This window comes from Phoca vitulina, unplaced genomic scaffold (assembly GCF_004348235.1).
Source record: "Phoca vitulina isolate PV1807 unplaced genomic scaffold, GSC_HSeal_1.0 scaffold8, whole genome shotgun sequence".
Classification (NCBI taxonomy): Eukaryota; Metazoa; Chordata; class Mammalia; order Carnivora; family Phocidae; genus Phoca; species Phoca vitulina.
Window position 1 is genome coordinate 35,930,942 of NW_022589711.1, and position 72,089 is coordinate 36,003,030.

A 72,089-nucleotide genomic window follows, 5' to 3' on the forward strand; every position below is an offset into this window, starting at 1 on the left:
TACACACTCCTGCCTCTGAGCCTTTGCACATATATCTGGAATGCTTCTCTCACCTCCTTCAAGTTTGCACTCAAATATCACCTGCTCCGTGAGGATCACACTAAAATGCAACACTCCTACAGCTTTACACATACACACACACACACACACACACACACACACACACACCCTAGTGACTCAGCTTTGGCTTTTTCCTAAGCATTTATTATCCAATATATTCTGTGTTTTACTTAATTATTGTCTCAAGGCAATAACATGAGGACAGAAACTCTTATCTGTTTCATTTACTCACTGATATATCTCCAGCACCTAGTATAGTGCCTGGCATATAATCAGTGCTCATTACATATTTGATGAATTAACAAATGATGGAATCTAGCAGGGGTGCCTGATTACTCTGTTAGATAATGTACATACAGTATTATACAGGGGAGTACATAATAGCACAGTACATGAATACAGTCCTCATTTATCGGCCTCCCCAGGCTTCTACATTTTTGCAAAATACATCCTAACCTCAGTGCTGTAGAACTAGACACAGAGTGGGATTTCCACAGTTCTCTGGGAGGAGCGATCCCCTTGGATCAATTCAAGCCTTATCTCACGTCCTTGTTATGTTTGCGCAATCCGTACGATTTAAGTAGCTGCTTGTTTCCTAATCCACATTCCTTTTTCCCACTAGGATTTAAATCCTATACTGAATCTAAACCCTGACACCCTGCCTAGCCAGGAGGCTAGATCTTTTGGAGAGAGTGCTAGTTCACCCAGACAGACCACCTGAAACCAATATGCTGCCAACCATCAGTCAGAATATCACAAGAACACAGAGAATAGTGTTGCAACATCCCATCCACCAGACTGAATCTCCTTTAATACTGATTTGGCCTGATTTTCCTGGGTTTTGACAGTTCCCTCTTGGACTCTATATTCATTGCAGCTCTACAACGGAATTAGCTTTGCCTAGTGATGTATACGTCAACAAACGTCAATGATCCGTGAGACAACCGGTTACTGTGAGGCGTAAACAGGCCTGGAATCCACCAGAGCTTCACACGTTTGCTCTTTCGCGTTTGACACTCGAGGGCCACACAGCCCAGGTATGTCTTTGCACCTCTGCAAACTGTCAAACAACCTTCCCACACTGATACACAAGTCAAAGGCACAGTCGTCAGTCTGGAGCTGAGCGTGAGTCAACGATCAGCCCCCGGGTCCCCACACCCACCTCCCCGTCGCGGGGAAACCGCTGCCTCGGCCTCTGTGGATTGGTAGCTCTGAGGCGCAAGTGTGTGAGGCCAGATGAGACTACAATTCCCATCAGGCATAGCGGGAGCGGGATCACCCAGGCGCAAACCAGACCTCGGCGCGAGGCCCAGCGCGGGACTTCTGGGAGAGGAAAATGACAGCACGGGGCTTGCGACTACCCACCGGCAAGCTATTGGAGCTGCCGGCGGCGCTGGGGCGCGTGAACCGAGCTTGCAGCACGTTCCAAACCTTCGCGGAAGTTCTCAAGCTGCCCACGAGACAAATGACGAAGCTCGCGTTCCCACTACAGGAACTCCAGCGGCAGCTCACACCAGACGCGAGGTTGGACCTTCACGTGAAGACCTTCGACCCGAGTCTGGAGGACATCTCCAAGGCGGACAGCGTCTTCACGGCCACGGGCCGCAACCGCATCGAGTACCTCAGCTCCGCGGTGCGTCTCGACCACGCCCCGGACCTCCCCCACCCTGAGGTGAGAGCCACCGCTGCCCTCAGGTCGTGACCGCTCGGGCAGGCATTTTGCCCTCACCTGTTCTTGTCACCGAACGAGAGAGATTTTCTAGCTTTGTGGGGACGCATGTAATTATTTTAACTAAATAAGCATATATAGTTTGTTATTTTGGTAATGAATGTACAAGACTAGAAAATTGTAAAACCCAAACCAGTTCAAAAATTTAAATGGCTTTTTATTATCTTTTTCCTTTTTAATTAACGTAAGGGAAAACATGCCGAGATAAATGAGACAAAGTGAAGAATATGAAAAGTATAATAGTTACACAAATGTGATCCTTATCAGTACGTAATTTTCACCCAGTCTAAGTCTTCTGTCGTGCAAAAGTAATAATTGTATATACATGGCAACAATGTAGGTTCTTTTAAATCAACTTTTAGTGAAATTCCATGAGTGTGCATTTTATGCATGTCTTGGAGAGCTCATTATTTGCCACTGCACCACTGCAGTGGAAATTTTCCTTCTAATCAGAACTGCTATGATAGTTTAAATAGAACTAAGGGGTAGGTAAGTCATTTAATAATTTTGAGATAGCGTCGTGTTTTGACTGAAATTTCTGAATTACTGGACTTTTTGTGTAATTCGTTTCTTAAAATTTAGTTTTGTTTATATATTATCATTGGATTTAATCTGGCAGAGCATTTGAAATTTATGCAGGACAGATCAATTCATGTTGAAGGACTAACCGCAGTCTTGAAAGATATATAGCATCCCTGGCCCCACCCACTGCCACCCAGTCCTATTCATATATACATATATATATAACCTGAGGTTATTCAAATAACCTCAATAAAAAGCCATTTAATTTAATGCCCTTCCAGATTTCCAAAACGCCTCCCGGCCAGAGGGTGATACCACCTTCACCTAGAACCACTGATTGGTATTGTACCCCCTTCAATACCATGTTAAAAAGCAGAGTCATGTATATTAATGGTTAGTATCAGGAACATTATGTTCCTTTCTACACTATAGAGGGCTAAAGGAGAAAAGCTTAATTGGAACAAGAGGTCAAGGGGAAGGAATAACCTCATAAATACAATGGTGTTACAGTCTACTCTGGGCGTTCATGGGGAAATGCAGTTTCAGACATGTAGTTGTACTTTAGAATAAGTTTTGTTGAGATGCATCTAGTTTTTAACTTCAAAAAGTTTGTAAATATGGAATGCTTAATAAATGTCCCAGATATTCTTGAGTAGCATAATGTAGTTAAAGGCACAGGTTCTGGATATAGATGTCCTGAGTTTAAATTCCAACTTCTTCCCTTTCTAGCTATATAATTTGGGGCCAGTTATTTAGCATCTCTTTACCTCTAGTTTTATCATTTGTAAAATGGGGATAATAATATTACCTACCTTATAGGGATGTTGTAAAAAGTAGGTAAGAAAATTTATATTAAGTGCTTTGAAAAGTACCTAGCACTGGGAATCATTCAGTAGATAGTAGCTATATTTTAGAATTTGAGGTTCGACTAAACATAAGCCACCTTTTTACATGGCTAGGCAAGACAATAGTTTGACAGATTTTTTCAGCTAATACAACATATAATAAAATTGTATATATAAACCTAGTACTCAGTTATCTTCTTTTTCCTTGTATAAGGTGTGTTTTATAGGCAGAAGCAATGTTGGAAAATCCTCTCTAATAAAAGCCTTATTTTCACTGGCCCCAGAGGTTGAAGTTAGAGTCTCCAAGAAACCGGTATGTTGAAGGAAAGGGTTGGGGAGGTGGGATATAAAAGAAACAGTATATTGAAATGTAAAATATGTCTGAACTATCTCTGAATTGACTAAAGTGACTAATGTTGAGAGGTACAAGAAATCATACTTGCTAAGTTCCTAGAACAGTGATTTCTTTGAAACAAGTAGTAAAGTAAGACATTTTATTGATGCCTGTATATATATCCCTGAAGAAGAAGGAAGTATGTCTGGATTTATTTTAGCTGTCTTGCCAGTTTCTTGAGGAAATCTTTTGTCCAAATCTTTTCCAAAAAGTTGCCAAATAAAGTGTTCTATTGCCATTCTATATTTGCTTCTTTAAGAATGATCATCTAGTCCTACCCTGGTTTTAGAGGAAACTGCTTTGAAGTGGCTTTTCCCTCCTATAATTTTGTATACCTTGCTAACTCCTTTCTCCCTCCCTTCTCTTACTACCCCTTGTCTCTTAAATGCAGGTGTAGATACAGATATAGATATATACACATACATATACGTATATATATTGGGCAGACCCCAGTTTACCCAGGGCCAAATTATGTGATTATCCCAGCCAGTCTGCTCTAGTGGCTTTCTGTCATTTTTTAAATTTCCTCTACTCTTTCTCAGTGATGCAGACTACCAATATCTAAGATATGGTGTCCTTAAAACTCACCCCCAGTTCCCCTCACCTTATTATCTATCCATGGCAAAACGTTCCCACCAACCTACGGCTCACTGCCCCACTTTCTTTGCGTTGGAACCCTTCCATGAAGCTTCCCTAGTCTTCTCTTCCTCCCCATTTCTTCATATAGTTGATTCCCTGGCTCCATCACTGATGCTGATGATTGTAATTCATTAAATCTCCTATCCTTAGGCCTACTCTGTCTCACCAATAACACAGCTAAACTCTGATTTCTAGGTGGGGTGGGTTCCCTTCCTGCTGTGAGGAAGAAATGTATTCTTGACATTCCTAATCTGTCATTTTCCTATGGATAGACATGTCAACTGATTGGGAACCTAAGCACTGTTTTATAAAATCTTCCCTCTGAAAATATTTGTCCTAAGTTCCAAAAATTGACTTTTTAAGCTGTTTATCTTAATCTTTTGTTTTCTGATTAATAGTGTCATTGGACACAAAACCGTGACTTTTTGTCATCTTTACATCATTTTAGTTTAACACATATTTTATAGTGTTGTACATGCTTTTAAAAAATGGTTCAATGAAAGCACTAAACCATCTAATGAAACACGCAAAACATCTTGATAATAGGGAAGCAGTAGTCTGGGTGTAATAAACTATCAGGTTTTGCATCTAGGTTTTATGAAAACCTATATGACTGACAGTAAGTATTTTTAGTTTAACCAATCTGTGCCATAATTTATTTCTCTTTAAAGTGGAGATATATTATTCATCAGAGAATATTGACTAATGTAGTGACACCATTATAGGGTAACTTTTCACTGAGAAAGAGCTAATGAAAAGACTCCGACATATTTTGGGTACATATTCCTAATCAAAAGTTCTTCTTAAGTCATATGGATGCTCTTAAAAATGAATTGGAGGGAAGAAGTAGTATCTTCTAAGCTTATCTCCAGCCACTTCCCTTCTATATTCTTTTCCTGTATCATTAGCAGCACAGCTAGGATTATATTGAGAACACTTAGGCTTTTAATAAATATATGCTGATTGAATTGAAAATATTTTGAGTCATTAAATATATAAAGGATGTATTTTAAGAAAGTTTTTATTTTTCCATTTATTTTATCAGGGGCACACAAAGAAAATGAATTTTTTCAAAGTTGGAAAACATTTTACATTGGTGGACATGCCAGGTTATGGCTATAGAGCTCCCGAAGATTTTGTTGACATGGTAGAGACCTATCTAAAAGAACGAAGGAAGTAAGGAAAATATTTTCTTATAAATTTAATCCAAAAGCATGTTTTCATTAATGGAACATTCTCCACATTATGACTCCATATTATCAAGTGACTTCTTTTAGAAAGTCCATTTTATTCTCATAATATTCTACAATACAATATTTAGGGCCAAAGTATGTACTGCTTGCTTATTTTTTTCTTGTAGATTAGCTTAATCTTAAATTCAAAAGTTTTTCTAAATTAAGACTATAAATGTATTTCAGCAGAGTTCATTAATTTTCTTATGTCAAACTTGTGGGTGGCTAATTTTGAAAATAAAAATTATTGGTAATGTGGTATTTACTAAATTTAAATAAACCTCAGTACATTTTAAAAATACCTCTGATATCACATCCTCTGTAAATGTTATCTTTGTTGTCTCCATAGGTAGTCAAATTGCAGTTCTATGTTTCAAGCATTGCACAACATATAGAAAAATTAAATTTTTGAAATATAAAAAAGTGTCTACAAGTATCTTGCTTGTTGTAGCTTTACACAGAAACTAAGAGGAAATATTTACACACAAAAAATACAAAACATAATGTCTCTGGTTTCTCTTATCTGTTACTCTTAAAATAATATTTGAGAATTTAGACATTTTTGTGATAACTTACAGTTAATTGGGTTCATGTCTCTTTCCCCACTAGAGTTCAAGCTTTTTTTTTTTTTTTTTTAAGATTTTATTTATTTATTTGTCAGAGAGAGAGAGAGAGAGAGCACAAGCAGGGGGAACTGCAGGCAGAGCAGGCAGAGGGAGAAGCAGGCTCCCCGCCGAGCAAGGAGCCCGATGCGGAACTCGATCCCAGGACCCTGGGATCATGCCCTGAGCCAAAGGCAGACGTTTAACCGACTGAGCCACCCAGGTGTCCCTAGAGTTCAAGCTTTTAAAGGAAGGGACTCACTCATCTTTGTGTCCAGCCCTAGGCAGAGGATCTTAGGTCCAATACTTGCTATTGAAATAAATTAATATTTAGTAAATTTAGTTATTGAAAGTAATGGCATTGAGATTTATTGGATTGTAGGATGAACTTCTAGTGAACAGAGAATTCCTTTTGCCTAAAGAATTTTTAAATTTTGGAGTGAAAATTATTCAAAAGAAAATTTCTCAGTATAGTGAGGGTCAGGGGGAGAAATGAATGAGTATATTTGATATTGTCATTAATTTTTATTTCTGCATTCTTATAGTTTGATGAGAACATTTTTGTTAGTGGATAGTGTTGTCGGAATTCAAAAAACCGACAGTATTGCCATAGGAATGTGTGAAGAATTTGCATTACCTTATGTGGTAAGTATTTCTTTTGAATCATGGTTGCTGTTGGAAATACCAGTTTGTGTGTATGCATGTGCACATGCTTGTGTGTGTGTGTCGTTTTAGTGAGAGAGCAGGTCTTGTCTCTGCAAGAGTAGTTCTCAAATAATCTTTTTGATTATCAGCCATTAGTAGATAACTTCTGTGATACTTATATTCTTTTTCTTTCTCTCAGCTTAAATTTTCAAAATTATAGTCAGAGTATTTTTAAGCTGTTCATTTAGTGTTCCTAAGTGCTTTTCCCTTTCATTTTTTTTAATGGCACTATAAAATTTGTCTAAAACATATTAGTGGCTCTTTAACAGCAGTTTGGCATATACTACTTATCAAAGTGTAAATGACATTGCAACTGAAAAATCTGCTAAAGTAATTTGTAGTTTAAGAACCATTGCAAGAAAATAGTAGGCTCCAGCCCACACAGGTAGGATTTTTACATTCCTCTGGGAATATCTTACCAGTATTTTTTTCTGTTGTTTGTCCTAGAATAGAATACAAATTAGTAGGTTGGTATCCACATTTACTTTGCTTTGTGAGTTTTCCAGAAAAATAGCACTCCAGAGTTCCTTTCTAAGAAAAGAATCCATTGACTATAATTTGGTTTCAAAAAAAGGAAACCACTAAAATGTAACAGTGAAGTTTAATGCAAATCAAACCATGTTACTAATCAGCGATGTTTTGTATTCTTGGGGTTATGGAATTTTGGGGGTTTGCAAAAGCCCTGTGAAGCATAAGCTATAACTACAGTTAGTATGAGGAGCCAAAGGTTTGATTATAGTCCACATAGTAGAAAATACCCAATAGTGCCAGACTGGTTTTAAGTGATATAGTATTCCTGATTTGGTATCATAGGTACCGATTTGTAAAATTGTATATTTTCCTCAGTTTCAAAAGAAATATTACTTTCTTCTTTGGAAAGAGGTTGTGATAGAGGAATTATGTCTCCTTTTAAATATCAGCATATTTGCTCTTATGAGGAAAGACTCCCAATTGGAGGGACTCACAAGTCATTAGAAACCACACACTTTCTGCTTCTCACTCCTTTTACCATTAACATTTTTTATAACTGAAAAGCATAAATGAATAGTCAGGAAATTTAATTTTATAGAAATTCCCCAGGAAAATTGAAGGTCAAAGTTTTACTTTTTAATTGATTTTGTAGTCATTCCTATAATTGTAGTGGATATAAGATACAAATAGCCTGATTTCTAGTTTTTCCTTTATATTATTACATATAAGGCAGAACCATTTTGTAGGTCAAAAATGATTATAAGTTGGCAATTTTATATGGATCAACCTAATAATATTATGTGTCTTAGTTAACATAAGATATATAGTGATCATATGAAATTTGTTTTATGTCAATTGCAAATACGGCTCAAGGGTCCTTTTCACTAGTCTTGAATCCAAGATATGTTGGCCCTGTGTAGTTAAAGCACCATTAAACAGGAAACACGTAGTATATGCTTTATACATTGCATACATTAATTCATTTAATCTTCATGGTAACTCCTTTTGGGAGTGTTGCTTTTATTTTATAGATGAAAAAATAAGTATAGAGAGATTAAGAAACTTACAAGGATCATCTAGTTGTTATTAAACATGTGTAGCTGGGGGTGCCTGGGTGGTGTAGTTGGTTAAGCGTCCGACTCTTGGTTTCAGCTCAGGTCATGATCTTGGGGTTGCGGGATTGAGCCCTGCATGGAGCTCCATGCTCAGCCAGAGTCTGCTAAGGTTTCTCTCTCCCTCTCCCTCCCCACCCCACCCCCCGCCATGCACTCATTCTCTCTCTAGAATAAATAAATAAATCTTTAAACAAAAATTGTAGCTAAAATGTATAAAACTGTATATTAAAAAAGACTTAATTTCTAATGCTTAAGTATTTGTTTTCTTACAGATGGTATTAACAAAAATTGACAAATCTTCCAGAGGACATCTTTTAAAACAAGTGCTTCAGATCCAGAAATTTGTTGACACTGAAACACAAGGATGTTTTCCTCAGTTGTTTCCTGTAAGGTAAAAGTTGAATGATTTTATAACTTTATGTACTAACATCCTTTAGTATTATATAGTGTTTCTTAAATTGAGGTATCACTTAAAATAAGAGGAGTTTGGAAGACTATGCACTTAACCATGATTTATTGGTACAACCCATCAGCACTTTTATTTTTTTCTTCCTTCTATTTTGTCTTCCTTCTGCAGGCTCCTGCTGGATCTTCCCTGCAGCCTAGCTCAATCCTAGATCTCAGCTGAAGTGAAGACTTTTACTTTTTAAAATCAGCTAAATAACAGCCACAATAAAGATACTACCATGCTTTTCTCAATTTCAAAGAAAAACAAATTATCTTTATAGTAGAAAGCTCATGCAGGCTGTGAGGGATAAAAATTTTTCTTTAAAAAGACCAAATATAAAGAAATGCTTCTTATAAGTTAGACTTAAGCATTGGTAGAGACAGAATGGTTATTTCTAGAGCTGGCAATTTTGAGATATTTGATAGAGTTTAGTGATGAAACATGAGTCTATACTTTTAGCTTATACCTTGGATATGGTAAGTACCTTGTACTGGAGCAGAGATATAGTGCCATTCCCATAGGATTTTCTTACTCTAACTTCTTTGAGGAAAGCAATATGGTATTTGCTATGAGAAATAATTAAACCAAGTAACAGTTGTATATGAAACTGTCCCCTAATCAGTCATTCAAGGTCCTACCAATCCAGATCACATTTAAATTGTTTGTAATTATGAACGTGCCTGTCAGAATCCTTCATTCAGTCATTCCTACAAAATGCTCTTCTCCCTTGACTTTCATTCAAGTATTTATCCTGTTCATTTGTCTGTGTCCCATCTGTATAATGGAGACTCCTAGGGGCAGGAATGAAATCCTACTTCTTAGAGCCCTGAGCATTGTCATGGAAGAATAGCTGTTTCTTTTAACTGTTTAATAAGAAGGAAGTGAGACCGTCACTAAAAATGCAGCACAAACATAAGATGGACAGATGACTGTGGCTTAACAGCAGCATTTATTGGGGAAAAAATTAATCTTTCGTTGACTATAAGCTGAATTTGAATTAACAGTTTAATGGGGCTGGGGAAAAACTGACAATGTTTTCTTGACCTACATTAATAGAATTATAGTGTTCCAAACAAGGGAATGATCTAGCAGTAGTTCCACACAGCTTTGAGCTACATGCCATCAGACCAATCAGGTTAGACGGTGGCTCGACATTGAGAACAACTAGAGCTATCTGAAAACAGATGGTCTTGGGGGAGGTTACATCATTCATAACACTTACCTGGTCCTCACAGTAAACATCCCTATTTCCAGCTACGGTTATAGGTCAAGGAAATGAAATAAGTTGCAGAGAGGTATTTGTTTAAATAGAAGGAGCATGGGCTTTGGGGTCAGACAGCCTTGATTTTGCATGGTTCTTCTACTTCTTGGCTATAGATTTTAAAGCAACTTATTTCATTTTCTGAGTCTGTTTTCTCACTAGTAAAAATGTGATTGTTAGAATGATCAAATAAAATGGATGTACACACAGACACATCATAAATGTTAGCTTCCTTTCTTGCCAAGTCAGTAAGTAGCAGGGTTAGGCCAACAACCCACAGTATCAAATTCTCAGTACTTTTTAAAGATATTCACTTCTTTAGATATGTCAGCATTCTCTGCTGTATGACCTTGGAATCACTGCTGCCATTGTACTTGCCGTAAGTGACCAAGGAACTGCAGAAGCCATTCAAGTCTAAGACTTGAGATGCAGGAGCCTGGTGACTTTCAAGAACTTCAACATTCATTGTATATAGTGACCACATACAGGAATTTGGCAGACTGGTCTTTGTAGCTCTCAAAACCCAATTCAGAAAGTAGAGTTATATACATTCTTTGGCTTTATGTGCATGACCAAGTCCTACCTAGTCCATCCCTCCAGAAAGAAGTTTGGCCTATTCATGAAATAATTATGATAAAACAAGTCAGGTTTTATTTCCTTCTCTTCCTATAATCCTTATAGGAGAAAGGTGGAAGTATAGGCCAGCAAGCTTTGGCCTTTAAGGCTTTGGCAAAAGTTAAGTGCTGAACTTGATGTCAGAACTCTGCCCCAGCTGAGTAGAGATGTGTAAATGGTGAAGAGCCCCTAAAAACTGATGTTGGGATCAGTCTGTCTTTATAACTCATGGGAGAAATATGTAAGTAGGTACAGTATAATTGCTTTTTATATAGTGGAATTCCAAGCAAAGACAATGGACTCTAAGGACAAAGAAAATCACATTACAACATTGACAGAAATGTTGCAAATGAGTTCAAGATGCCATAATTAATGTGTGGACAGTCCAACTTGTATTTCTCCTTTAAACTATATAACTTCACTTATAACCCAGAAATCATTATGGGCTGTTCTCAAGCAAGCAGCTTTGGTCAAAAAGTCTAAAATGCTGTATTTTATCAAGAAGGGAATTAGGAGTACAGCAGAAAATATTTTACCTGTTTTATATGCAGGTATATACAATTCTTGTATCCATAAAAATCATAGTGTATTCATAAAAGTCCATGGAGCCTGAGAAACCATGTGGTCACTTCCAGCTGACAAATGGATGGATGCATATGGATGGATATAGTAAGATGAGTAGACAATAATAGACACAATAATGGTGATGATGATTTTTTAAAATGACAAAAAAAGGTCTAAATTATCAAGGTTGTTGAATCTTTGTCACAAGAAGAATAAACTAAAGAAATCAAAACTTTTAGTCTAGGAAATAAAAAGCAAAAATAGAAGATATTCCAATAGCATTTTTCACAGAAATAGAACAATCTTAAAATTTGTATGGAACTACCAAAGACCACAAATAGCCAAAGCAATCTTGATAAAGAACAAAGCTGAAGGTATCATGGTCCCTGATTTCAAACTATATTGTAAAGTTACAGTAATCAAAAAGGTATGGTACTGGCATAAAAAAAGACACATGGATCAATGGAACAGAATAGAGAGGCCAGAAATAATCCCACACATATATGGTCACTATGACAAAGAAGCCAAGAATACACAATGAGAGGAGGGCAGTGTCTTCAATATCTGGTGTTGGCAAAACAGGAGGGCTACATGCAAAAGAATGAAACTTAGATTACTGTCTTACATTATACATAAAAATTAACTCAAAATGGATTAAGGACTTGAATGTAAGGCCTGAAGCCATAAAACTCCTAGAAGAAAACATAGGCCCTTAACATCAGACTTGGCAATGATTTTTTGGATTCGACACCAAAAGCAAAGGCAACAATAGCAAAAATAAACACGAGGGACTACAGTGAACTGTAAAAAAAGCTTCTGCACAGCAAAGGAAACCATCCACAAAATGAATAGGCAACTTCCTGAATGAAAGAAAGTATTTGCAAATCATGTATCTGATAGGGGCTAATATCTGAAATACATAACTCCTACAACTCAATAGCAAAAAAAAAAAAGAAAAATCTGATTAAAAAATGGGCAGAGGATCTGAATAGACATTTTTCCGAAGAGTGCACACACATGGCCAACAGGAAAAGATGAAAACATGAAAAGATGCTTAGCATCACTAACCATCAGGGAAATGCAAATCAAAACCACCACAATGAGATACCACCTCACACCTATTGGAATGGCTATTATCAAAAAGGCAAAAAAAAAAAAAGGCAAGAAATAACAAGCATTGGTGAGAATGTGGAGAAAAGGGAACCCTTGTACACGGTTGGGAATGAAATTAGTGCAGACTCTATGGAAAACAGTATGAGGTTCTTCAAAAAATTAAAAATAGAACTACGATATGATCCCAAAATACCGCTTATAGGTATTTATCTGAAGAAAACAAAAACACTAATTTAAAAAAGATATCTGCACCCCCACATTCACTGCAGCATTATTTACAATAGCCAAGATATGGAAACAGCCTAACTGTCCATTGGTAGATGCATGGACAAAGAAAGTGTGGATATATATACAATGGAATACAATTCAGCCATAAGAAAGAATGAAATCTTGCCATTTGTGACAACATGGGTGGATTTTGAGGGGATTATACTAAGTGAAATAAGTCAGGCAGAAAAGACAAATACCATATGATCTCACTTATATGTGGAATTTGAGAAACAACAAAAAAGCAAAATCATAGATACAGAGATTGGTGGTTGTTAGAGGTGGAGGTTGGGGGATAGGAGATATGGGTGATGGGGATCAAAAGGTACAAACTTCCAGTTATAAAATAATCAAGTCATTGAGATATATAGCATGGTGACAATTATACTGTATTGCATATTTGAAAGTTGCTGAGAGCAGATCTTAAAAGTCCTCATCACAAGAAAAGGAAAAATTATAATTATGCTTGATGACAGATGTTAACTAGACTTTACTGCTATCATTTTATGATATATACAAGTATCTAATCATTATGTTGTACAACTGAAGCTAATGTTACGTGTCAATTATACCTCAGTTTAAAAAAAAAAAAAACTTAGTCTGGTTAATAAAAGGCAAAGTAGTAGATAACGGTGAAATTTTTAGGATCCGGAAGGAAATTGATCAGATAATGTGGATCATCAGATTTCGAATACAAGAGGCTGGTGGAAGAGAGGAAAGGTAGAACAAATTAAGACATTCTGTTTCATACGTGGAACTCAAGAGTTTTTAAGCAGTTTTTAAGTTAGATGAATTCAAATATGTTACTATATCTGAAATAAAGAAGAAAATTTTTCTTTTCTTTTCACAGTTCTGTGACCTACTCTGGAATCCATCTGTTGAGATGCTTTATAGCAAATATAACAGGAAATCTTAAGACTGATGGCCTCTAGTTTAGCTGAAGATTCAAAATTCTTTTTGCCAACTGGAGTTGAACATATAGAATTTCAACATTGTTTTAAATGTTGTGTATCTATAATTTGCAGAAGGATAATTTCATCTTTAAAACCTGCATCTTCCCAAAGCAAGAATGAATTTGTGCTGGGGAAAAAAAAGTTTATAAATAAATTATGCAGTTCATTAGAACAGATACTGTTCCTATTTTAACAGTGTTTCTATTTTAACATATTGACAAACAAGAGCATATATAAGTCCATTATGTGAAAACCTATTTACTACTATGTAGAGAAGGATTCGCCCTGTTTTTATTGGGCTTTTGTCTTTTAAAGACAATGTCTATTATGTATATTTAAGTATTAAAATGAACTAGGTAAAAAAGGGGCTACTTTTCTGTTAAGCATTTATAGGCAGATGGAAGATAAATGCTTCTCTCTATGCCTATAATTTATCTTTTTTTCTGAGTCCTTATTTGAATATAAAAAAAAATATTCTTGATAAAAGTTCAGTCAGTCCATGCTGGAAACATCAGTCATTTCAGACTGGGATCATTCACCTTCAAGTGAACACAGGATTCAGAATCAGAAGACCAGAATTTAAGTTCCAGTTCTAATATTTATTATATTGGGTCTTGGGCAAATTACTTGATTTCTCTGCCCTTCATTTATAACTCACAAAGCTTATAGAAGTTAAAATAGTATTGTATGTGTAAAAGATATCTGTATACTCTATATATTTGTGAAGTGAAACCAACCAAGAATACAGCAAAATTCAGATTTATCACAGAAAACCTCTTGTCATAGAGGTGGTAACATTTTCTCTAGTGAAAGACAAAAACCAAGAACTAGTTTTAAGTGAGAACACTGATATTTGCAAAAAGCAGGAGAAAAAAGTTGATGGACCAGTTTAGAATTGTACAATAAGATTCAGAATGGAAAGATAAAGCCTTACTTTGAGCTAAAGTTAACAGAAAAGATTTTTATGAAGATGCTACTGACCTATTCGTGTAAGTGGCTTAGCTTTTCAAAGTGAGGCTGAATACTAAAAAATTATAGCAGTAGCCCTGGATAAAAACTTAAGGCTGTAAAACAAGTTTGTGGCTTTTTTAGAGAATTCGATTATGATTATGTTTCCAGCTTTATAGTTGATAGCCCTGGTCTATTCTAACCAGCAGTGTTTTAAAAAAGAAACAAACAAAAAACTTTATGTACGCATTCACAAAGTAAAATATATGGTTACAATAGACTAATCTTAGAAGTCATCATTTTGCTTGCCAGTGTTACTTTACTGCTTGTCTTAGCCGTGGTTCTTCTAAGAGCAGAGCCCAAAACAGAAGTTTGCATGCAGTCGTTTATTTGGGAAGTGATCCCAGGGTACGGGAGTGATGGAGAAAGGAAACAGAAGAAAGGAAAGTCAATCAAGGATGCAGGAGTTGGACATCACATAGGTACTAGTCTTGATCTTGAGGGACCTTCTGGGGAGCCTTAGGAAATGTGCCTCTGAGTTGTCTTTGAAGTAGGGAGAAGGTGGCTCCACACTTCTTCCAGCTTGTGCATGCCTAAGTGCCAAGCAGTTCCTGCAACTTGTCAGAAGGAGCAGGAAGAAAGAGGTCTCTGGAACAGGAGGCAAAGTGCAGTTGTCCACTCCTACTGGAAACTGGTTCCCACAGGAGTGGCTGAACTAAGGCCAAGAGGATTTGGTATGGGAGGTCTCACCACAGTGCTCTTATGAATAACCTGAGTGTTTTAATGCTACCAGAGCAGTAAAATTGGTATTCACTATGATGACACTAACAGTTTTTTTTTTTCTTTTTTGGCGGGGGGGGGGGGGGGGGGCGCAGAGGGAGAGGGGAAAAAAGAGAACCTTAAGCAGCTTCCACATTCAGCTCGGAGCCCACCGTGCGCTCAATCTCACAATCCTGAGATAATGACCTGAGCTGAAATCAAGAGTTGCATGCTTAACCAACTGAGCCACCCAGGCAATTTATTAAGAACTTTGAAGTAAACCAGGATGTTTAGCAAGGCTTCAGAAAGAAGGAAGCTAAAACAGTGTTTCTCTCTGCTTTGCAGACTACTTGCATCAGAATCACCTAAGCTCCTTGTTAAAAAATGCAGGCTTCTAGGCACCTGGGTAGCTCAGTCAGTTGGGCATCTGACTCTTGATCTGAGCTTGGGTTTTGATCTCAGGGTCATGAGGTCATGCAGGCTTCTGTCCCCATGCCCTGGCTGTGTTCATCAGTCTCTTCAGAAGGTAATCTGCATTTTTAAACAACCCACCAAGTGATTCTCAAAACAGCCTAAGGTATGAGAACCACCAGTATAGGTAAGTGGGAAAATCATGCAACTCTTGATTTCAGCTCAGGTCATTATCTCAGAAAGAACAAGGCCAGATAAAGAATGGAACGGAAACAGAGTAAGGATGGCCAAGGAAAACAAGGGTGCGGTATATACTGGGGCACTGTTTTATTTTTCTATAAATCTACATATAACGTAAAACTTAAGGCTACAACCTTCTTAATAAATAGAAGCTTACTGACCTAATTCTAGTAAACTAGAATATTTGAAAATATGTAAGATTTACCCTCTGAGCAATGGTACAAACAATATAAAAATACCAGATGACAGCATCAGCATTAAATTATAGATTTATGTGTGGCCTCACTCCTGGGTCTATTTTATGTCAACTAAGCTTTATTTTTTTATTTAACTTTCTTATCTACTTCTACTTTGTTACCCTGGTTGTATATCATGTATAACCACATGTCACCTTACATCCTTTTTGGAAAAAAAGTTTATTTGGAATCAGTCACTAGCACCCAAATAAGTAAACCAGAAAAAAACCCAAAAACTTTTGGAGAACTCCAAAAGCATTTTAATATGCCCTCCTGTGAGATAAGGTAAACAAATGAAGTGAAATATGGTAGTGACCAGCCCCTGAGAACACAGTTAGTGGCAAAATTTTTTAGACCCTTGTGATGATCAATTCTAATTTATAATCAAGACAGTACAACCATTAGAACCTACAAATCTTGGTTTTCAGAGATGGGCTTATCTACAATGGAGCCAGTTAAGACCAAAGTGACCTTTTAAGCACTCCTTGATACTTCTCACCCCACCTGACTCCCCATATACCCTAAGGCACACAGTAGGTTTTTATAAACCTAATTACTCAGTTCTTAATTCCCTGGTAAATCATTAAATTATTCTGTTTTTCAGGGACAGCTGTTTTACAGCTTTAATCAAGGAATTATATCTGCTTTTCAAGGACAGGATATGGTAGATTTTTTTCATCTTAACCCCTGGTACAAAGTCAAACTCAAAATTTGACTATTTAATATTCAAATACTTGTCAGTTAAATGACACAGAGCTACTATAAATGTTTATTGAACTGAAATGAACTGCCGTACAATGTTACACTAAGGTAGCTCATCTCTGAGTCCAAGTCGTACTTCCAAGTCTTTCCAAATTTTTTTTCAGCAGTTCCACGTAAAACAGCAGGACACTGGACCAGTTTGTTAAGCACTTAAATGTCTCAAATGAGCATCTAAACTCCCATTAGAGCAAAAATATCATCAATGTCATCTGTCTCCTTAATGGTTCCTGATGTATTATGTTTGTTCATTTGCATCACTGTCCATGAATCAGTTTCATTTTCATTGCTTCCTATAAGGTTTTCATGAATTTGTTTCTCTTTAGTTTGTATGACAGGATTTGAAACTCTGCTACTCAAGAGTTGATTACTGTTACGGTAGAGATCAGTTCTATGAACTCTACAGTGCGAGAGTCTCCATTTACTACTATCTGTAGCATTCTGAGTCCCTTGAGGGGATGGCTGAATTGCCTCTGAGAGAGTCAACTGCAACGTTCTCTGTAGTTTCCTCTGTTCCAGTAAAAATCTATTCTGAGATCTTCTTCGGCTCACATGATGCTTTGAAGTTTTGATTCCTGAGCCATGAAGAAGGCAGTTGCAAATAGATGTTTTTATGCATTCTAGTTTCTTTGGCAAACTTTAAAGGACAAGAGAAAGGAAAAATCTGGGATTAAGACACAAAGACATTTTCAAAAACTTTTGTCTCCTTTTTACCAACTCCCAAAAGAAAAGACAATGTATTTACAAGTCCTATGCCTCTGTACAACCCCAGAATTATCACAAGAAATATGAAAATAGGAGCTTCAACCCAAATCTGTGTTTTCAGAGCAGAGCTTCCCTCTGATTCAGACTGTAGCCAAGTATGTCCGCATTATGTTCCCAAAGTAAAGTACCTCCTACAACTGCCTGGCAAGGTAGCTGAATGGTGAGATACCTGCACACTTTAGTGTCAGAGCCTCTCCCTGATAACCGCTAAACTGTCCATAGTGTAATAGGAGTGGACTGGGGAAAGGATATATCACAAAGAGAACCATCGGCCTGGATGCATTAATCCATATCTGGATAAACAATTTCATGTTGTATCAGGGAGTGAACAAAGGAAAAGGAATCAAGGTGAGGGAGGGAGTTTATCTAAGAATGAGAAGACAGAGCTTCTGGCATAGACCACCTGACACCTTGGGCTGCCCTAATCGTGATTCATACATCTTCCTCAAGTGTGGGAATTCAGAACTCAAATAGCTGATCATTTTAGGTGTTTTGCTTCTGAATAAGGTATACTGCGACAAGGTACATCAGTACCTTGCTAACTTTAGCCTCACTGTTTGTGATAGATTTCAAAAGATTAGCATGGGCCTGTAACTTCTACCCCCTCACTCTCCTCTTTTCCTTTTTAAATAAATACATAACTTTGAGGAAACCCCTTTATAATGTAGTAATTCAAGATCAGTTTCCAAACCCTTTTCTTGTCTTACTCTAAGTGGTGATTTTAAGTGGGGAGAGGGTAAGTGTACCTCCTAATTGAAATGGAAATAGAAAAAAATGAAAACAGAAGAATCAGAGGATCTGAATTGAATTCTGGATCTCCAGCTGTAACAATCTGAGCAAAATCCCCTATGTCCTCAGCTACAAAATGGGAATAATACTGCCTACCTCATAGAGTTATCATGGACAATAAGCAAATTTAAAATGTACTATAAGTATAACATATTGAAACAGCAAAACAGGGCAGTACGAAAGAACAGTTATTTTTGTGGGGAAGGGAATAATGGTTTAACCAAATACCACTTTGTTACCCTTCTCACTAACTCTTAATTATTGTCATCTCTGTCTCATCTACCCCTTTTCCATCTTGGGCTGAGTTCCCATCCTAGAATAGATCCTTTTTAGATGGCTACAGGTCTTTAAAGGACCCTAATGTAGAAACCCTTCCAACAATTCATTCCTTAGGAATACTTAACAACTTCTCCCACAACTCTTAATCAAAACTTGTTTTTGTTGATCTTTACAGCCATTTGTGTCTAAAATTGTTACCATGGGCATCTATTAGTTTCTCAATAAAAATATAAAACCCTGAAGTGTCTAACTTCATTGTAATGCTTCAAGTAATACTGGCTCACAATCAAAGAAAACCATCCTTAAGCAGTTCTGTGAATCTAAGAATCAGAGGAAAAGGAAGAAATCAATACATGGGGAGTCTGGCACCCATGAACGAACATTACTTGACCCTAACCCCAAAGTCTGGTGTGTGTCCTTGTAAGAGGCAGACCCTTCTGCTCTCACACCCTCATTCTGCTGCCCTGAAGCTGTGGGTAGACTGGCTGTCTCTCCTACTAGATCAAGAGTGAAGAGTTAGTGCTCCATGAGGATTAAGTCTTACACAATGTATCCCCAGGCTTAGCATACCACAGACACTCCTAAGGCTTTCTGAATGAACAAATGGAATGGTGAAGAACATAAATGAATAAATCCAATTAACCAAGTTAACTTTCTTCTTCCCAATGATACAGCTGTGCCCAACAAAGGCACACAAAATTGCAGTTTGAATAGATCCTTCTTTTAGCCCCCCTAGGGCTAGTGGCCATCCCATTTTTAAAAAAGCTGACTTGAAAATATATACTTTTGCCCTATACAACAGAAAAAGTAAAGGAATATAATTCTTATTATATACCTACCTGTAGCCTTGAGCTTCCACATGTTTAAGCCGGTTACTTTTAAGAAGTTTGTTACCCAGAAAGGAGGCCTGAGCCTTGAGTTTTTTGCTCCTGCACCACAAAATTGCTGTTTGGATTTCTTCAGAAAGTTGAATGAAACTCTCAGCCTCTCGAAATCTTTGCACAAAACTTTTGGCACAGGGAATTCCTGTTGCTTTCTGAGAAGAACGTTTGGTTGCCTTTAGTTTGGACTGAGAACATTTAAAGTTGGTCTCCTGAAACATGGAAAGGTGAGAAAAATATACTGGATTTGGTACTGATGTATAAATATATAACAACAGAGAAAAGTTGACTCACTGACTATGAAAATTAGAAAATGTCTTTTTAAAAGAAAAGTTTTTTAAAGCTCACTGTGCTTTCCTTTATCTTAAAAAACGTAATGGGAAGCCATCAGAGAGGGAGACAAACCATGAGAGACTCTTAACTATAGGAAACAAACAGGGTTGCTGGAGGGGAGAGGGGTGGGCATTAAGGAGGGCACATGATGTGATGAGCGCTGGGTGTTATACACAACTGATGAATTACTGAACTCTAAATCTGAAACTAATGTTGGCTAATTGAATTTAAATTTAAAAAAAAAAACAACTTAATTTTTTACCCACCGCTCCTAACACAAGATTTTTTTCCCCCTCTATGCAACAACAGATCCCACCTATAACTGAATTCAGATGGGAAACATAAATATTCTAACAGGTATCTATTTAATCTATACATAAGAATGAAACTCTACATGAATAAATATTGGCCAAAGTCTATCTGGTAGGGAAAAAAAAAATGACTGAAGAGCCCTTTTCCTTGATACTACTAGACTACCACAAATTTGTTTTTCACTTATTTCCATACCCTGAGTTACCCTCCTCAATGATGGGTCATAAATGTTACTGAAAACACATGAAGACAGGGATGATGCTGAATTTATGTTAAAAATGCTTAACTGAGCAACACTCCCAATTCAACCACCTTTTGATGTGGCACCTTTGTCTCTTCAACCCCATCCTTCTATGTCAAGTAAAGTGTGAATTGTAGCAGCTTTCAGTGTTTACGAAAATATGCCACTTACTAGGTCTGCTTTCATCCTTCATTCAAAACTTCTTCCAAATTTCTCACTTTCAAGAAAAACATTAAAAAGTAGTAGAAAATATAAAAGTAGAGACCTATCAATACTTTGCATTGGTGATCGATAAAAGAAATTTTACCTTAGAAGCAAGCTGAGCATGTTAGTGCTAATTGCTAAAACTGTGGTAGTGATTAGTCATGAACAAGGGCTGCTGACCAACCAACCAGCTTTAAAACCAGCTCACCCAGGAACAGCTGGATGGACTGCAGAACTTTTAAGGGTCAGAGAGCCATAGTTCTTGAGAAAGAGTTGACAAAACAATTTGGGGAACTGATATAATGGTAAAGAACAGACACTGTGAAAACAGACTGCCCATGTTCAAATCCCAGCTCTGCCCTGTACTTGTGTTGTGGCCTGAGCAAGTTCCTTGTCCTTTCTAGGCCTCAATTTTCTCATCTGAAATATGGAAACAATAATAATAGCACCAACCTCACAGGGCTTTTGCAAGGATTGTAGGAATTAACACACACAAAGCATTTCAAAAGTAAATGCAATATATGTATTAGCTATTATTAGGACTATGATGATTGATTGATGATGATGATGATGATGATGATGATGATTCCTCCCTCCGGAACTCATAAATCGGATGGAATATAAATCCAAGCTAGAATCCTTGTAAACATTCAAGAAAGAACTCTGACTTATCAGAAATGATTAAGAACTCTTAAATAGAAAAGAAGAAGTAATCCATGCAGGAAACCAGGAGAAAACAATCTGACAGATGGTAACAGAAGTCAAGTAATTACCACATCAAAGTGGGTGACACTGATGTACTTTACTTATCTGTTGCTAGGTCCAGAACAGAATTTACAGACACTGACTAAGAGGAATCATGTTAAAGCTCGAAGCCTAACTGGGAAAGAAAGAGAAGCCTCATGACAAAAGATGAGGATGACAGTAACAATGATGAGAATAGCTAATAACATCCGACCACAGTTAAGTGCTTACCATACTCCAGACTCTGTGCCAAAGACTTTACATGCATGAAAACTGCATAACCCTATGGGGGGCATACTATATTAGAAAACAGAGGTGTGGGCAGGTCAAGAAGCTTAAGGTCACACAGCTAGTACCAACTAAAGCCAGGACTCAAACCATTTCTGACTACAAAGCTCATACTTTTTTTTTAAGATTTTATGCATTTATTTGAGAGAGTAAGAGAGAGAGAGAGCGAGCATGAGCCGGGGGCTGGAGCAGAGGGAAGGAGAGGGACAAGCAGATTCCACACTGAGCACAGAGCTTATGCAGGGCTTAATCCCAGGACCCTGAGATCATGACCTGAGCCAAAATCAAGAGTCTGACGCTCAACTGACTGAGCCACCCAGGCACCCCCAAAGCTCATACTGTTAATAAAATCCAAACCTACAATGGATCCTAGTGACACTTTAAAATTCTAGCGAAACTCTGAGTAAGATGTTTTTGAAGGCATTCTCTAACCCAAATTTATTGGATGCACTCAGTCCCTTGGGAGTGCCTCTATTCATTCAGAAGCATAGGCTGAAAACTAAGGTGGCATTATGCTGAGAGCTGGGGATAAAAACAGAGATTCAATCTCTGCCCTAGGTAAATGGCATCTACTCCACAAATTAGCAGAAATCGTAAGCCATAGTGATATAAGCCAGACAAACCTGAATAGCTTTGTGTTTCAGCTGTTTGCAGAAAGCTCTCACATCAAATTCTGATGACTCTTCTGTAGAGATGGAGAGACCACAGATACAAAAACTTAGGCATACTATTTTCAAATCAATGAATTCTTAAGTATATGACATTTCTTGCCAAATTACTAGAAAAGAAAGAAAGGGAATTATAAGAGTTTGCTATATAAAAGCAAATTACCTTTGAAGATTCTCTTATTCTTTATTGGCTGTCCAAGATCCACATTATTCTGTGTATTGATCTTCATTTGTTTAGCTTTTTTGGAAATTCTGAGTACAGTTTCTTTGCTAGAGCTCGGTGATTGCTCTTTTGTTAAAAACAGTTTATTTAACAATTTAGTTACTCCTTTAGCTGCAAAAGCTGTAGGCACTTTTTTCTTAAAAACCTCAAAATAGGGCTGTCCTAAAAATTCAGCAATATCAGAAGGAAAAGTAAAATCTTTGAAGTAAGGCAGTGGTTGAATCCTAGAGACCTCTTGAAGCAATGTGAACAATGGCTCATATAAAGAAGTCAGCCTTTTCAAAACACCTTTATAGAGAACCCTAGAAAAAGAGAGGAGGTCATGAATTAGCCTGTAATTATAATTTGCAGATTATGTAATAACCACAACAGATTCAAAGCTGAAAATAAATGTCTATCTATCTGCCACTATAGATAAAAAATGCTCTAGCACGTATTTGTGAAGAGCTAGATTAGTCCAGCCCAAACAGAAAAATCCAAGTACAAAATGTTACTTAAAACTAAATAAAGTACTCCACAGGAAGATGTCTCAAGGATATGCGTCAATATCTTATGTATAAGGTTTTAGCTACATGGTGAGATTTTAGGCAAGTTTCAGGTTCTTCACATCTTCTCTGTTCTTTTGGAATGTCTTAAAATAAGCATGTATTATTGTTATAATCAGCAAAAATTAAAGTTATTTTCATTACAGAAAAGAATAATATGTTAGCTGTTAGTTAGTAATTCTAATGTTACCTCTAAGAATAAACAGAATAAACAAGATGATTGGAAATAGTACTTGAGAGACCCAGGTTAAGACATCAAAGACCTAACCATCAACTTAGGTTCCCAATCCACCCCAAGTAAACTCTAATCAAGTGAAGAAATGGAACCCCTGCCCCATCAGCATCCCACGGGAAAACAAACATGAAAACCTAGGCTGAGTTAGATGAAAAAGAAATGAAGGATTTCAAAGGTACATACATACATACCATAACCTGCTCACCAGCCCAACCATCACAAGGTTTAAAATAATGAATTCTTGCAAGCCAAGGTGTTTCACAGTCAAGCTGGAGAATCAAGTTAAAGTTGGAAAACAAAGCCAAAGTAATTTGGATTTTACAAGTTACATTTATGACAGAAACAGATGGGAAACAATTTTCTTGAAGAAATTAAAGCTTTAAAACATTCTATTTCAATCATGGAAACAAAGTAATACGCACTCTGCTAGAGTTCTCATTATTTAGCTTCTATGATTAAGAATTTCTGTCCGTGCCCTTAGGATAACACATGCTAGATGGAGACTGGCAGTCTCTGGCAATGGATGTATCAGGCAATTCCTAGGAAAAGGAGGCCAAGAAGCAAAATTTTAAGAATACATTATAACTTTTACAAATCTCCTAGCTTTCAAACAGAAATACTATTAAATATATCCAAACAATTCCAATTCAGAAAAGCATTTCAGTTGATCAAGGATACAGAAATGTCTTGCAGCAACAGTCCAAGAAGCGAAGTAACAACTTGCAGGCTCCCAAAATCTTCATGAGCACCAGCTCAACCACCGGTTGGCTGGGAATGACACACGCTTTGGTAGTTACAGGCTGGTTTTCACTTCAAAAATGGAAAAGAATGTTATTTTCATTCTTAAAGTTCATTACTTATAAAGCACTTACACAGTAGTTTTCAAGCACAGATGAGCTGGAAGCCCAATTTGAAGTAGTTATGTTCAATAATAATTCGCTGGAGTTGATAGACAATGTTTCAATATAATCTATCTTGACACAGATTTCAGTGTCATACCAGTCCCTCCTACAAGCCAACAGAGGAGAGACTATCACAAATACCAGGTGCCCCTTATTAAAACAAAATTTGTAAGCTCCTCAGTTGGGTTATATCCTAACACCAGGCAAAGAAAAGTCCAAAGGGAGATCACACTGAAGACCATGAGGTCCCAGCCCACCACACAGCCCATCACAAAGCAACTGGACCACTTACTTGGAAGAAAACAACTCAGACAGATGTTGAATTGAACCCTCCAAATCCATGTTTTTCAAACGTTTTAAACATTGTTCAACCTGAAAGGGGGAAGAGCAGCTCAAATTCATATAATACAGACATAGCCGCTGATAGGACCAGGAAAGGAAAGAAATGCAAAAGTTCAAAGTATGGAAATACACTCAACACAAGGGAATACCTCTGTTTTAGGGTAAAGTAATCTGTAGCTCAAAAGCAATGGCCCCTCCTTAAAGATTTGAAATTAACCCAGCCAAACAAATTTCTCAAATCAGGTTATAACTAGGAATTTACTATATGTCAGGATGTGCCTGATGCTATAAAGGGCACTGAACTAAGTATGAGATTATTCTCAAGATTTTTCTGAAGCAACACACTTTCTAATAATAAAACTATTAAAACATGATAGTAAATTAATTAAGCGCTAAATTTCAGCAGTTTGTAAATGGCCACAGAAATGAGGGAAGTGATTGGTTTACTCACTTTACAAAAGTATACTGAACACCTACTATATGCAAGGATTGCTGGGAAATAAAATAGTATATGACACTTCCCATTCTCTTGTTGCTAAAAATCTAGTAGTAAAAATAAGAAGACATAAAATTTTTAAATACTAAAATAAAAGATAATATCCTATTTAAAATTGCAATCCCCTCAGCACCCCTCCCTTTCCTGCTTTATTTTTCTCCATGGCACTTATCACAATCTGACATTCCATGGATTGATTGACTAATGGCCCTTCTCCTCTCAACTACAAAGGAAGCTCCACGAGGGCAATATATTTCATCTATTTTATCCACCACTGTAACTCAGTACTTTGCAGTGTTAAGTAGGCACCCAACAGCATTTTATTTAAAAAAAAAAAAAAAGGTAAAAGCTATGCATTATACAAAATGTGGTAAGAATTCTGTAGTCCTCAGGAAATACCACACGAAGGGCACGCGTGGGACTGCATCTAGACTTTGAAGGGTGTAATAATCTGGATGGGCACTGATATGGCAAAGATAATATCTTGCTAAAGCTACATACATGCTATTAAAAATTTAAGTATCAATTCTATCATAACAGCATAGGTTTCAGAACAAGGGAAGCAAGAGTCTTCAAATACTCTGGGGTTAGCTCCTATCTTTTCAGTTTTTAATTCTGGACACTAGGAGAGAAGTACTGTCAAACCAAGATGATAAAACACTTGGGAGGAACATAAGAACAGTCTTCATAACCCAAAGTATTGTCATACAGAAAGAGGAATCAAGACTATTTTCTGTGCTTTATGTATAGGAACATGAGTGGGAGGCTAATTCTACTACTGAGCTTTCTTTGAAGGGAGAAAAAAATCAAGTAGATGACAGCAGTGTGAATAGTGAAATGTTAAGCAGACACAAGGCAGTAGTAGGAATGGAGATGGTAGTTGGCAGCAGCATGAAACATGTTCCCTACTCGAAGGAACGGCAGGGGCCATAAAACGTTACACAAATAACTGCCACATGCGGACCATGCTCAATACCATAAGAGTAGCACAAAGGGGAAGCCCAAATAGCCCACAGTCATAAAAAAAAAAGGAGTTCCACTACACTAATAATCAAAAAATGCAACTTAAAATGAGATTATCACAATATGCACTCATGCTACACCTTAGGAAGAAGTTTATCACCACCAGACGGCTTGAAATGGGACTTGCAGGATGGGAAGGCCTTTACCAGGCAGAGATGGAGGGGCTGGGCATTCTAAATGTACAGGACCAGGTAAGCAAAAGTCCGGTGAGAGAACGAACGTGGTGAGCAGGGGGAATTGTGAAGAGTTCAGGTTGCTTGGAATATAAAATACATGAAGGTGAGAGAGAGCTAAGGAAAACTGAAAAGGCCATATCATGGAGGATATTGTAAGCCAAGCTGAGAGGTTTCATCTTTATTCAGGAGACAATGGAGAACCATTAAAAATATCAAAGCCAAGTTTTACGATGATTAACCTGGCTTTGGCATATAGGATACGCAAGAGTATAGGAAAGACTGGAGTTGAGGAAAGATCAATTAGGATAGCAAGACAACTAAAAGTTGACAAGTTCCGAAGAAAGAAGATGGAGCCAGAACTAAAAGGGTCTAGATGTAGAGAAAGTTTTGACCGATCAATTGACTAAATGGGAGAACTACGTAAAAGGAAGAAGCAGAGAAAACAGAACACCAAATTTTTCTGATTAGATAATTATTCATAGCTTGGAAGCCAGGAGGAAAAATAGGTTCAATCTAATATGTTCAACTTGAAATACATTCAAATTTGGTTTTGGAGTAAAAGACTCCTAAGGAGATAAAAAGCTGCCCCAGCAAAGAAAACTTAGGGAAAGACCACGCTCCCAGATCTTTCTTTGATGAAGAAATCTCCATTCTTTCTGCCTTAAGAAATGGGAGTAGAAAATTAACCAGAGGGCACAAATCTGTAAAGTTAGAGAATTTGTGTTTCACCCCTGTATACTGAACACCACGCACAGTGCCTAGCACATAGAAAGTTACAAAAAATACCTGCAGAATTAATAAGGTGAATGAATTTATGAGCTTATAAGGAACCCTAATAATCGCTAAACTAGAGGGCCCAATTTTGTCTTAAACTCTAAAAATTACAGGAAACCACTTTCCATAACTTGTTATACAGCCATTTAGTCTAATATATTACTGATTAGATTATATGCCCCACAATATATAAACCACAACTTTGTTCTTTTTATGATTTTAGGATTTTGATTATGCTCAGGAAATTGTTTCTTAATCCAACACTTCGTCTTGCTCAAATCACTGTATCTGTGAACTAGGCAAAAGTACTGTAATTATAGATTATATATAATGGAAACTTTTCATAAAAATTACCCACTAGAAACAAGACTGGCAAAGAATTAAACACAGTTCCTTTCTAAATAAATTGCTTTTTGAAATGCTTCCAGGGGGAAAAAAAAATGAAAGCCCACATGCAACTGTGGACTGAGGATCTATTAAGTCACAAGTAACTGACTGAGTTTCCCATAATAACAAAATATTAAGTGGCAGTGTGATTTCATTTTCATCAAGCAAACATGTTGAGTCGTAAACACAGGGCTTCCTCCTTACCTGTTTGAGGGCTAAGTGGGGCTTGTGGCGGCCCATTCTGTTGTGATTGCTGTAAAGGACTGCGCATAGCACATCTGTTTCTGCATCTAAGGTCTGGCTCTTCAGTGACAGTGTAACAAGACAGCATTCTCTAATTACAGCTGCAACACAAAGGTCTAAACCAGAGATATTTAATAAAACTTAGTATGTATTTCTACATTAAGTTTATTATGTAAAAATACCCTGAAGGAACATCTTTCCTTACTAAGGGGATTAAGAACAAATTCATATAATCAGCTTTAACTATAAGAACATTATTAACAATTCTAAGTATGTGAAAAGATGGAAAATGGTGACCGAGGATATAAAGTCCAGAAATCACTAAGAGAACATCTGTTAAACAATATCTTTGTATCACATTTTACTATGATTTTTAATAATCTTTCATATGAATACTTTGCAGTCATTTGGTGTACACTTACACCTAAGGACTTTGATGGCGGGGTACGTGTTCTATACTTCTCTAAATTCCTTATTTTGTTATGTACATAAGCAAGGCAGAATGGATAAACTCATACTCTTAAAAGCAAAGGTGCAGTATGTGGGTACTACTTTCAGGTAAGAATATATTCAGATAGGAGAAACCACTGTGGCAACTGGAAGTTACATTTGATGAATGCCTGACTGAACACAGGGCGCTCAGAACGAAGTAACACCTTCCTAGTCTTAAAAGGTGTGAAGTAGAAGATGGAGTTAATGTGTGTCTCTGTGGTACTAAGGGTAGCACTAGCATCCCAGATGGATAGAATACAAAGGCAGATTCCTACAGAACAGGGAGAACTTTATTTTGTCCCCAACTATATGAAGCCAGAATGGACTGCTTGGAGGATGGGGAGTTGCTGAATTTCCACGCCTGACAGAAATCCTGTTAAAGAATTTTTTAATAGAGAGGGGCGCCTGGGTGGCTCAGTCCTTAAGCGTCTGCTTTCAGCTCAGGTCATGATCCCAAGGTCCTCGGATCGAGCCCCGCATCGGGCATCGGGCTCCCTGTTCCGCAGGAGGCCTGCCTCTCCCTCTCCCACTCCCCCTGCTTGTGTTCCCTCTCTCGCTGTGTCTCTCTCTGTCAAATAAATAAATAATAAAATCTTAAAAAAAAAAAAGAATTTTTTAATAGAGAAAGAGGAAGATTAATCTGTAAATTGCACTGGTTGGGTGGATGGTGAGGAGGATGGGATGATTAGATAGACTGTATTTCACATTAACTATCACTTGAGTGTTCATTTATCGTATCAGGCACTGTTCCAAATGCTTTCTAACAGTACTGCTTCCTCAAAACAGCCCTATGAGGCAGGTACTAGGTTTATCCGCATTTGAAAACGAGCTGAGGCACAGAAAGGTTAAATAACGACACCCCCCAACCTGCCCAACTCCAGCAGAGCCAAGTGCCAGGATTCAAACCCAATTTGGCTCCTGAGCCAAGCTCCTAACTATTGGGCCCTACTGCCAAAAAACAGCAGGGCCACGGATAAAACACTTTAAGAGCACTCTCCCCTCATGACATCATTAGATGCTCTCAACAACCGTGATAGGTAGGCAGCACTAACCCCGTTTTACAGATGAGGCACTGGAGGCCAGAAAGACTGCAGTATAAATAGAGAGAGCCCCAGCGCCTTCCTAAAAGATCAGGAAACACAGCAGGGGGAACGGGGCTGCTGGCTGGCTGAGCGAGCACAGGGTTTCCAGGCAGCACTTCTCCCCGACGCTAGCTGCGTCCACCTCTCCCCGCCCCCTGGGCGCGGGGCTGGGCCTTGGGCATTCGTCGCTCCAGCCAGGCCGTGCGGTAGGCACAGTGCGTTTAATGGAGGATTCCAAAGCAAGCCAGTGTCCCCACAAAATTCCCGGCAAGCTCGGGAGCCCAGGCGCCCTGGCCCGGTCCTGCCCCGCGCCCCTTCCCAGAGTCCCGCGGGCTCAGGAAGTCCCGCCCCTACCGCGCACGTGCGCCGGCCCGGCCGGACACCTCCTCCGGAAGCGTCTGCCGTTCACCGGGCCCCTCACTCACCCAGAGCCGAGTCGGGGTCCTGCACGGTCACTGCGCTGCGGCTCCCCGCCTTCGGGATTCTCACGCGGTTCCACGGCTCCAGGCCCGGCAGGACCGTAGCCATCTTGGGAGGCCGGGGAGGGGCTGGGAAGGGCGGAGCTGGGCGAGACCTAATGAAGCGACCGAGGGAAGGGAGAAGAGAGGAAATCTAGGGGAGGAAGAGGGCAAGGGGTGGGACTGGGGCGGGGCCCGGAAGTGGGGGCGGGGCCTTCCCCTAATCGTGGACCAAATACAGTGGACTGGAGAGGATGGTCGTCCAGTCCCTGGTCACCAAAACCTGGCCGCGTATCAGAATCACTTGGGAGGTTTTGGGGTTGGGGTTGGGGGCTGGGGGAAGTTCCATCCCAGTACTACTCAATCAGAATCGCCAAAGCGGGGAGGAATCTGCATTGTGTTTAGGCTTCCACACAGGGAAGTTTGGAATTACTTCCAAGGCATTTTATAGATGTAAAAACTGAGGCTACCCATACACCCCCATTTCCGCATCAGACATTAGGGGGAACGGAAGAAATTAAATAGAGGTTTACGAAAGGTGTGGCACTTGAAACACAGAATAGGGGATTTATTTTGTCCAAGACAGTCAAGGAAGTTTCCTCTACACCAACAGCAAAACCGCGATCACATCAAAGAAACTTGGAGGCCCTCTGACTCTCCATCACCCCCATCTTCTCTATCAGTGTTTAAGACATGATGGCATCTCAAGCTCTGCTGATCCTCACCTCATTAATAACTTTCTAATAGATTCTTTATCTTCAGCCACACTGACGTGACCTTACTTGAGAAAGTCATCCACCGTAATGTATTAGAGAGACAGTCCATGGGTTTTGGAGACAGACCACCAAAGTTCTAATTCTAGCTTTGCCGTTTACTAGCTCTATGACCTCAGGAAAGTTGTGTAACCCCTCCAAACCTTAGTATCCTATGGGTAAAATGAAAATTATAGTCTCTACCTTAGGGTTGTAAAGTGCTTTAGAACAGTGCCTGGCATACAAGCAGATATTTAGTCTTACCAGAATTAATACTGTTATTATTCCTACTGTTTAATACAAGTAACCTTGCCCTATTGAAACACTTGGCCATGCTCTTCCTACATTTCTTTGCAAATACTAATTCCTCCACTTGGATCATCCCTCTGAAACACTGTCCCTCAGCTCTGGTGTCATCACCGCTGGCATCCCATCCCCACTCCAAAACTTGATACAGAGATCCCTTTATATACTACCATAGTGTCTTGAATTGGCCTCTGTATTAGCTTCCTATTGCTGCTATAATAAATCATTACAAACTTAGTTGCTTAAAAGACTTCTTGTATTTCTGGAGGTCAGAAGTCCAAAATGGATCCCACTGGACTAAAGTTGGCAGGGCTTCTGGAGGCTCTAGTGGAGAATTCATTGACTTTTTCCAGTTTTTAAAGGCCACTTGCATTGCATTCCTTGGTTCGTGTGTCCATCCTCCATTTTCAAAATCAGTAACATAGCATCTTTCAATCTCCCTCTACCTCTCTTTCTATCATCCTTTTGCCTGTTTAGAAGGACCCTGGTGATTACATTGGGCCCACCAGAATAACCTGGTATAATCTCCCCATCTCAGAATCTCTGACTTCATTACATCTGCAAAAATTATTTTGCAATTTAAGGGAACATAGTCACAGATTCTGGGGATTAAGATGTGGACATCTTTGGGGAGCCATTATTCAGTTACCATAGACTCTCTCATAGAATTTACTTCGCTGTATTGTATTTGTATGTCTTCAATGGTATATGAGCTTACTGAAGGCAGTACTAACCAGTAGTATAGTTTACTGATCTTTATATCTTAATGCTTAACTCAGAGCCTGGCGTATAGTAGGACCTCAATGCATTTTAATAACTTTATTGAGGTATAATTGCTATACAAAGAACCACACATATTTAATGTGTAAAATTTCACAGTTTGTCAATATTTACTGGTTGACTAAGAGACTAGATAATGCTTGAATAGAGTTTTTAAAAGATGATTAGGAATTTCTCAGGCAGATAAGGGAAGAAGGACATCCTTGACAGAAAGGTGTTAAACAACATGGGTTGGAAGAATCACTAGTCCTGGGTCAGTATTGCTGGAGCATGGTATGTGCTGAGGGATGAAGCTGGGAATGGTGGTGTCAGATCCTGGGCAGAACTTGGATTTTACCCTGAAGGCTGGTTGTTCCCCAAACTGGCTGATCATAATTAACCTGGATAGCTTTTAAAAAATAGAAATTAGCAGGCCCCACTTTGGAAATTCTTATTCATTAGGTATGAGTAGGGCTCTAATGTTTGTTTTTTTGAAAAGCTCCTTGTGATGGCAGTTTTGATTGGGGAGCCCTTGCTGTAGGTGATAAAGGAGTCTCTGAGTCTCAGGCAGGACAGTTTCGGTCACTTTGCATCAAAGAGCACCCTGAAGAACAGATTTAAAGGAGATGAGACTGGACGTAAGGAGGTAAAGGAATCTGTTGCAAACACTGAGGCAAGACATGATGATGGCCTGGATTCAAACACTGGCACTAAAGATGGATGGTAGAACCTATTAAATGTCTGGTATTTAGATACTTAGATGTCCAGCATGACTTCTGGATTTTTGCTTTGAGTTTTCGATGTAGGTTTCAAAAGTAGAACAGATTTAGGTAGGTGGCAGAGATAATGAGATAACTTTTGATATATTGAGTTTGAGATCACCCATAGGCTGTCCACAAGAATATGGCCAATTCACCAGTTGAATAAATGGGACTATAGCTCAAAGTGTGATTGCAAAGGGAGGGATGTAGAGATGGTGAATATAGGATAATATTTTTAGAAGCTTAGATAAGAAGGGGAGACAGTTTAATTTGTAATAGGGTATTGTTTTGTTTCTCATTTTAAGGTAGTGTATCAGTCAGGGTTCCACCATTCAAACAGAATCATAGGATATAGATATATAGATTTTTTTTAAAGGAATTTATTGAAAGAAGTTGGCTTGCACAATTGCGGGGTTTGGATAGTCAAGTTCGAAATCTATATGGCAACAAGAGCGGGCTGGAAACTCAGGCAGGAGCTGAAGCTACAGTCTATAGATAGGATTTCTTCCTCCTTCCTGTTTTCAGAGAAACCTCAGTTCCGTTTTTAAGACTTTCTAACTGATTGGATTGGTATTACCCAGATTCCCAGGATAATCTCCTTTACTTAAAGTCAACTGATTGTAACTGACAATCCCATCTACAGAATACTTTCACAGAAACATCTAGACTAGTGTTTGACTGAGTAACTGGGTACTATAGCGTAGCCCAATTGATACACAAAATTGACCATTATGGACAGGAAATGACTTGCTCACATATAGGCTAAAGGAAAGGAGCCAAAAGAGTTAGAGAAGCCAGCCATATCACGGAGATAGAGGGGAGAAAATTAATAGAACAAGACCCATTATTTATTCAATAAAGTTTTTGAGCATCAGTTGTTTGCCAGGCACCATACTCAATCCCAGAGGAGACAAACAAGGATGGGATCAATATTCAGGTAAAGAGGTTGATTTAAGATCAAACAAGCCTTTATTCTCCAAGCCAGGAAGAAAAATAAAAATAGCTTTAGATATGGAGATGTTTAGGGTGGGGTACTAGGAGGATGAGGGGCCCCAGAGTAAAAGCATCTGTGTAGTCTGTGGAGGAAGATTTGCGATCATTACCGAAAACAGAGGGCAGGGAAATGGAGTTGCAGGTGAGCAGTGGGTATTTGAAGTCAGAGCTTCCTTGAACTGGGGGATGTGGAAGAGGCATGGGCTCTGTACATTAAACAGAAAGTAAGGGTTTAGGGCCATGCTTGGAAAATTTTAGAGTCTGTAAAGAAAGACTGCCACAGACAAATGACCATCAATTAAACAAAACCTTGGCCATCTCATTAGTAATCCAAGAAATGCCAATTAAAGTAATTTTCAGGTACTGTCAAATAGAGTAAAAAGAGTAAAAAGCATGGTGTCCCATGTTACTAGGGCTTTGTACAAAAATTTAGATACAAAGTTATCCTTTGTTGTCATAAAAATGGAAAATGATATAATACATGATGAATCAGTTGGTTTCTAATATTTTGGCAGTTGAATTCTTTTTCCCCACAGAAATCAAATATATAAAACAAGTAAAAGTGGAATTGCAGTGATTGAGGTGTATGGTAGAATGCAGGGCCCTCCCATTAAGTGTTATAAGACACTTCCTAGGAGCAGTTTTGAACCCACAGTTGTAAATAAATAAATATGGATGGATGTGAGCAATTTTTGATGATACGGTAAGGTGTTTTTTAAAGCAGCTTAGAAAACGGTATGTATAATGCGATTTCATGAAAAAAATACACACCCACACATTGAGAAAAAGGTCTAAAAGGATCTAAATGAAGGTGTTAACAATGATTATCTTTCCAGCAGTGGGATAGATCTTTTCTTCTTCTATGAGCTTATTTGTATTTTCTGCTTAAAGGAAAGGAAAATAAGGAAAGAAATAAATATGTGTTAATACTATAATGAGAAAAAATATTTTTAATGCCAAAATAGTGTATGCCAAGGTCTTAGGATATGTGTGTGTGTGTGTGTGTGTGCACGCATACGTGCGCACACACACTCGCAAGCTTATATTTAGAGACATATGCTTTCTACTATGCATCCTACTATGGCCTCTCACCTTCAATCCTACCCTTCTATACTTTGCTCTGTGATACTATGGCTGGGACAATGCAAAACCAAATCATCTTTGCCAGCTGGTAGTTACATCAACATGGACCACCAGAAGGAGGTTGGAAAGCAGGAAGAGGAGAAAAGGGACTTGTTCCTTCCTGTTTGCTCCCTTCTTTCTGACAGTATTGCTCTGCAACAGCTCTTTATCCTGGGTAATGGCAATTGGTTCTAGTCCCTGACTCTTGACACAATAGCAGAACTTGTTGACCCCTCAGAGGTAGTAGCAACACCTGGATGGTGTTCTCTCCTCAAAGATCTTGGTCCCAATTCTGCAGATCCCTTCCTCCAAAAGTCTGCATTCTGATAACCCCAAACTCTTACCCTTGTTTCTTCAGCTCCAGGATTTGTAACTGCTTTTGCATGTATGCTTTTTAGTTATTAAACATCTATTTAACCAGTTCCTTATGTTAAATTCTCTCTGGTGAAATAGGTCGTATGAATCTTTTTTACTCTGACTATTATGATACTTAGAACAAGAAGTAGTCCTGGGAAACAGCCCCTCAAAATGGGATGAGGTTGGTTTGGCTATGTCCCTTAGCTTTGAACTCAGTAGTCTCCTTATCAAGAGGAAAGGGGATATGATAAATCCATGCTATACTGTACTGTCATGCTTAATCACCTGAGGTTGATTGTGATGAAATGCCTTCTGAAGCTCCAAGGGGACTAGATGACTATTATGGTAGCAGTGATGCTTCTGAGTGCCCTGGAGAGCCTACAAAAAATGACAAGCTCAGATCTTTAACTCTTAGCTCAAGTATAGAGAATCAGAGAGCTTCCGTGGTGGCCCTGTCAGAATCACTAATTTCTTGCAGCTGCAGGGCTGAACTTGACCCCAAATTTAATTTTGTTGGTTGAATAATTCCAAACTAAATTGAATTTATTGACTCTCAAGTCTCATATACACAAATTAGGGCATTGATTGGTAAGAAGGACTCTTCAGACTTGGAATAGGAATTATCTAATTTGATTTGGGAAAAGCTGAAAATCAGAGTAGCCTGTGACCTTGTGTCTGAGGAGCCTTGTGTGAAGACCCTATAAAAACCTCAAGACCCACCCCAACCACTTCCCATCACCCCTAGAGCTATACCTCAAGTAGGATCTCAGTTTGCTCCAGGGAGACAAATACAAAGTTTGACATGGAAAAATATAGTTTATACTCCAAAATAATTGCAAAATGTTGCTAATTTTTAGTGACAGAAACTGAAGTAATAGTGGATTTTAAGGTTATTAAACTAAAGAGGATGGAATATGAAACACTGGATTGGACCAGATGTGTTGATATGAGTCTCATCATATTGATTTGCTAGAGATTCTTGCAGTTAGAACTATGTATGACAATTTTCTTTGTTGATTGAAACTTGAACTCAGCTATAGTTTATATTCAATGAAGGCAAGATGTCAAATTTCCTGGCATGATGTAGAAGGAGGAATCCATATTCTCAGGGAGATTGGAATAATGGAATGGATATATAATCTGTGATATGCACACTCATCCATCCACTCACCCCCAACTATGTCCTCTTAAAGGTCACTCCCTGCACTGAGGTGCTGAGAAATACATTAATGAGGTACTACCAGTATCCTCACAATGTTCTGTAATGGCTGTCTTCTGTAGGCTAGGGTGATGATAGGAAGATACCACCATTGAAATCTGTTCCCAGAATGACAAAGCCCAGGTGATACCAATTAACTACAGGAGACAAGATTGATGCATTTACTATAATGGGCAATAGGGACAAAGTGATAATCAACTTGTTTTGACTAGCAGGGATCTTTAGTAGTAGCTAGCTGATGATGGAGTCTGGAAATTGAATAGATCCAGCCCAACGAAATATTACTTCATCTGTAGAGGAGGGGCCAGAAAACTCATTCGAACACCAAAATGGAGAAACATGACTTTTTACTCAATTTATAGACTTAAACAAATTCAACAACATATATTCCCTTGGTAGACAAGGAAGCCAGTAAAAAGATGCTCATTGCTGTCATTTACAGTAACAAAACTTTGGAAACATTTAAATATCCATTTTCAGTTATCTACTGCTGGTTAACAATCAACAACTTAGTGACTTGGGTCTAGAAGACCCAAGATGGCCTTACCACTTTGGTACTCTCCCTGGGATGACTCAAATGGCTGAGAGTGAGCTGGGATGTCTGGGTCTCTCTCCTTTCATGGCATTAGCTGAGCTCACACATATTGTCTGGGACCTTGGTTCTCTTCCATATGACTTTTCTTTCCATGTGGCATCTCATTCTCTAGGACCTATCTCTCCATATAGACTCTCTCCAGTAGAATAACCTGGACTTCTTTACATGGCAGCTGGATCCACCATGAGCAAAAGCAGATGCTACCAGGCTTTGTTTTGTCTGGGCTCAGAAGTCCCTGAATGCCACTTCCATCACATTTTATTGGCCAAAACAAGTCATAAGGGCAGCCAGATTCAAGGAATGGGAAAACAGACTCCAGCTCTTGTTGGAAAAAGCAATAAAGACACATTGCAAAGAGGCATGAACACACGGAGGAGTCATTCATTCTTTGGGGGCCCTTTTTAACAACCTACTATAGTCTAGTAAGAAACATTTCTTTAAAAAATTATGGTAATGTTCTGGTCCAAGATGGCAATGTAGGAAGACCCTGAACTCGCCTCCTCTACAGAACACACCAAATTACACCTATTCATGGAGTAATTCCTGCTGAAGAAGAACTGAGGGCCTACTGAACAGCTTCTGCACAACAAAAGATAGAGATAATGGCAGAAGAGAACAGCAAGAGTGACAGACACTGGTAACAAAGGGAACCCCACCCCAAACACTACAAAGTGCAGTGGAGAGGGATAGAACTAAGGTAGTAGGAACAGGTTCATCTGTGCTTGGGCACAGAAAAAAAGCTTTGGTTTAAAAGAGCAACTAGCATATGAAAGAGGGAGCCCCAGAATTCCACCAACTGGTAGGGGAAGCTGCAGGAACACTCTCAAAGTCAGGGAAACTGGAGAACGACAAGGTTTATGTCCCTTCTCCACCTTGAAATCACAGACTAGAGCAGTGTCCAGATGCTATAGCCAACTTGCCGCTTCAGCAAGCCCCAGGTTCTTTAACCCACCCAGCTGCAGTCATGCTGGGGCACAGAAAAAACCTGTGGTTTAAAAGAGCAGCTAGCATAAAAGAGAGCCAAGCTTAGAACTCTACCAGCTGGCAACTGCAGTGGGAAGGGAGCTACTGGAACACTCTCTGGGTGGGAGGGGCTGGCGGACACAGTCTACACTCCACCTCCACCTTACTAATGAGAAGAATGTGAAGGGATGGAAAAACATTTACCATGTAATGGAAGCAAAAGAAAAAAAGTTGGATCAGACAAAACAAACTTTAAAACAAGGACTGTAACAAAAGACAAAGAAAGGCATTACATAATGATAAAGGGATCAGTCCACCAAGAGGATATAACAGTTATAAATATCAACACATGCAACACTGGAGCACCTAATACATAAAGCACATATTAATGGACATAAAGAGAGAAATTGATAGTAATATAATAATAGTAGGGTACTTTAACACCCCACTTATATCAATGGATAGATCAGCTAGGCAGAAAATTAATAAGGAAACAGTGTCTTTGATTAACACATTAGACCAGATGGACATAACAGATATACAGAACATTCCATCCAAAACAAGAGAAGACACATTTTTTTCAAGTGCACGTGGAACATTCTCTAGAACAGATCACATGTTAGGCCACAAAACAAGGCTCAATAAATTTAAGATTGAAATCATACCATGCATGTTTTCCAACCACAGTGGTATGAAACTAGAAATCAATCACAAGAAAAAAAAAAACTAGAAAAAACACAAACTTGTGGAGGCTCAACAACATGGTACTAAACAACCAATCAATCAATGAAGTAATCAAAGAAGAAATTTAAAAATACATGGAGACAAATGATAATGAAAACGCAATAGTCCAAAAATCTTTGGGACATAGTGAAAGCAGTTCTAACAGGGAAATATATAGCATTATAGGCCAACCTGGGTGGCTCAGCTGTTAAGCATCTGCCTTCGGCTCAGGTCATGATCCCAGGGTCCTGGGATCAAGCCCCGCATCGGGCTCCCTGCTCAGCGGGAAGCCTGCTTCTCCCTCTCCCACTCCCCCTGCTTGTGTTCCCTCTCTCACTGTGTCTCTCTCTGTCAAATAGATAAAATCTTTAAAAAAAAAAGGAAAAGAAAAAAAGAAAAAGTTCAAATAAATAACTTAAACTTACACCTAAAGGAACTAAAAAAAGAAAAACAAACAAAGTCCAAGGTGAGTGGAAGGAAGGAAGGAGATAAAGATCAGAGCAGAAATAAATGGCATAGAGACTGAAAAAATAAAACAAAACAAAACAAAAAACAATGAAACCAAGAGCTGGTTCTCTGAAAAGATCAACAAAATTGATAAACCTCTACCCAGACTCATCAAGAGAAAAGGAGAAAGGACCCAAATAAGTCCTTTGACTTATTTGAAATGAAATTAGAAATGAAAGAGGAGTAACAAGCAACACCACAAGAAATACAAAGGATTATAAGAGAATACTACAAAAACGAATATACCAACAAATTGTACAACCTAAAAGAAATGGATGAATTCCCAGAAACACAATCTTCCAAAAATGAATGAGGAAGAAATAGAAAATCTAAACAAACCAACTACTAGTAATAAAATTTAATTGGTATTAAAAAAAAAAATTACCAAAAAACAAAAGTCCAGGACCAGATGAATTCACAAGTCAATTATAAGAAATATTTAAAGAAGAGTTAATACCTACTCTCCTCAAATTATTCCAAAAAATAGAAAAGAAAGGAAAATTTTCAAATACATTCTACAAGGCCAGCATTACCCTGATACCAAAACCAGATAAAAACACCACATAAAAAAAACTTACAGACCAATATCCCTGATGAACATAGATGCAAAGATCCTCAACAAAATATTAACAAACTACATTCAACAATACATTAAAAAGATCATTCACCATGATCAAGTGGGATTTATTCCAGGGATGCAAAGGTGGTTCAATATTCACAAATCAATCAGTGTGTTAACACATCAACAAAACAAACGATAAAAGTCATGTGATCATTTCAATAGATGCAGAAAAAGCATTTGACAAAATTCAATACTCATTCATGATTTTTAAGAACTCTCAACAAAGTAGGTTTAGAGGAACATACCTCAACATAATAAAGGCCATATATGAAAAATGCATAGCTAACATCAGACTCAATGGTGAAAAACTGAGGTTTTCCTCTAAGATCAGGAACAAGACAAAGATGTCCGCTCTTACCACTTTTATTCAGCATGGTTCTAGCCACAGCAATCAGACAAGAAAACAAAATGAGGCATCCGTATTGGTAAAGAAAAAGTTAAACTGTCACTATTTGCAGATGACATGATACCATACATAGAAAACCCTAAGGACTTAACCAAAAAAAAAAAAAACTACTATAAGTAATAAATGAATTCAATAAATTTGTAGGATAGAAAATTAATACCCAAAATTGGTAGCATTTCTATCACTAATAACAAAGAGCAGAAAGAGAAATTAAGAAAGCAATCCCATTTGCAATCACACCACAGGAATAAAATACCCAAGAATGAACTTAACCAAGGAAGTAAAAGACCTATACTCAGAAAACTATAAAATATTGATTCAAGAACTTGAAGACAACACAAACAAATGGGAAGATATTCCATACTCATGGATTAGAAGAACTAATAATGTTAAAATGACCATACTACCCAAAGCAATCCACAGATTCAAAATAGCAACAGCATTTTTCACAGAACCGAAACAAATAATACTAATATTTATATGGATGCACACAAGGCCCCAAAGAGCCAAAACAATCTTGAGAAAGAAAAACAAAGCTGTAGGTATCACAATTCCAGATTTCAAGATATACTACAAAGCTGTAGTAATCAAAACAGTGTGACACTGGCTCAAAAACAGACGCATAGATCAGTGGAACAGAATAGGGAGCCCAGAAATAAATACATGCTTATATGGCCAATTAATCTATGACAAAAAAGTCAAGAATATACAGTGGGGAAAAGGCAGTCTCTTCAACAAATGGTGCTGGGAAAACTGGACAGCTACATATAAAAGAATGAAATCTGGACCATTTTTCCAATACTATACACAAAAATGAACTTAAAGTGGATTAAAATGTGAGACCTGAAACCATAAAAATCCTAGTAGAGAACACAGGCCATAATTTCTCTTCAGCCATAGCAACATTTTTCTAGATGTGTCTCCTGAGACAAGGGAAACAAAAGCAAAAAATAAACTACTGGGATGACATCAAAATAAAATGCTTTTGCACAGCAAAGGGAACCATCAACAAAACAAAAGGGCAACCTACTGAATAGAAGATATTTGCAAATGATATATCTGATAAGGGGTTAGTATCTAAAAAATATAAAAAGCATACAACTCAACATCAAAAAACCATCCAATTAAAAAATGGGTGGAGGACCTGAATAGACATTTTTCCAAAAAAGACATACAGATGGCCAACAGACACATGAAAAGATGCTCAACATCACTCATCAGGGAAATGCAAATCAAAGCCACAACAGAATATCACCTTAGACTTGTCAGAATGACTAAAATCAAAAAGACAAGAAATAATAAGTGTTGGCAAAGATATGGAGAAAGGAGGGGTATTGTTGATGGGAATGTAAATTGGCGTAGCCACTATGGAAAACAGTATGGAAGTTCCTCAAAAAATTAAAGATAGAAATACCATATGATTCAATAATTCCACTACTGGGAATTTATCCAAAGAAAACAAAAAACACTAATTCAAAAGATATGCACCCCTGTTCATTGCAAGATTATTTACAATAGCCAATTTATGGGAGCAACCCAAGTGTCTATGATAGATGAAAGGATAATGATCTATCTATCTATCTATCTATCTAATAAATATATAGTATAAATACACATATACACATACATAATGGAATATTACACAGCCTTTAAAAAGGATGAGATTGTGCCATTTGCAATAACATGGATGGATGGACGTAGGAGGAATTATGCTAAGCGAAATAAGGCAGACTGAGAAAGACAAATACCATATGATTTCACTCATGTGTGGAATCTAAAATAACAAATGAGTAAACAAAAAGCCAAATCAGACCTATAAATACAGGGAACAAACTGATGGTTGCCAGAGGGGAAGGAGATGGGGAATGGGCAAAATGAGTGAAGGGGAGTAGAAGATGCAGGCTTCCAGTTATGGAATGAATAAGTCACAGGAATAAAAGAGCATAGGGAATATAGTCAATGATATTGTAATAGCGTTGTAGTGACCATCTGTCAAAATGTTGTACTTGTGGTAAGCATAACATAGACAAATATTGAATCACTGTGTTGTACACCTGAAACTGATGTAACATTGTATGTCAACTGTATTCAAATTTCAAAAATAAACAAAAATAAAATAAATTAAAATTTTAAATTAAAAAAATGAAAAATTATGGTAGGATGAAAAACAGAGTAGGCAAAACTGCTGAAACAAACAGATCCAAAAATATAATGATTCAAACACAAAAGATGTTTATTCTCATCCACATTGTATTCAATACGTGATTATTCAGAATTTTAGGCTCCTTCCTCCCTTTGACTTTGAATTCCCCTAGGGCCTTATCATCTGCATCTTGCTATAAGAAGGGGGAATGGATAACATAAAGGAAAGACACCTTCATCTTGAAAGCGTTGGCTCAGGAATGGCACATATCACACTCACTCATATTCCATTGGCTACACGTAACTGCAGGAGAGCCCTGGAAATGTACTAGTGCATGACCAAGAAGAAGGAAATGGATTTTGGTGAACAGCTAAAAGACTGTGCCACGATTCTTTTTTAAAGATATGTAATGGCACAGGGAAATGCTCACATTATATTAAGTGAATAAAAGATTATAAAACTTTATATAGAGTTTGACTCTAAACTGGAGAAGAGGCAAAAAAAGAAAAAAGATGTATATCTGGAGTGAAAATGATGCCAGGATAATAATATTAGTCATTTCTGATTGGTGAGAATACAGAAGTTTTATTTTCTCTTCTTTTTACTTTCAGAATTATGTTCAATGAACCCAAATTACCTCTCTAACATGATAAATGATATGTTTATTTTATTTTTTTAAAGATTTTATTTATTTATTTATTTGAGAGAGAGAGAGAGAAACAGCTTGAGAGGGGAGAGGGTCAGAGGGAGAAGCAGGCTCCCCGCTGAGCTGGGAGCCGGATGTGGGACTCCATCCCAGGACTCCAGGATCGTGACCTGAGCCGAAGGCAGTCACTTAACCGAGCCACCCAGGTGCTCCAGTAAATGATATTTTTAAATGTTAAAATATCTAAATTGAAAATACAAAGCACTCTTAGCAAGGATCATCGCTGACAAGTCAATCTTCTATCTCAACTCCTAGAGCCTCATAGACATGTAAAGAAAAAAGAAAAAAATGTCCATTGATAGCGTGATTTTTGCCACTCTATTTTCTGAGGTATTTAGAGGCCAATACAATTTTAATACGGAAATCTCTGATTTAGAAGAGCCATTTCTAAGTCCATTGTTTGAAACTGAATGCATTCCCCCATAAAATGATTATAAAGGGTGACGATTAGAATCCAGAGCCAGCTCTACAAAGATATTTGACTCCGACATACATGCTATCCCTGCCACTGGTTCTCTAGAGGCCGACTATGGATCCCAGGACTGTTACGGAAAAGTGCTTTCCACAGTCAAGATGGTAGCAGGAGCACATCTTTCCTCAACTTGTGTTGCCCCTCACCCCCTACAAGCCCCAGCAGCCAGAGCGGGAACCTGTACCCTGTCATATCCCCAGGACCAGCTTCCCCAGCGTGTGGAAAGCAGGCATGGCACTCGCTCATCGCTGAGCCCCTGACGTAGTGAGAGGGAGGAGGTGTTGCAAAGCTAGATTCTAGGCCTGGGGCAGGGGTTCCTATGTGGCCTGATCATATGAGACCCAGGATTCTGAGGGAGACACAGATTAGGATGATGAGGAAAATGCTAGGGACTCCTGGAATGGGGAAGAAATGCTTTCCCATTCATTTTCCTTCACTGAAGTAGTGATCTTGAATTCCCTAGTTCCTCTCCATCCCAAGTCCTCTAGCATCCCAGCTACTGCATGGTCCTCATCTCCAGTGACCTTCACATTTGCTTCACTCCAGTCATACATTCACGAGTCAGGTCCTAAATCTTGTCATCCACAGTTGTTCCATCTCTGCAATCATAAATTCAGACATTTCTGTTTGTCACAAAAGCTTCCTGTCTTTTCAACTTTCTTACTCAAGTTACTCCTTATAAATCTGACCTTAAAAGTCCCTGAAGCACCAGTCCTTAACTGTTTTTTCTCTCACCTTCACCCTGATTTGTATACAGCTTAGATTCTCCCAGTCCATCACTGGCCAATGTTCCCTACTCCCTCACCTCACTATACTTCTATCACATTTGCCTGGCAAATGCCTACCCCTATATTAATTCTGCTCTCTGAATTTTCTGTGATCACAGGAAAAAACATGTCCTTAGACAAGAACTCTTTCAAGTTCCTAATGCGAAACCTATAAACCTACTTGTCCTCCCTACCCATCCCATCTTCCAGTCCTCCAGTTACATTGGATAAGGCAGCCCTTCTCTCACCTAAGGCAAGTCCCCCATCTATGTTCCACGTCTCAAATATTTCTGCCTTCTCATACACTTCAGGCAATAGAAGAACCCCCTACTCTTGAACATCAACAATATACTCTTCTCTATTGGCTCTTTCTCATCAGCATTTAAACATAAGTCTCCTCCATCTTGGAAAGAACAAACTCTTCCCTCTTCAGGGTGTTTATACTGGTTGTCCTCTCTCTCCTTCCCTTTCATAATGAAAGGAAGGAGAAATTAATTCCACGGCCAAACTCCTTGGAAGTCTAACTCCTTCACTACGTACTCAGTCTTCAACCCATGACAGTTTGGTTTCTGACTTCCTACTAATTACTTTATCAGTGAGTATGCCAGAAGGAAGTGGAATCCACTCCAGATGGTTCAAAAGAAGGGGTTACTTACAGAAATGTAGGCAACAACCATGTAATGGTGATGTGCTCAGAGTAGGGACAGTGGTAAGCCATTATCATTCCTGGAGCTGAAGAGACACAAAAGGAAGTGGAACAGTGAGAACTAGAAGCAGGAGAACAGGGCACCTGGTGGGAACTGAAGTTAAGGTGGGGTGCACCTACTTCCTGAGACCAGACACGGAAACAGGGAGGGAATGGGAGGAATATCTTGCCCTCTTCTGCTTTCTGATCTGCCATTGGCCAAACCCCATTGGAAGCCAGAGGGCAAAGGAGCTCAAGTGATAACGTCTATAGGGCTCAGCCTCTGGGGCACAGAGAAGGGGAGAGAAGGGTGGATAAACAGAATAATCAGCACATTCACACAGCTTCTTTTTCAAAATATCCAGTGTCTTGCTTGGACACTGTCAACTACTTCTTCCTTGAAATAATTTCTTCCTGGGGCATCTGTGACGTTACATTCCACCATTTTTCCTTCTTGCTTGGGATGCTCCCACTCAGTGTCCTTTGCCAGTCCCTCTCCCTCTGCCCATTCCTTAGATATGGTGTTCTCTACGTGCTCCCATGGCTACATCCAGAAGATGAAAATACAAATCCCTGTCTGCAGCTCAGATTTCTTTCCTGAGCTTCAGACTTCAGAGCAGGTAACTAGAGCATGTATCTGTATTTTCCCCTGATGATGCCAAAGCATCTCATAGTCAACACATCCCAACCTGAAGTCACCTCCCACCCGCCTCCCTGAAAACTTGTATCTCTTCCTGTGTTTCACTGAATAACATTTCTCTCCACCAAGTTATTCAATCAATCAGCCAAGCCATTCTCTTTGCTGCTGATAGAATGACTTTTCCAAAATTCAAAATATGATCATTTTACTCCTTTTCTGTCAATGGCATATTAATTCCATGATAAAGCCTGAAGCTCATCACATGATATAAAAACTATGTATCACAGCTGGCTAGCTGTACAACAAGATCCATGTTCTCCGCTTACTGCTGCATGTGCAGCTGGGCTGCTCTTCCCAGCCGCTCTGGAATTCCGGGTGACCACATCACTGAGTTTTATACAATGGATGCCATCCCCGGACTAGTATCTTTAAGAAGTACCTATGCCTCTTCCACACTCTCTCTTTCCTGTTCAGTAGTTAGGATGAAGCCCTAGAGGACGGCAGAGTCACAACGTGGAATTGTTGTCTGGAGGAAGTCATTGTACACCAGAAACAATTGCTTGGACTGTTAGGTAAGCTAGGAATATATTTCTATCAAAAATTGAAGTGAAGGGGCTCCTGGGTGGCTTAGTCGGCTAAGCGTCCAACTCTTGATTTTGGCTCAAGTCATGCATGATCTCAGGATTGTGAGATTGAGCCCCGGGTCAGGCTCCCCACTCAGCATGGAGTCTGCTCGAGATTCTCTGTCTCCCTCTGCCCCTCCCCCACCCCACTCACACTCACTCTAAATAAATAAATAAACAAAATCTTTAAAAAAAAAATTGCAGTGAAAAGAGGTTGAGTAAGTAGCCCAAGGTCACATGATTGAGTCTATTCAACGGAACTCACATTTGAATCCAGACTGCCTTATGCCAGAAGACAGGTTATTGACCTCTGTGGTGTATTGGTTTTCTTATTGTACATTAAGAGTTTTTATTCTATTGCTTATTTGACTATCTCCATTCAGTAAAAGCTTTTTCGGAAGAAAGGTCATGTATGTTTGTTAATTGTTGCCGTCTGGTATCTGGCAGAGTATCTGGCATATAATAAGCGCACACTCAATATCAAATGAGTAGCACCGGTGACCTACAGAAAAGATAGGGACAGAGAGATGGGATAAAATGGTTATTCCTCCTCTCTTGTTTTACTGCTTTTGGTCAGGAGAGAGAGGAGTATTTTGAGGAGGAAAGCTGAAATCTCACATGTAAAGGACAGAAGTCGATCAAGAATTGACAGTATCTGAATTGTAACTAATTCTCACATTTCAAAAGTCACCCGAATGGGTGAAAGTTTATTTCCATGGAATTCATCCGCTGCCCATAATTAATTTTCCTAAGGAAAAATAGTCCTTTAGAAGAAATTTCCAAATTTCTGCCATGTAGAAAAATTTTATGTCCAAATCCTATTCATCCCTTAATTCCCAGTTCAGATGCCCCTCGTTTCCCCTGCACTGAAGGTTGGCATTAATCGCTTCTGACTCTGAACTTCCATCTCACTTCATCTCTACCTCCCTCATGATACTGACCACAGTTGGTCTTGTTCTTGAGACACTTGTGCTCAGTTCTGTAAGCACCTCCAGGCAGAAGATATATATCCTCCATCCTGCTGGCACCTGGGTGCTCAGGAAATGCTTGCTAAATAAATACTGAGTTAATTCATAAATAAGCTTTCCCATAAGAACCAAGTACTAGCTTGGCATAAAAAAATTCTTCATTCAAAAAAAAACAAACAAACATAATAGCTCTGGAAGTCACTGGAACACATTTGAAAGGTCAGCCATACACTTACTTATATGCATAATGTGTTAATATCCCACACACTAGTCTCCAAAAATTTTCCTGATTCTAAAATGTATTCTGCCATAGATTTAAATTTAAAGTGCATGCTTCTACCTGTCTATACTTTTTGAGAAAAATTTTGGCATTTTCAGGACTTACAAAAAACAAACAAAAAAAAGCATTAGTCTCTTTCAAAATGTAATTTGCAGGGACGCCTGGGTGGCTCAGTTGTTTAAGCATCCGACTCTTGATCTCAGCTTAGGTCTGCATCTCAGGGCCTGAGATCAAGCCTCTGAGCTGACCTCTATGCTGGGTGCTGGGCAGGAAGCCCACTTAAAAACAAAGTGCAGTTTGCATGCAAAAGTCTTAAAGAGACAGCCTCTCACTTGCATTGAGGGACTCTCAGAAGGTATAAGACTAACATGATTCATTTGAATTCTGAAAGTGAATTTTGGTTTGGATTTTGATCTGAATGTGTAGGTATGATCCCAGTTTATGATCTGGAGTATGTAAGAATTACAGTCTCTCTCAATCAAATGCTGATTTTCATTTTTTAAAAATGTTTAAAGATTACTCCTTACAAGATTCTTATAACTATCTCAAGATACATGAAATAATGGTTGAAGGGGAAAAAAAAGACTTTAGAGAGAAAAATGAAAAACAAGTTCTTAGCAAACAGAAAAAAAGGGGGTAGAATTAAAGTCCCATTACTGAGAAATCAGACTCTCAGAGAGAAACCTTTCAAACTCCATTTATTTAATATATCTTTCTACTGTGACATGTAGATTCACATTTTAGCTTAACTTAATAGCTTTAGGTATAATCATTCCCCGTGGACCTGGGCATGGACATCTTAATAGTGCTTGCTCAGGAACGGCCTTTATGGCTAGTTCAATACACACCTTTTCCACCAGGGGGCAGAAAAAGGCTGTACCCAGATTACCCTCTCTAACTGGCTCGTTCTGGCTTCAGTCCGACGCCAAGCCAAGTAACTTAATCTGCATTCCATTCCTCCAAGGGAATCCTAGCTCCACAACCTCAGACAGAATGGCGACAAATCAACCTACCACTGGCAGCTGAGATTCAGATAATCAAGGAAATCTCTCACAGGCAAAGGAGATGCGTGTGATTTCAAGCGTGTCCCTTGAAGAGTGACCCAAAGGCCTCGCTTTGGCCAGGGGTGCATAACCTAAGTTCATTTTCAAGGACCAGAGTCATCTGATCCTGGGAATGCTAGACTTAAAAAACAAGTTGATAGATAATTGGATGTATTTTTCCTACCTTAAAGATTAAATGCCCAAGAACTGGCCTTGGAATATTGTTTCTACTTTTTGACAGCCTTGCAGCAAAATTTCCAAGTCAGATTTATAAGGTGCATAGGGATTTGGTTGCTTGTTTGCTTTCTTCTCTCTTGCCAGTTACCTCCTGAGAACTGGGCATGGGTCAGTAGGATCTCTTGGTTGTGGCTGCTAGCAAGCTTGTGCCTGATTTGGCAGGTTTCTGAGAAGGTACCAGGGCCTCTAGTGGAACATAACACCCTCGTGCTCTGCCAGGGGATGGAGCCCAGCCACATTTCAGTGTCTGCTCCTCACCCAGGCTCTGAGCAGCGGCCATCTTTGCTGCACAAGAAGTTGTTACTGGAATCTTCCAAGTGTTTGCTTTTGCAACTAAACTAGTCAAGAAAATGTTTTTTAAAAATTAAGGTTCACTCAGAAAGGAGATAGTCTTTGTACACCCAGCGTTTTCAAGAGACCCACCATTTGTGCACCCAGATATTCTCACAAACACATACACACATGCACACAGCCAAGAAACAAAAAGTTCTCAGGACAGTCATGCTCCTAAAAGCTTTCCTTTTCACACCAGTATGTATCACCGTGTATTCTCATAAAATCTACTGTGAGAGCTGCCACTTAGCAAGAATTTTGCCCTAGAAGTATATAAGAAAATATGATCAGGGCGATATGCAAAAGTATTCAAATAGTGACAAGAAGCTAAAGTGTGATAAAGCCAATATGCAGGGTCACATCTAACTCAGGTCAACTCTGGGATAAAAATTAAGGATATTAAAACTGGTATGAAAACTCTTCCCCCATAAGCATGTAAGCATCATGAAAACAGGAATGATGCGTTTCTTATTTTAACAAGAAATGACTTAGTTCCTTTTTCTTACTAAGTACCTTTCCTAAGTGTGCTCAATTAATATCTGTCAAATGAAGAAAATACTTCAGAAATCTGCCACATCAGAGACCAGTATCTCTGAGTAAACCCTCTCCAGGCAGCTGTTTCTCCATCCCCACCATTAAAGCAGATTATGATTTCTTCAGTAGGAACACTAGGTGAGGTAGTTGTCTTGGGTCAAGGGCCCATGTGGAAAAGCTGTAATATTAGCAATAATATTCAGAGAGACCAGCTGCCCTGAGAAGCGTGTGGGCACAGATACTGACTGAATAAATAGAAGACTGCCCTCTCGTTTTCTCTCTGGGGTAGGATTGCCAGCCTTAGCAAATAAAAATACAGGATGCTCAGTTGAATTTGAATTTCAGATAAATGAATTTATCAGGGGACATATTTATACTATAATAATATTCATTATTTATCTGAAATTCAAAAATAACTGAGCATCCTGTATTTTACCTGGCAATCCTACTCTGGAGCATACACTTTCGGAGCAGAAGGGTAAGGGAATGGTCTGACTTTATATTTGTGATCTTCCTTCCTTTCTGGGCATGTAGGTTGTATCCTTTTAACTTCAGCGTATGAATGCCATCATAGCGGGATGATAACAGTAGATAACATTTAATCCCCTAAAGTGTGCCAACAAAAATCCCAGTATTTGAAAATGTTCTCTGGCCTCCAAGTTTTGAGAAGCACTAGTATACAATCTTTAGTTATCGGTCATCTTTGATCTGAAAGAAGAGCCTGCCCTGTAACCTTTCTGGTACCCCATATTTTGGGAAATACTTTCTGGGCAGATACCTTATTTTAGAAGGTTGACACTAGGCCTTGGAAGTTCTGTGTTTCCTAAGTAAGTTCCAGCTAATTATCAACTTCCTAATAATGGAGTAGATCTACCACCCAATTCTGGGTATGCGGCAAGGATTCATATGCAAGAGTGTGGGGGAAAGTACTGAATTAAGTGAGGAGACTATGAACTCAGCTTTTCCAATATAAATAAAGCTTAGAAAAAGTGATCCTCAGACTTCTGTTCACAAACATCCAGTATTAGTCCTGGATCAGAGCCCATCTTTCTTGAAAACCCATACCTCACTGTAACTCTAAACAAGTGAGCAGTTCACTCACCGTCACAAAGGGACCGGGTCCACCTTTACCCTGAGCTCAGCCCTTGCACTTCATGGGTCCAGATGACCCTGGACACCTTAGGGGGAGGTGGGGAGGGAGTGGCAGGGGACAAAGGAATCTAGGTGGCAATGAGGGAGGGGACAGTAATGAACACTTTTCCATAAGAAAATCGTTGTTCAAGTGCTCTGTTATCACTTGTAAACATTACCACTTTTAATTGAACCATATTATAAATGAGTATCATTGAGTAAAATGCCACCAATCAAATGAATAAAAATGAAACTCTTGCTTTTCTAGAAACCTCCATTATGTTATATGGCATTTAAGACCTTACACAAATTAACACTAATCTATCTTCCCAACCTCATCTCTTGCCACTTCTTTCTAGGACTGCCATACTCTACTCCAGGGTGTCTGAGTCTCAACACTATTGACATTTCAAATGGGATAATTCTTAGTTGTCAAGGGCTGTCTTGTGCATTATAGAACATTTAGCACCAACCCTGGCTTCTACCCACTAGATGCTAGTGGCACCCCACCCCCAAGGTCATGACAACCAAAAAGTGTCCAAAGACATTGCCACCTGTTTCCTGGGACATGAAATCACCCCCATTGAGAACCACCAGGAATAACTACCTCACCTCCATTAAAAACCACTGTAGCCCATGAGATAACTTGCCCTTCTATGAACACATTTTCACACCCCATACTCCGCTACACACACACACACACACACACACACACAGCTTTCTTCCTGTTCCCTTTACCTGAAACACCCTACTTTTCTCTTTTTTATTGACAAACTTATACTTATTGTTGAAGGCCTCAATCAAATGCTATCTATCTATATTGTTTCCCTTAGAATCCATTCCAACTCAATTTCCTTTCCCTCCTCTGGCTGCCAGAGGCGCTGCACACATCTTTGCTAGTACTGATAGTATTTACCATATGACATTGTTATTCCCTCCTCCCTAAGAGACTGTGAGGTCCTCAAGAGCAAGGTCTGTGTATCCACACTACCCAGCATGATCTTGTGTGTATGCGTGAGTGTGTATGTGTGTAACAAAACTAACACTAACAAAAACATAAAGCACTCAAATAAATGTTTTTGTTGAAGCATAAGGCAAAGTCCTAAGTTATGCCATTTACTATATATTTCCTAAAGGAATATGTAGATTTTCATACTCATCAAGTAGATTAACTTAGACGAGATAGCTTCAGCAAATCTGGATTGCTCACTATTTTCCAAACATGCATGGTACTTTCCCATCTTTACCCAGTTGCTGAAATTGTTTTCTTCCCCTGGAAAGTTCTAGTCTCATTTGTCTCTGTCAAAATTGGCTTGGAGTCCCAGAGGAAGAGCTGCCCTTGGAAGGAGAAAGGACCTCTTCCCCTGAGAGAGAAGGAAAGAAAAGGGGAAGGAGTGAAGCACCACATCACCAAGGTAAAGAGGAGCATGGAGGGACCTCACCTCCAGACATTCTCATCCACTAGAACAAGATGGTAGAGCATGCGCCAAGGCCTGCCCAGTGTGTGAACCTGCAGTTCCACAAGGATAACCCTCCACCAGATGTGTCAGGGAGATGACAAGGGATGACTTAAAGGGTGGCAAAGCAGCAGTGAGGGTGCAGGGTTCCTTTCAGATGGACATATCTTTTCCTGGAAAACTCCTACTCCTACTTCAAGACCCAGCTCAAAATGTTCCCTTCTCTGACTCATCCAGGTGGAAACTGAACTCATGAGAGTCCTCTCTCTCCCACCCCACCCACACCCCACCCCTGCAATCCTTACAAAGGCATTTACCTTGTATCTTGGGTTTTATGTTCACTCATCTGTCTCTCCCATTACCTCTGGAGCTTCTTAAAAGTCCCAATTCATCTTTATATTCCCAGCACCTGGCAACATGGCCAGCACATATAAGTGCTGGAAAAATGTTGAGTGAGTGATGGGTGGGAAGAATGAGCATATGAATGAATGAGTGGAATTCCCGCCTCTGCAGAAGCCTACCTGTGCTCAGCAGATTAAGCAGAGCAGAGAGAGACCCAAGGAGAGGCTGGTCTGGTCGTCTCTGACTACACAGGAACAAGGCAAGACTGCACGTGTGCAAGCATGTGAAGGAAAGCAAACAAGAATAATAGCCACGAAGTAAATGTGAAACTCAGATGGTTTTCTCAGAAGCCATGTACAGTCCTGAATAGCAGGGGAAAGAGTGGGAGGACGGGGAACTGAGCGCAAAAAGTAACGGGCCCAGGAGATAATTTACAATTGGGAACGGAATGCCTTCCTAAATCGGAGAGTGTGTGGTCCAGAAAGCAGAGTGCCACAGACGCAGTTACTGTAAAAAACCACTCGTGACTTTTTTTTTTTTTTTTTTTTTGCAGAAATAAAGTCTGTTTTGAATCTGTTTTTCTAGCAGCACATAGCCTTGCTTTGAAAAGCAGTAGCTCCACGAAACGGTCTTTCAGATCGAACTCCGTTTCGTGTTCACACAGGGTACTTGCAACACTGGGGTTGCTGCTTCCCGAAGCCCCTCCGCACGCTCTCTGCCTCTGTCTTTATCCCTAACAGCCTGCCTGCTGGGTGGGGGCGCTCTGTCTGTTTCACACACGGGGAGACTGAGGCAAGCAGCGATTACACGAGAAACCCAAGATCACACACTAGTACACAGGACCAACATGGGAAGACCAAGTCTTTCTTTCTTTTTTCAAGATTTTATTTATTTATTTGAGAGAGAGAGAGACAGAGATTGTGACAGAGATCGCAAGAGAGAGCACAAGCAGGGAGGAGAGGGAGACGCAGGCTCCCCGCAGAGCAGGGAGCCCGATGCGCGGCTGGATCCCAGGACCCTGGGATCATGACCTGAGCCGAAGGCAGACGCTTAACCGACTGAGCCACCCAGGCGCCCAGACCAAGTCTTTCTGACGGCAGGGTCCATATGCTTCCCACTATATTGAGCAGATGCTCCTTCAAATGTAATTAACAAAGGGTAGTGATGGGGACACCCACAGAATCACGGCTTCATGGGCCCTGTGCTGGAACGACCCTATGCTTCCCTTAATGTCCTGCTGTTGCTGTCGTGAAATTCTTAATACTTTAACAAGGGGCCCTGCGTTTTCATTTTGTCCTGGACCCTGCAAATTATGTAGGCAGTCCTTCATAGAATCATAGAGTGTTTGCGCTGGAGGGGCTTTGAGAGGTCACCGGTTCTACCCCCATGCATTTTAGAGAGGAGGAAACAGGCACAGAGAGGTAAAGGGGCCTGCCTTTGGTCACACAGCTGACTGGCAGCAGAGCGGCGGCAGAGCCCAGGTCCTCGTGTGCTTTCCCCCTCACCACACTGTCCCCTCAAGTCCCCTTCCCTACAGGAGCTTATCTCTAGCTAGAATGTCATTTGTGGCCGAGCTGGGTCAACTCACTTCGCTCCTGGGCAAATGGCCCTGGGTATTTCATAAAACCAAATGCACACAAACCTAAATGTGATTCCAACAAAACCACAATGTCTACACTGCGGTAAAAGAAACTTTTAGCAGAGTCTCTCACCTACCGCCCCTCTGCCTTGCCCCAGCCTCCCTAACATGCATTTCTTAGCAGAGGGAGGCAAGCTCAGCCAGGTCAGGCTGGGGTCATTGCCAGGGCAGCCAGGGGGAAGTCGGGCTCAAGGCCAAGGCCGGGGCTCCTACCAAAGCTGACCCAGAGAAGAGGGAGCTTTTTGTCCTGGCCAGTCTCCCTCCAGGGTCCAAGGCCTAGATATTCTGCTTCTCCTCTGTTGGTAACACATTAAGCCCAGTCAGAGCCTATCAGAGCCACTGTCACTTAAGACGATGTAAGGATTTGTAGTCACCTCTTTCATGCCCATGTATTTGGAATTTACAAGAATGAAGACACAGAGCTCTGATTTCCAGTCCAGAAAACATGTATTTGCCTCAGACACACGAGAGCATGTGGCTCTTACTCAGGGGAGACCTGCTACTGGGAAGTGTTGGACTACTTTGGAAGTCACACGTGTGGACCATGGCCTGAAGAGGTGTGGCCCATGCAGATCACCAAGGGAACATGGTTCTGTTCTAAAAGAGCTTCTCTCAGTTTCCTGGTGTTGTGGAAAGGTTTTGTCAGTAGGCACAGTATGAACAGTTTCCATTTTCAATCAGAATAAACACAGTATGTGTTAACACTGCTATGGTGTGGTCACAACTTAATGAGATGGTACCACCAGATGACCATTGTCCTTATGTCAAACAGGGCCTGGCACATAGTAAGTGCTCATTAAATACTGTGTGAATGAATGCTACTTGTGGCTTTGAAGGATTACTAAAATAGCAGTATAAATGAGGGGCACCTGGGTGGCTCAGTCAGTTAAGCATCCGACTCTTGGTTTTGGTTCAGGTCATGATCTCAGGGTCGTGAGATCGAGCCCCGCATGAGGCTCTGCATTCAGCGAGGAGTCTGCTTGAAGATTCTCTCCCTCTGCCCCTCCCCCCACTCATGCCCACACACACTCTCTCTCTCAAATTAGAAAAAAATCTTTAAATGAATGACTAATGTAGTGTCATAGATTTTCATTCTAACGTGATGACCAAAAAGGGGTATTTCACGAACTCTGAGGAGGTTAAATGGGTCCATGATATCTTGTATGCATTTGATCCAAATGATGACAAATAAAGATGGAGAAAATTTTAGAAGTTGCCATTTCATTTCTCCATTATTGGTATTTTGAAAGGCTTCCCAAATTATTCTAAGTATGCATGCACGTTTGCACATCATCGGAACAGAGAGCTAAAGGAAGGCAGATATTTACATGTAAACCTGAGCTCCAGATTATCGGATTCCGCATATGGCATTCTCCTGGAAGCATCTGTTTTAGCAAGAATCCACGGTCTCACTGAATGGGTGGAGTTGGAAGGCCCTGGAAAGGGTGGGGAGTCAGAAGACTTTGAAGCAAGATAAGACGGTAGGACAGCAGAAGCTGGGGATGCCAAAAGAAATCATATAACTTTGCTACAGGCTGGCCCTCACCATCCCACCTCAAAATTATCTCACGTACCCCTTCTGGAATGTGCATATGTTTCACTCCTCCCTGATCTAATCTGCAATTGACCTCCTAATGCTTTAACTCCTGAAGTCTGGGAAGAAAATGACTGCTTTTAATTTGTTGAAGGCTTCACTCTATTTCTGGTAGCTGTCTTGTGTTTTTCCACTTTGGAGAATGGATTGCGCTCCTGAGCATGAGCATAGCCAGTGCATGCACAGTTTGGTCTTGAGCACATCTCTGCCAGCACACCTCAGCCTTGACCTATGTTATCTGTTCTTGGACCCCTACTCAGCAACCTCATCACCTTCTTTATTTAGTCTTTGCCATACAGCCTGGGAGAAATTGCAAACCCAACACTAAACTCCGCGAGGCAGAACTGCCAGGGAAGAACAGTATTGACGCGCCCAAGCCAAAATGACCGCACTTCCTCCAGCTCCACACTAATGAGGAAATTTGTCAAATATTTATTCTGGAAGAGAAATTGAAATCAAGTTAATAGGGAAGGAGGATGAAGGATTGAATTCTGTTATTGCCTTTCCCGGCTTCTGACGTTGCCGGGGAAAGCCATAAAACCTTATTTGTGCTGTTCATTTTCATATTTTCATGCTTACATTATGGCTGCAAGAAAAGTCAAGGCTGGCTCCAGATGAAACGTCTCTGCCTGAAAAAGGAACACTTAGTCCCAGAGCCACAGCTGGCACAGCCCTACAAACTAAGCTCGCACAACAACGTTCGGGCAAAAGTTAAACAAGGGAAGAACTGAGAGGAGAAAGAGCCCAATAGAGGTGGTTCTTTTATTTATGAAAGCTTTTGTGTAGTCAGTGTCTGACTTGTTAATAACAGGTTAGTCTCTAAAATAGTCCTCTGACCTGGTGTGCAATTCCCAGAGATCACCATGGATGTCATTTCAAGAAGGACTCCTTGAGTACCTTACAGACTGACCTGGACCACGAGCAAGCTCCAGTGTGAGGCGGAGTTCACATGGCATGAAGCTCTAGCAGTACCTTCTTTTTTCCAAGATACAGACAGGGAGGCTTAAAGGTGATTTTGTTTTCATGGGTGTGTATGTGCGTTAGATATCAAAGTACCAGAAGAGGAAAGGAACAGAAAAAAAAGCAAACCAGACTAATTTGTAAGCTGAAAAGAAAACCACAATAAATAGAATGAATTAGGGGTTGGGGCCAAGACCAGCTGGGAAATTAATACAGTTACTTACCCTAAGAAAGATTAGGAAAATACCTTAGTCTGTTCAGGCTGCTGTAACAGAACACAAGACGGGGTGGCTTATAAACAACAGGAATTCATTTCTTACAATTCTGGAGGCTGGGAAGTCCAAGATCAAGGCACCAGCCAACTTGGTGTCTGGTGAGGGCATCCTTCCTGGTTCACAGACCGCCATCTTCTTACTGTGTCTTCATGTGGTGGAAAGGGGGGAGAGAGCTCTCTGGGGTCTCTTTTGAAAGGTCACTAATCCCATTCGTGAAGGCCTCACTCTTATGACCTAACAACTTCCCGAAGTCCCCACCTCCTAATACCATCACACTGGGGATTAGGTTTCAACATATGAATTTGGGGAAGATACAAGCCCTCAGTCTATAGCAGGAAGTAAGGAAGATTGTACTAATCAACGCACAAAGAGGCTCTGTCAACCAGTGGTTTCACTTGTCTTCCTACTATGTGCGCCACATTGTGTCGATACCGTAGACCAATGAAAGAAGTAGAAGGTCTGGTTTCTATTTACAATCTATGTCAAGCCAAGTGGTGTGCTGGAATCGGCTCACACCAGTTCATGAGAACAGCATTAAATATTCAGGAAATTCTCCAGCAGGTTGTTCAACCATTGTTAGCTTGAAATCAGCCACAGAAGTAATATTTACACCATGAAAATGGACAAACCCTACAAATTAGGACTTCATTTTTCAAGGGCAGGTTTACCAGCACACACTGCCAGTAACCATAAAGGGACACTCCCCAAGGCTGGAGATGATCCATTTAGAGTTAGAAGGAATATGAGGATTGACACGAAAAAGGACAAGATGTCTTCTGTGAAGCCATGTCTGCAGAGGAGGGCAGAGCCACCTGGTGCCTTGGGGAGGCTCCTGCTGAAAGCAGGACTTGACTATGGAGTATAAAAGAAACATCCATTTTTTTTCCTAACCAGTCTTAATCACCATCCCTTCCTCATCCCCGACAAGGGCCATCTCATCAACCTACTCAGTTTCTAAGGAGAGGCAGAGAGGAACACAAACTAGAAAAAGAAGGAAAAAGTAGAAAAGCTGCTGAAGCATGCAACTCATTGGCTTTTACAGATGGGACAGGCTTTGAGGATTACCCACCCCACCCCCTCACTTAGAGTTGTGAAATAGAACCAAAGTGGTGGAATGACTCGTAGGTCATACAACTACTTAATGCCATGGCCAGGGCCAGCAACTAGGTCTCATTCATTATCCCTACTACGTGCTAGGCACTCTGATGGTTCCTAATCCTTGCTCTTCCTACCACTGCCTCCAGTATTACTTACTCGCCAGAAGGGGAAGGAGGCAGGTCGGAATGAAAGGAAGAATGGAAGCTCGTTAATCCTTCCCTCCCAGCCAGCGCATGGAATATGTGTTGTTTCAAGAAGAGTTGGGTTTATTAATGCCAACCATGAAGGGCCTGCCAACTTAGAAAAGGGATGTGTGCTTGAAGAGATGATAATGAAGGTGCTGTGTATGTACCATCTGGTATAAGTAGAAAAAAATATTTTTTGTCCCAAATTGAGTTCCAAGTCATAATTTCTTAAATCACAACTTTTACTCCCTAGGCGACTACCAAAAATGAGCTGATGATTTCAATTCTTTCCAGATGGAAAAAGGTTGATGTCATCCCAAGCCTTGCCTCTGCAAGAGTCATTTATTCGGCCCCGCATAATGGGGCAGCTGAGGCGAAGGTGTCACAGTTGGAATGAGTCCCTGAGACCAAACAGGCCCCTCGAGAGCTAATTTCTACCTGTCAGGGTTGCACCACTCAGACTTGGGGAGAGAAACTCATATTGTAGCTACACCAGCTGAACCTTTTCAGGGAATAGAAGACTCGCTTCTATACTGGCTGTCCAGCCCCTCTCATCAGTATTAAACTCACATTATATTTTAAAAAGAGAGGCTCTTATTAAGCCAATCTAAATAAAGGCTTTGTGAGAAAACAGTGCCATACTAGTCCCCAGAAGGGTGGATGGAATGTCTCGCTTGATTGATCCTCTGCCTCTTGGATTGCGGTGATCATTCCAACAGAAGTAACAGGAGGATAATGTCCACCACTGGCAACAGAGACTTTCTGTGGCAAGAAGAATACAGAGGTTTTCTTTAAAGAACCATTTTGGGCCTAGAATTATATCAGATCCGTTTTCAGAATTCTTACTTTGTGCCTAATAATTAATTGCATTACTGAGATGACTTAAAGGACAAACTCATCATCCACAGGTACGTCCACCAAACAGATGGTAACTCCCCCGCCAGAGCTGGCAATAAAGTAGAACGATAGAGACACAGAATAAAGCAAAACTGAAAACCATTGCTAGGTAGTTGTCCTCTGACCATTCAGTCACCCTCCCCTGGGGAAAGCAGGTCCATCTAGATGAGATGCACTATGACATGATATGTGAGCTTCATAACAATTGTTCTGGGTCGTACGGTGACCAGCCATCCCAGTCTGCCTAGGACTGGGAGGGTTCTTGAGATACAGAATTTTAGTTTTAAAATCAGGATAGTCTCAGGTGAATCAGGAAGAGCTGGTAACAAAATTAAACTCCAATTCCACCATCCCCTAATTCACTGACTACAAAACTAACGCTCTAAGAAATTGAGAGCCTTGCTCGAGATCACAAACTATATGATGGCACAACCTGAATTTGTATCCCAATCTGACTTCAAAGACAGGGCTTCCCTTTCAATGGTCTGTAAGGAGATTTGTATTTATTGACAGAAAAGGATAAAAATATTAAAATAGTGGATGTTTTCTTGTAGCCCTCCACATTGGAGGCCTATTTAACAAGACAACAGGCTTAAAAACTAGCCTTTGGGTGTGAAAGATTTCTTAAATTTCTTTGGGAAGGAAGCATGGAGAACTCAGATCATAGAGTATTCCTATATTTTATGGAAGATACAATTACTGATTATGAAGACTAGGTCATGAGTAGGGTAACCATATATTCCAGTTTTCTGGGACAGTCTTGGTTTATTCCTATTATCCTGATGAATAATTAAGAGTGCTCCCTTTCACTCTCAAAAAAGTCCTGATTCAGATGATAAATTATATGACTTCCCTAGCCAAGAGGCTTACCACTCCAAAATAGAAAGGTGATATAATGGAAAGAAAACAAAGCCCAGGGTGCCTGGGTGGCTCAGTCAGTTAAGCATCTGCCTTGGGCTCACATCATGATCCCAGGATCCTGGGATCAAGTCCCACATCAGGCTCCCTACTCAGCAGGGAGTCTTCTTCCCCTCCCCTTTGCCCCCTCCCTCTTGCTCATGTGCTCTCACACATGCTCTCTCTCTCTCTCTCTCTCTCTCTCTGTCTCTTTCTCAAATAAATAAATAAGATCTTTAAAAAAAATTTTAAAGAAAAAAAAAACAAAGCCTACTCTTTCTGGCTGTGGAGTTGTAAGAAGAGACAATAGATAAATAAGAAGGAAAAAAGACAGATAAAGGAAGGTTCCAGGCACCTGAATACTGGAGTCAGCTTATACCGGCTAGCAAGGTTACTTTGTAAAAATTCAAAAATTTTCTGAGCAGGTCATTAAATAAATCAATGGTAGCTAGAAATCAGCCATGTCATCACAGAAATTAGCAAACACTGCACACCAGGGCTTTTCTCCCTCACAGATCCAGATGACCAACACACTATTGGATCCATAGAACTCATTCTCTCTCTCTCTCTCTCCCTCCTGCCCCCCTCCCCGCCCATCATGTACATATGTACACAGATCATGAACTGAAATGGCAGGTGTGCTTTAGAAGCACCCAATGAAGTCAAGTGAATTCTGAGGAGAGGAATCTTTATTCTGATTCCTCATCTGGGGCTCTGGAAGACTACCTCCTGTGCTGCCCTTGATCAACGTGGGATGTGTTACTTTAATGCAAACCCAGGGGTACGGTGTAGTGGACAGCGGAAGACATACAAATTTAGCTTGTCCAAACCACCTTCAGTTACCCAGGGCATGCAGAACTCAAATTAAGCTGAGGATCTATCTAGAGAACTTGCCACAGAGGGCCTGCCAATCTGACATGGGATTATACTCAGCAGAGGAGACCACCTGGACCAAGGCCAAATATAAGTCTTAGCTCAAGTCCAGAGGGGTCTGCAGATGAGGCAGGACTACCAGCCATGATTACTATCCCTAACTGAGCCGAAAGGGACCTAAGTGAGCATTACGCCAGCCACTGGCTTTAGCCATGAATGCCAGCAAGGTCAGTAGGGATGAGGTGAACAAAGGACGCCACTGTGGGTCCCAGAAGAGCAGAGGGCACATAATAGTAAGCACTTAATGCATATCTGCTCTTGCCAGTTTATGTCTAATTTTCTTTCCTGACTATTGGCCCTGGTGACTTGGGGCCCCACATGAGATACGGAAGCAGGGCCTTAAGTAGACTGCTTAACCATTACGGCGCAAATTGAAAGACCCTTGCTCTATGTCACTCATGGGTTTGCTTCTCTCCAAACTCTTATGATACAGAAATTAGTACTGGAAGTGATTTTAGAGCAGCAGAGCCTTAAGGATGGGTTCTCTGAATTAGCTTTGGGTTTTCTGAAATTGTTACTTGGATCTGATTAGATTTAAATATATTAATTACCCTACTGCCAGTGGTAAAGGGGGACACTGGTCATCTGTGTCATGCCGATACAGAACTTATATTATCACCTATTACCTGCAAACACACGTAATCCACTGCCAACAGAAGTCAAAGCTTTTTGTGAAAAAGCAGATGTTGTCATAGAACGGAAAGATAAGAAGTATAAAGGAGCTAGTTAGATGCTTCTTAATAAGCTGGAGAACTTGAAAGAAAGAAAATGGTGAGTTTAGGCCTTCAGATTCCCAGCTCACATTGTAATGAGGACATATGGGCACATCCTGACCTTAAACCCCTAAATTCTGCTGAGTCTTCATTGTTGAAAGGAGCATTCCTTCCTTCCTGTCTATGGAGGTTAGTCTCTCCTCACCTAAGGAACCTGAAATGGCCAATCCTGAGGTGGTGACCTTGCAGGAGACTGCTGATCCTTTTCTAGACCTTCCCTCATGCATTCTCATTGCTTCTAGACCTACGACCAGACTCAACTCCTGGCAGGCCCAAAGGGTAATGTACAGAATTGATGATCCACAAGAAGGTGCAATGCACACAAAAAGAATTGCACAATTTTGCCCATTTTCACAGAAAATGGGGAAAATGTATGGGAATCCTACATAGATCCTAAAGGTGAGAGGTCAGGGTGGAAGGAGTATAATGTTGGGCATGGCCTAATTCATTGATATGGGTGCACTAAACAGAGATTCTGGATTCTGAGTTCTAAGTACTAGCTCAAGCAGCCAAGAGCAGCTGGAAATGGCTCTACCATGGGTTGGATGATTGAATTCTGGATGCAAAGGTGGCCTATCCTAAATAAAATGCCAGAACTTCTTTGATACACTGTAGAGCAACAATTCTTAACAGTGTAGTCCACCGAGCCCTGGGGGTCTCCCAACACCCTTTCACAGAGTCCGTAAGATCAAAACTGTTTTCATAATAATACTAAGATGTTATTTCCATTTTTCACTATGTTGCACTGATGGTGCAAAAGCAATTATGGGTAGAGTGTGTCAGCAAGAATCCAGCAGGATCTCCAAACTATACTAGTTGCCCTTGTAGTCTTTATGGCCACACACTCATAATAAAAAGAAAGTGTTAATTGCACTTAAGACTATCCTTGATGAAGCAGTAATAATATTAATTGTATTAGATTTTAATCCTTGAGTGCACATCTTTTTAATATTCTGTGTAATGAAATGGGAAGTATTTTTTTAAAGATTTATTTATTTATTTGAGAGAGAGAGAGAGCGCTCATGAGCATGAGTGGTGGGGAGTGGGGAGGGGAGGAGGGCAGAGGGAGAGGAAGAGAGAGAATCCTGGAGCAGACTTTGTGCTGAGTGGGGAGCCCAACGTGGGGCTCGACCGCATGACCCTGAGATCATGACCTGAGCCGAAATCAAGATTTGGCCGCTTAACCAACTGAGCCACCCATGTGCCCCCAGATGGGAAGTATTTATAAAGCACTTCTGCTGCATGCTGAAATATGATGGTCGTCTTGAGAAAAAGCACTTGTGTGACTGTTTGAGTTGGGAGCTGAACTAGCAGTTTTTTTCATGGAATACCATCTTTTACTTGAAAAAAAAGACTGGCAAACTATAGGTTTTTCTTGACATTTTCATGTTACTTCAGTGAAAACAACTGGCAGCATTTGTTGATAATAAAAATTCAAACTTTCTAGTAAAAATTAGAGATACTGAAAACTTGTATCTGCCACTATATGCTTGACAGCTTTTAATTTCTAATATTAGCAAATGTGATTCTCAATATTGTAGAATAAAATGTGTCAACATTTGGATGATCTGTGTAAGTCAGTGGACCAATATTTTGCAAATGACCAATGCATAACACTGTAATATATTCTAAGTTCAATATCGTTCCATATCATCCAAAGTTCAAGATAGACCAGTGGTTTTTACAGAATTAAAAAAATATATTGATGTCATTTAAATTTTATACGGTAATTAACCTTCAAGAAACTACCACTTATTAAGTTCTGGTATAGTATCAAAAGAATATATTTTAAACTTCCCAGTTTTAATTTCTAATACAGTAAAAAACAATAGATATAACCCAAATAAACAAAAATTCTTTAGAGTTCTCAATAATTTCTAAGAAATGCCAAGTAGTCTGAGACCAAAAAGTTTGAAATCTGTTGTCACAGAGGAAGGTATCCAAAGGCTTCAGGACATCTGAATGCTAGAGTGGATTTATCTTGTAAGACATGCCCCCTCCAACTATGTCCCATAAGAGAGTCCAGGAGACTCTCCATTTATCAAGTATGTAAGAAATAAATATGTTCTCGAAGGGAGCTGCAGAACCCAGAGCACCGATCTGCTCTGTGTTGCCATCTAACTGGTTTCCGTGGATTCAGGGATGGCAGGGGCTAAATGGCAGACAGTCACAAAGGCAAGGTGGATATGATTACTAGAATGGGTAGCAGAGCCAAAATAATAAACAGAATGGTCTGAACCTCAGAAGTCACTGGCATTGGCTAGTTAATTTTGCTATTTCTAGAGCTGAATAGATGGACAGTCTACTAAAGTTTTACACTAGATTTGTAAAAGCAGAAAAACTAGGTTTGCTCAAGAGAACTCTGAGTTGAATCACAATAGAGACTTGAGGCCCCTCAACCAATTTCTAAACTTAAGCCAGTCTTGAGATCCAGAGCCCCTTAAATGAAGATCCAGCTGAGTCCTCTTGAGGAAATCTTCTGTACCCAGCCAAAAAATGTATGTTATTAATCATCTTCCTAGACTTCCCTTCCTACAAGAGGCATATACCCCAGCTCTCCAGAGGCTTGAAACTGTCCTAATTAGCCTAATATTTCCATCTAAGTCATTCTATTCTAGCTAATCATTGCCTGGTGCTGCAAAGCCCACTCAGGCCAAGAAAGGGAGCACAGATTTGTACAACCCTAGACCCCATAGCATGAACCTAATGTCCACAAGATTCATATTGGGCCAACCATGAGTATACCTTTCCTTGTCTCTGCTTCCTCTCCCCCACATCCCTCTGTTTTCTCAGTCTTCTCTTTTGTTTCTGCCTTGTCTTTGCCCTTAAGGTTTTGTCTGTTAGCCCAGTCAGTAGCAGGTTTGTCCCAGATGAAAGAGGAGCCTTCTATATTCAGAGTTGAGAAGATACAGGCAAGATATTTAGACCATCAGTGTCATGTCTTTATCAGCCTTGTCTTTACTTCCCATCCCAAAATAAAGCTACATCATAAGAAACTTCCAACTTTTGCAGGATTTGAAGGCTTTGCTGTAGTCTTCCTAAAGGGCTGGAACCTCATCTTACTTATGAAGGAGCTGGTTCATTGAAGGAGCTCAGGAAATGTGTACTGAATGAATGGATAAATGGTCATCCTCAAACTTTTTGCATGTGAGTGTTGAGGTTACCAGTGCCCAGAGCACCTGAATCCTACAACTTAGTAGTTGGAGAACCCCAACTCCATACCTCATAGGAGAAGATATAGTACAGGTATTTCTAGAGCAAGCTAGAAAGGTATATGCTTTCATATACCTCATGCTCATCCCTCTAGCAAACAGAGGGATGTGGGGGAGAGGAAGCAGAGACAAAGAAAGGTATACTCATGGTTGGTCCAGCTAGGATATATAATGACAGTAAACTGAAATTTCAGACCCCACCCACTGGGGCCTTCATTACAAGTCCTCTGTAATGTGAGTTTTCTATGTAGCTGAGGATGTATCCCTTTAAGGATCAAATATTTTCACTGAACCATTCTGAAATTCTAGATATAGATATAATCATTTTCACAGATTTTTTCATTTATTATATATAAAAGTAAATATAAATATATATTTGTATATAACAAATGAAAATGTTATATATATGAGATCTGCCTTCTTAACCAGAGCCTATTTCACATAGTTCTCTATGTTCAGAACATCGAATTATGAATATCAAATGGAGTTTAATGTAGTAATCCAGTTCCTATAGCAATTAGATGTCTATAAATGAGTCAGGAGTCAGGCTTTGTCTGAAAGAACAATTCCATAGCTAGGCACTGGAATGAGCTCAGTGTCCCCCTAACACTTTAGGTTCAAGTCAACGGTTCAAGAATATGTTTATTCTGTGGCTCCTTCATGTCGGGCGCTGTGCCAGGGGCTGGGTACAGAGGAAGAATAAGACCTAGAGAGAGCTCTCAGGCCACAGTTTCTTAAGACACAGAGGGGGAGAAGGAGCCCCGGGGGCCTTCCCCTCCACAGTCAGTTTGTCCTCTGTCTCATCCAAATTGAATTGTGACCAAGGATCTCTTCCAAGGTTCTTGTTCCCTGCTCTCCTTTTCTTGGAGAAAACGTTTCTTTGGCAGCAGCAACAGCTCTTTCTATGTGCTGAGTACTTATGCTAATCAGTGATCTGGCACCGGTTTTCTGATTCTTTGGTCTGATTATTTATTATTTGTAGAGTGTGGTAAGTGCAGATGGTATTTTGCAAAGCACAGAATTCTGAGCATGAAACCCCAGCCTCAAGGCGTTGACTGTCTGATTTAGGCTTAAACAAAACACTGAATAAACAGGGAGACATCTAGTTGAGTTGATGTGGCTGGAAAGGAGGAAAAAAAACCGAGACTGAGAAAAAGAAGTAAGTTTTGTGGAGGGATTTGAAAAGGGATAAAGGAGCATCAAAAATGGGAGCTATTACCAAACCAAGGGGTTAAAAAAGAAACAAAAGGAGCATTGAGGAGAGAGTCTCAGGAAAGAAAGAAATTCAATGAGACTCCCTGCTTGTGTCTTTTAGTTGAAGAGATGAGAGGCAGGGATGTTGGAGTACTGGGTGTTATACGCAACTGATAAATTATTGAATGCTACATCTGAAACTGATGATGTACTATACATTGGCTAATTGAATTTAAATTAAAAAAAATTTTTAAAAAAGAAAACCTTAATGATCATGGACCAAGTAACAAGGTCATGGACTAGCATTTATCTTCTGGAGAGAAGGGGGGAAAGTTCAGAAATTCCCTCTTACTGATTCATCCAGAGATGATCATACTCTCAGTATCTCACTCAAACTAATAAAATTCACAAAAGCTCTTATATAATTAAGAATTTAGAATTATTTGATCTTGAGTAGATGATACAGGTTGAAAGTAAGTGGGCAGAAAAGATAAACCATACAAGCAGTAAGCATAAGAAGGGTAGAAAGCTCTATTACTGTCAGATAAAGTAGACTTAACGGCAGAGTATTTCCAGAGATAAAGAGTCTATTCATCAGGACAGTATAACATAATAAGTGAGTATGCACCTTATAACAGAGCTGCAAAATATACAAAGTGAAAATGAGCAGAATTAAAGGGAGAAATAGACAAGTCCACAGTCATGGTCAGAGATTTGAACACCCTTTTCTCAGCAACTGACAGAACTAGATAAAAAATTAGTAAAGACATAGATGACTTGAACAACACTATTGACCACCTTGACCTAATTAATACTTTAAAACATTTCATACATCTACAGAACATATGTTCTTTTCTAAAATGGGTGATAACTCTGACCCCAAAACTTGTCTCGGTTACGTGAATGAATTATTCCCCACAATGTAGCAGAACGTTTCAGTGTCAACCAAATCTCAGGTCCCTGGATCCAAATAGCTTACAGTTTACCTTACATTTGTTGCAGTCTTCTTGATTTTCAAGTAGTGGTTCTAGGTTCCTTAGTAATACTTAAGGAATACTCTACTAGATCAAGCCTACAAATTGTCTTTGAGGTTGGATTATTTTCAGACACTATATTGCCCTTGTTGACTTCTTCCGTATATACAGAAAATTCATTCTCCAGGCGCTGTCTCCAACATTAACATAAAATATTCTGTATCTGAGTCCTAGAAGACTTGGTTCTTGTCTCCCTGCACCCCCTCAACCCCCACACAAATTTCTTAGCCATGCGACTTTAGACACATAACCTCTTTGAGCCTGACTCACTTTCCTTGTCTATAAAAGTCTTAGGACTATAGTGAAGTTCAACTGAAGGGTTAAATGAAGCCTTTTTATGAACCATCAAGCACTATCCAAATATCATGGATCAATTATTTTTGTACTAATACCAGTGGGGGTATCTGTACTCCCAAGAAAGGGAAATTGGGGCAGGTATCAAGCCTAGGGTGAATAGAAATTGTATGATGGGAGGATAAAGTAAAGGTTGAAGGGTTTATTCTGAGGCAAAACCTGTGAGAATCTTAGATTTCATATCTCAGGAAAGATTATAGTTAGTGTAATGGGCACCATTTAAAGTTTGCAGAAAGAGGACACGGGGGAAAGTTTGGGCCTAAAAATAAGATTTGGCCATTGGAGACTTTGCTGGAGGACCTGTTGGATGTCATTAATCTCACAGCAAAATGGGTGGATTTCAGCCTGGGAATGATGAATTCTAGACCTCATTCTACTGTGGAGTTTCTGAGTAATCTTGCACTAGAAACTTCATTTCTCTAGGCCTGTTTCTCCACCTGAAAGTGGAGAGTAATGATATATGTCACCTACAGCAGTCCTGAGGTTCGATTAATGTTTGTGAGTGCTTTGAGCAATTTGGAAGGACAAGGTCTTTAAGAATACAACAGATTATTTAGAAAAGTGAAAGAACACGATCAGAGAGGACTCAGAGCATCTCCCTCCATGTAGCCTTTTCATGAGATTCCTCTCTTTTTGTCTTATAAGGAAAGAAAATCAAGTCAGGAGATGACTAATCCCACAGGCTAATCTCTTCCCTTAACGTTCTCTCGACACGCACTCTTCTCCTATAGGAGTATGTTGGAATTTTGTCGTTCAGATTTCCTCATCAGTACAGATGCATTCCTTCCTAGAAATATGATCGTGAAAAATGAAGGCTGTGGTTTTTCGAGGAGCTGGCTGGGGGCCCGGCAGTCAGATGTTCTCTGTCCCTTGCTCTACCTTGGGCCTCTGCAAATGACAGTGCTGTTCAACTTCCTTTCCTCAGATGTACAATTGGAATAAAAATGCCCCTCTCTGTGAGGTCAAGTGAAAACTAGTTAGCTGTGTTTTCTTGAAGTTTCTCTCCATTGACATTTCAGCACTCTGCAGACATTAATTGGAACAACACTTTCAGAGGTTACTTCTAGCCCATGACCACAAAATTCTTAATGGAAATGAATATGAAAGAATCTGGGAAGTTTACTAATCACCAAAGTTTTGGGATTCTGGTGACATTTCCTAAGCTTTCCATTTAGAAAAAACACAAGGGGCCTTCGCCAAATCTATTAGCCACTTGCAACTGTGTGTTATATTAAGAGCACCAAAAAGAAATTTTTATCTCTTTCTCTCTTTTCCTTCTTTTTTTTTTTTTGTGGTTGGTATTTCTCTCTGAATCTCTCTGGGTTTCACCCCTTCTCATTCTCTCTGTTTCCCTTTCTCGTTTCTCTCAAATTTAGGTAACGTGTAAATGAAAGCTTAGTTGAGAGTTATCACCAAGTTAGCCAACTTGCAGCCTTGCTGGGAAATAAAACTCTTTTAAATACAACTGTCATCAAACTCATTAGCGTCCTCCTCCCCTTACCTCTTTCACATTGGGTCACTAACAAGTTACAATGTTTTTCTTTTTCCTCTCCAGTCCCTGTTGTTTTGGGGTTTTGTTCTCTTCTTCCTCATTTCTGCGTTGCTTGCTCCATCTTAGAAGCCGGGGTCAGCCCTGCGGCCACCAATGCCATCACTCCCTGGCAGACAGAAAGGCTCAAATGTCAAAAGATGCCTCGGTTGCCTCTGACAAAAGTGTGGATCAGCTCTGAAAGGGAATAAATATGATAGGGGGCACAATAATAACAGTGCGCGCTTGTTAACTACAAAAATCCAGCAGGATCGGGGGCAGGGAGGGAGGGAATGTGGAGAATAGAAGCTGCCTCGGCAGGAGCCCCTGGGGGACAGAGCGGAGGGGGGTCCTCCAGCAGCAACCATCAATTCTATGGGCTGGTTTTGTTTTGTTTTGTGAGGTCTGAACTGAGGCTCAGCTGATGGGGCAGGGGGGTGGGTAGGGGGTGAATAAGGGATTTTACCCAAACCAGTGACTCTGAATGGAGGTCTTGGGCTCCATCGAGGGGGCCTCAACAGTGGGAGCTTGAAAAGAGGGTCTTTGGACTATTGGGGAGGGGGGTAGTGGGGGTTGTGTGGGGGCTGGGGAAACATTTTGAGGTGGGAGGGATAGGGGGAAGGAGGAGAATAGCACAATAATGGGAAAAAGGAGGCCAGCTTCTGAGCTCTCATTTCTGACAATGAGTCCCATGTGGTTCTCTTTATCTCAGCCATTCAGGAGTCAATAGAGGGAGCTTTTTTATTTTCAACTCTGAGTATACAGCCACCCCACCCCCATCACACACACACACACACACATACACACTTAAAAGTGTGGGACACTGGGCAAGACTTTAGGAACATTTGAAAAGTTTTTTCCTTGGGTCAGATTTGCTGAATTGAACATCCACCTGCCAGAACTGTACATATGGGACATGCAGTTCCCAGCCAGTGCCCCCAACTACTCTGCCTGTCCTCTCCCGCCACCCCACACTCAGCCTCTGCTCCCTCCATCCTCTGTGGTGCACTCCCCCTCTCCGCCTTCCACCTTCCCTGGATGCCTTGGTCCTTGACTCCTTATAAGGACATGAGTCACATGATCACAGGTAAAGGAACCATCCACGATGGAGTGATGGTAATTTTCAACCCAGAAAAGCAAAAATAAAAGATTGGAGCAAACCTAAGCTTGAACGGTAGACTGTTTTAGAAAGCAGCAAATAAAAAAAAAAAGTTGTTTTTGATGGTGCACTTCTTTGAAATGTTAAGTCCCCAGTTAGACAAGTCCCTTTCGATGTATTCCTAGGTCTATAATTGAGGCAGCTGCTGCCCCGGAACTCACTCAGCTTGATAGAAAATAATTCATGTTTTTCATACAATATCATTATGTGTTCTCATGGGGTGCTTGAGTCTGAATGGGTATAACAGTCTTAATCAGGAGTAGAAACTTTTGAAAATATGAATTCCAGGCCTCACGTGTGTGTGTGTGTGTGTGTGTGTGTGTGTGTGTGTGATCAAAGGGGCATTAGTCCAGCGCCAGGCAAATGGTCAGTTGCTTGAGCCAGATCCATCGGACCAAGGGAAGACTCTCCGCGGCCAAGCAGTGTGGCTGAATGAAAGAAAGAGGAAGGGGGAAACTACCATTTTCCTTACGAAGCAATAAAGATAAGGGAAGGAGAGAGTAATTGGAAATGACAATAACATCAAGCAATTGCCTCTTGCCACACACTTTTCCTACAAGAATTATTACCCGTTGGAGGAGGATATTCGACTCAGTTGTCTTAAGCAACTTGCCCAAGGCCACCCAGCTGGTAAGTGGCAGAGCCAAAACTGCCCCCCAGGTTTGAATGACCTGAACATGCTCTGAAGTAGAGGGAGACTCCCGGAGTGGGGAGCACTGGGGAAGTGTCTTCACCACAGCCCCTGGGAATGCTCCTAAGGGCGGCTCAGGCACTCAGTGGCTGTGCGCTGTGGAGTGGCTTCGGGCACCTGCCTTCTCATCAAGGACTTCACGACGACTATACTTAGCAGTACTGCCCTGTATATTTGAGAGGTGCTGAGAGAGTAGATCTTGAAATTTCTCATCACAAGGAGAAAAAGACATCACTATGTGAGGTAATGCACTTTAACTAATCTTGTCCTGGCAATCATTTTGCAATATATACATAGACCAAATCATTGTGTTGTACACTTAAGCATATATAATGTTTTGTGTCAATTATATCTCAATACAACTGGGGAAAGAATAAATAAAAAGATTTTTAAAAAGAGCTCCAGACTTCTCACCACTCCCAAATCTCATTTCTTCCTCGTAACACAGCTTGCTATACTGAGCAGAGCACCCCACACCAGGCGCAGAAGGAAGATGAGCATTGCTTTCAGATCTGTCGCTGAGCAGGGAGAGTATAGCTCTCAGGTCTCCTTCACATGATAAGAAAACAGTTACCCTTTCCTCGGCTCCATTTCTGATCTTGCAGCTACAACTGTGTGAGGCTCGGCTGTGACCATTGGTGAGGGTGTGAAGAACGTAGGATGGGGACCACTCCCATTCTGGCACCCTGGCTACTTCTCAACCAGCTCTGCTCCAACCAACTCTTCCTCATGGTACTTCAAAGCCTGTCTCTACTGCACAATGTGGATGTGCTCTTAGGGTTCGATCGTGCTCATCTCTGCTCCCCAACTACACTAAAGCTCCTTGAGGGCAGGAACACTGCCTGGTGATTATTCTGTATCCCCCACGTGTCCAAGCTGAGTGTGGGCTGTACGGTGCTCAGTGAGTTATTGTCCTTTGCTTGACTCCCAACGAGTGCTTTTTAAATAGTCTCTTTTTTAAACAGTAGCTCTTGTTCAGCATTCTTAATTACCTTCCTCTTGTCGATATGCCATAGTTTCTGGATCATGCCAGTTGAGGTTATTAACCGCTTGTGTTCTGGGGCTTCATTGTCCCCAGTCTGTTGCGTTGGCTCCACACCCCTGAGTCATGGCCACTGGGTACCGTCTTTAGGTGTGTATTTGTGCTTATTTAGCCAGTTGACATTCATCTCAACTGTTGTTTGACAGTGCTTTGTATTCACCTTTTGCCGATTTCCTAATACAATGGCCAGTCCAAACAGTCTCCATTCTTCCACTTGACCTCCATACCTGGAACTTGAAAACAGTCTGACATGATGGAGGGGATGGGACTCCCAGGAGCCTGTACCCCTTTTCTTTCAAATATATGGAAGCAGGGTTGTTTGGAGAGTTTTTGGGTTTAGGTTTGTTTTGTTTTGTTTTGTCTTGCTGCCATTTATAGGGCTTGCCTTTTACCAGGAGGCCTATCTCC

General features: G+C 40.0%; 2 protein-coding genes across 4 annotated transcripts; one reads left to right on the forward strand and one right to left on the reverse strand.

Annotated features, from left to right (window-relative positions):
- Window positions 1-1,362: 1,362 nt before the first annotated feature.
- GTPBP8 (GTP binding protein 8 (putative)) lies at window positions 1,363-15,261 on the forward strand. 3 transcript variants are annotated; one of them, XM_032406544.1, is made up of 6 exons: window positions 1,363-1,732; window positions 3,371-3,469; window positions 5,235-5,365; window positions 6,569-6,668; window positions 8,587-8,700; window positions 13,433-15,261. In XM_032406544.1, exons 1-6 carry the CDS (start codon window positions 1,397-1,399, stop codon window positions 13,496-13,498), a joined length of 846 nt encoding a protein of 281 aa, XP_032262435.1. In that variant the 5' UTR covers window positions 1,363-1,396; the 3' UTR covers window positions 13,499-15,261. The 3 variants fall into 3 exon arrangements, with proteins under 3 accessions (XP_032262435.1, XP_032262434.1, XP_032262436.1); XM_032406543.1 differs by having other exon boundaries at window positions 8,587-8,705; window positions 13,433-15,258; XM_032406545.1 differs by lacking the exon at window positions 13,433-15,261 and adding an exon at window positions 8,892-11,483 and having other exon boundaries at window positions 8,587-8,705.
- Window positions 15,262-15,375: 114 nt separating this feature from the next.
- On the reverse strand, window positions 15,376-29,908 carry NEPRO (nucleolus and neural progenitor protein). Its single transcript, XM_032406542.1, has 9 exons — window positions 29,738-29,908; window positions 27,700-27,854; window positions 24,590-24,669; window positions 24,074-24,205; window positions 23,587-23,664; window positions 22,556-22,917; window positions 22,348-22,409; window positions 19,561-19,814; window positions 15,376-17,525 (listed from the first exon to the last, which is right to left on the reverse strand). The coding sequence occupies exons 1-9, from the start codon at window positions 29,838-29,840 to the stop codon at window positions 17,063-17,065; spliced, it is 1,689 nt and encodes a 562-aa protein (XP_032262433.1). The 5' UTR covers window positions 29,841-29,908; the 3' UTR covers window positions 15,376-17,062.
- Between the last annotated feature and the right edge of the window lie 42,181 nt (window positions 29,909-72,089).

Coding starts and splice junctions, on each gene's coding strand:
- GTPBP8 (XM_032406543.1), top strand. CDS start 1,397: ATGACAGCACGGGGCTTGCGACTACCCACCGGCAAGCTATTGGAGCTG. Junction 1,733..3,370: donor CGGACCTCCCCCACCCTGAG/GTGAGAGCCACC, acceptor TCCTTGTATAAG/GTGTGTTTTATAGGCAGAAG. Junction 6,669..8,586: donor AATTTGCATTACCTTATGTG/GTAAGTATTTCT, acceptor GTTTTCTTACAG/ATGGTATTAACAAAAATTGA.
- NEPRO (XM_032406542.1), bottom strand. CDS start 29,840: ATGGCTACGGTCCTGCCGGGCCTGGAGCCGTGGAACCGCGTGAGAATC. Junction 24,206..24,589: donor TCTGAGTTGTTTTCTTCCAA/GTAAGTGGTCCA, acceptor CCATTTTTGAAG/TGAAAACCAGCCTGTAACTA. Junction 22,410..22,555: donor GAATAAGAGAATCTTCAAAG/GTAATTTGCTTT, acceptor CCATCTCTACAG/AAGAGTCATCAGAATTTGAT.